Source organism: Oncorhynchus masou, chromosome 1 (assembly GCF_036934945.1).
Source record: "Oncorhynchus masou masou isolate Uvic2021 chromosome 1, UVic_Omas_1.1, whole genome shotgun sequence".
Lineage (NCBI taxonomy): Eukaryota > Metazoa > Chordata > Actinopteri > Salmoniformes > Salmonidae > Oncorhynchus > Oncorhynchus masou.
In genome coordinates this window covers 18943672-18999630 of record NC_088212.1, presented here as the reverse complement: position 1 = coordinate 18999630, position 55959 = coordinate 18943672, and the positions used below count along the sequence as shown (strand labels likewise).

The 55959-nt window shown below is 43.7% G+C and overlaps 3 protein-coding genes across 4 annotated transcripts; 1 reads left to right on the top strand and 2 right to left on the bottom strand.

The window, feature by feature from the left end:
* Positions 1-2294: 2294 nt before the first annotated feature.
* Positions 2295-15544, bottom strand: LOC135525441 (ubiquitin-protein ligase E3B-like). 2 transcript variants are annotated; one of them, XM_064953109.1, is made up of 28 exons: positions 15204-15544; positions 14613-14769; positions 14211-14380; positions 14007-14118; positions 13718-13777; positions 13522-13626; positions 13268-13364; positions 13067-13152; positions 12706-12788; positions 12310-12415; positions 12005-12125; positions 11420-11597; positions 11076-11239; positions 10687-10854; positions 10436-10607; positions 10060-10178; positions 9790-9904; positions 9350-9449; positions 9103-9222; positions 8744-8920; positions 8510-8620; positions 8160-8297; positions 7755-7820; positions 7614-7672; positions 6420-6602; positions 6043-6154; positions 5813-5905; positions 2295-5342 (listed from the first exon to the last, which is right to left on the bottom strand). In XM_064953109.1, the coding sequence occupies exons 3-28, from the start codon at positions 14369-14371 to the stop codon at positions 5151-5153; spliced, it is 3198 nt and encodes a 1065-aa protein (XP_064809181.1). In that variant the 5' UTR covers positions 14372-14380; positions 14613-14769; positions 15204-15544; the 3' UTR covers positions 2295-5150. The 2 variants fall into 2 exon arrangements, with proteins under 2 accessions (XP_064809181.1, XP_064809258.1); XM_064953186.1 differs by having other exon boundaries at positions 14613-14725.
* A 3379-nt stretch (positions 15545-18923) lies between these two features.
* On the top strand, positions 18924-26445 carry kctd10 (potassium channel tetramerization domain containing 10). Its single transcript, XM_064953050.1, has 7 exons — positions 18924-19006; positions 20759-20972; positions 22794-22963; positions 23348-23434; positions 23550-23602; positions 23917-24112; positions 24410-26445. The coding sequence occupies exons 1-7, from the start codon at positions 19004-19006 to the stop codon at positions 24620-24622; spliced, it is 936 nt and encodes a 311-aa protein (XP_064809122.1). The 5' UTR covers positions 18924-19003; the 3' UTR covers positions 24623-26445.
* Positions 26248-43621, bottom strand: LOC135525219 (unconventional myosin-Ih-like). The gene is made up of 31 exons (XM_064952966.1): positions 43460-43621; positions 43111-43226; positions 42604-42802; positions 41426-41506; positions 41127-41306; positions 40941-41039; positions 40617-40730; positions 40436-40507; positions 40137-40256; positions 39970-40037; positions 37930-38035; positions 37625-37705; positions 37380-37471; positions 34598-34692; positions 34401-34447; positions 34075-34155; positions 33637-33742; positions 33335-33452; positions 32940-33053; positions 32782-32858; positions 32632-32700; positions 29897-29981; positions 29522-29684; positions 29327-29410; positions 28549-28642; positions 28391-28446; positions 28155-28290; positions 27842-27912; positions 27548-27645; positions 27270-27369; positions 26248-26334 (listed from the first exon to the last, which is right to left on the bottom strand). The coding sequence occupies exons 1-31, from the start codon at positions 43583-43585 to the stop codon at positions 26308-26310; spliced, it is 3075 nt and encodes a 1024-aa protein (XP_064809038.1). The 5' UTR covers positions 43586-43621; the 3' UTR covers positions 26248-26307.
* Positions 43622-55959: the final 12338 nt, after the last annotated feature.

Below are 55959 nucleotides of genomic sequence, written 5' to 3'. Positions count from 1 at the left end.
TAATGAAGTTGTTCAAACCTGTCACATGAACTTTCTAAAAGTTAAGTAATATTGATCTCAAAGATGAACAAAGTTTAACAAAATACATTAAGTTTGCGCAACAAACGTAAATCAATAAAACATGAATGCGTGTTACTACCAACGTGATTCAAGTGAATTTAGACTGCGATTTGGAATGGGTCTGATTAGTTTTAATCGGCTCCCGAGTGGCTCAGCTGTACTGCATCTCTGTGCTAGAGGCGTCACTACAGACCATGGTTGGATTCCTGGATGTCTCACAACCGACCGTGATTGCAAGTCCCATAGGGCGGCGTACAATTGGCCCAGCGTCGTCTGGGTTAGGCCCGGGTAGGCCTTCATTGTAAATAAGAATGTGTTCTTAATTGGCTTGCCTAGTCAAATAAAAATACAATAATAAGAAGAACAACAACAATGTAGGCAACTTACCTCCGCAATGCTTTGAACCGGTGTGTTGGAGGAGTACTCATGGTTTTTGAGATGCAATGATCGTTAAACTACTTTTTGAAGTGTATGAAGGGGACGCATTGAAATTCAGGCTCACCTGACTCAAACTTGAGTCTTCTGACATATGTCTTTGGGCGTGCGCAGTAGCCTATAAACCGCTATAGCCTAGGCAGGGAGGGTTAGTGCTATCTGGAATAATTGGGATGTCCCACCACCCCAAACAATAACCATGGTTACAAAATTCCGCTAATTTCAATATATTCCCTGATTTTCCCGAAATCCCGGTTGGAATATTCCCGGAATCAGGAGGAAATAAACACGAAATCTGTAATTCTTCAACCAGGTTAACCATTTTAAAATTTCAACGGGGTAGGGAAGCCCCAAGGACCATTCAGCGAGTTTGGTCCTTTGGGCGGTAGGAATATGAGCAAATAAATCCACAGGAAAGTATAATTACATTTTTTCCCAACGCGCTGATAGAGCGCATAGATTTGTATCACCTGAAGCATGCGATACAAATACATGCTGGAGAGGGTGGGTATAATTTGTGGAACGATCCAACAGGAAACTGTTCCAAAAACTTCGTGAAGTACAAGGGAACATGAGCAATCCACCGAGCTGCCGAATAGGCATCAACTCACCACGTAGTTTATTCTTAATGTTTGTCGATAGGCTACCAGAGTACAGACATTTTTCGGAATAAACATAATTTTTTTTAAAGTTATTAAATAGCCCACTCCCTACCCCGTTATCTTATTCTGCTGCTATACAACTTTGTAAGTGTTTGTTGGCAACCTTGTTATTTACGAAGTTTTTGGAACAGATTCCTGTTGGAATGTTCCACAAATTATACCCACCCTGCAGGAGAGGCATAGAAATCTGAGTGCACTACCAACATGTAATTATACTTCACTGTATATTGTCTCACATACCAACCGGTAAAGTACTTTAATATACTTTTATAACATTCTGGCTTGTAGAGGTGGCGAGATGAACAGTTCCCGATTCAAACACTCATCTCTGCCCACCGAGACGTCGGGTTTCCAGGCAACCAATCAGGAAACGCAAAAGATAAAGATAAGAGCGATGAAGAAATCAAGTTGTTCAAACCTGTCACACGAACTTTCTGAAAGATAAGTTATATTGATCTCAAAGATGAACAAAGTTTAACAATATACATTAAGTTTGAAATCAATAAAACAATGCGTGTTACTACCAAAGTGATTAAAGTAAATTTAGACAGCGATCTGGGATGCGTCTGACTAGTTTTAATGTAGACAATTTACCTCCGCAATGCTTTGACCCAGCGCATTGGAGGAGTCCATGGTTTTAGATATGTAATGATCGTTAAACTACTTTTTTTTTTAAAGTGTATGAAGGGGAAGCATTGAAAATCAGGCTCACCTGACCCAAACTTGAGTCGACTGACATACGTCGCTACAGCCTAGGTAAGGGAGGGTTAGTGCTATCTGGAATCATTGGGCTGTCCTCCACCCTAAACCATAACCAGGGGTACAAAATTCCGCTAATTTCAATATATTCCCTGGAGTATTCCCGGAATCAAGAGGGAATAAGCAGGAAATCTGGAATCCTCCAACCAGGTTAACCATTTTAAATTTCAACGGGGTAGGGACGTCCCAAGGATCCTTGATAGCAAGGAAACGATCTGGACTTTGCAGATAGAAATGTAATAAATACAGAACTGACACGAATCCATGACATAACCTGTTCTACACAGCTGCTATTTCATTATTTAATATAAATACCTCTCTGCTCTATACAACCTCTCCTGAAGAAAAGCATGGCTTGATTCCTGAAGAAAGACACACTTTAGTTAAGTAAAGTTTAGAATAAATATGGTTAACATGACTCAACAATTGTTAATGTTTTACAGCAGAAATATCTTACACAGACATGTTTTACATTGAAATAACCTTTTCAACAACCTGTATTTCACATAGTGCAACCAGTTTCAAAAACACTTAGAGGGAGAGGACAGTACTTTCATAGGAGTATGTTGCACATTTCCTGGATTTCCTTTTCTTCTAATAAAAAGATAGCAAGAGCTCATGACATCATTTAAAAGTGAGGAATGACCTCAAACACAACAGACAGAGTGTGTGGGATATCGTCCATTCTCTCTTGGACACTGAAAATTTGTCTCACTACAGCTCCATTTCCAAACCTCATTTCTAATCCGCATCAGGCTGTTGAAACAATTGATTGAAAGAATTTATGGGTAACATTTAGTCAGACACCACTGAGGACATTGACCACTGACTTGTCAGAGAGGCCACAGTCAGAGGCTCTTGGGAATTAAATATATCGCAGTCACAACAGACAAAATTGAGGTAAGATCTTCCCATACTATAATAGTTATTTCAATTTGTCAATGAAATTGATGGCATTCATAACTGGGGGGAAATGCCTGTACATGTAGGTTGTACCCCTCTAATATTACTATACACAAACAAATAGATCACAGATTTCGGTTCATTGGTCAATATAAGATAGCGAAGCAATATAAAACCATACAGAACCTTGTTTAATGGCCCATATAATCCCCATAACATCATCAGAAAGGTGTTTTCTGTTAGCGAGTTATTAATGCCATGAGGTGTTGGGGTGCATTACGCCTTCAACTAGAAATTATCACAACCAGAGCCGGATCTCTGGCTGACCACAACCAGAGCCGCATCTCTGGCTGACCACAACCAGAGCCGCATCTATGGCTGACCACAACCACGCAGTGCACACGTACACCCCTCAGGAAAAAGTCCTGCATAAAATACAGAATCAACAGACAGGCTATTGCTTTTTATCAGCCTGTTTATCTTTCATTTTTAAGACCCTAAATTGCCTTGTTTCCCACCACCAAGTTACTAACAACTGCCCCACATAGTCTATTTTTATTTGACCCTGTTAATGCAACATTGTGCATGGTATTTTGCAGGGTTTTCTGTGCAAGAGAGGGTCTGAAGGAGGGTAGATGGATAGAAAAGAAATGCTTTCAGATTCAGGTGATCAACCAACCCATGACATCATGTTGTAGTATGGTTTGCTCCCTGTGTAACCCCTTTCCATGTGGATGTAAGGTCTTCAGACAAGGGAGCATCCTTACAGGGTTGGCATGCACAGCCAGTGACAAATGATACCAAACTTTCCTGGTTTGGTTGGTTGGTTGGTTTGTTCAGTGGCGGACACGGTAGAGGGAGCGTTGAATTTGAATTGTCTCTAAGCAGGCTCAAGTCCTTATAAATACCTTGTCCTGTGTGTTTATGGCTTGATTCCATTTCGAAGAGACATGGTCAGTCACAAACGCGATCAAACGCCACACTTAGACATATGAGGTGGGGACATATGAGGCACTCAGCATTTTTCAGAGCTGTAGTGAGAATTATTCAGTGAAATCCTAGTGTATAGAGAAACGTTCTTGATTGACTTCACTGTAACAAATTTGTTTGGGAAGGTCACAATCAGCGACATGCAATGCGTAAAAAACAACAGTTGTCTGCTGTAGTTATAGGACCCAGATATTTCACAGCAAATCATAAAAAACATTCAAGAGCCACTAATTAATTATCAAAAGCAACCCCCAAAAAAACGACTCCTGAACCACGACATAAGATAATGGGACATCATTTGTCTGTATCAAACAACCGCATGATCAGTGAAAGTATTGACATGACCGACAGGCATCACTTTGGGTTACAAATGCATTGCAGTGTAACATGAGTTCTAATTTCAATACATTAGAGAACAGAGATACAAGGTCTAATGCTTTTGTCAGGTGACTGACTGTAGTGTGTGTATATGGGGAGAGAAAGAGACAGATCGTCAGGATTTAATTCCAATTAATCCATGAGAGCCAATATAAATATGACACAGGCGTCAACAGGTGACCACCTCTCCGTGGTTAGAACTTGTTGTTGAACATGAGGCAGTGATTTGTCGTCTCTTTATAAAAAGGTGCTTTCATCATGTTCAACAAGGCTATTAAGACTCATCGAATGACAGCTGAAAGTTGCATGGATAACATTGTATTCCAATAGATAGGAAACTTTGTTCTATGGTTTTGCTCCAGTGAGAAGTCTATCACGTGTCTAATGGCTTGCATTGCATCTATATTGCTTTCCAGTTAATTTGACGTGGGAGTGCTAGATCCAAGTATCGTTCTATTAAGCCTGAGAAGAAATGGTAAGACATGGAGCCATTTTAGTTTGGCAATGTGTTAGGTAACACATTCTTCTCCTTGTTACGATTATTAGCATGGGGTTAAAGTTGAGAGCAGAAAGTAACTGTTCCAAATGTGTTGCTCCCACAGCACTTGTTTCTTTAGCTACTTGTCTATTTGAAGAAAAAAAATCTAACGTAGTCGAAGACTACAACTGGTCAGAAAATAGGTTACCGTGGTTACACAGGCAGCAAATGGGCTTGAGAGCCCTTGGGGTGGGTATCTTCCAGAATCCAGACTGATTGGGATAAGAGAGGGTGGAGCTCTTCTGGTTTCCAAGGCTGCGATAAGGGGGGGGGGGGGGGGGGATCTTATGCATTTTGCCTTCCGCTTTGGTAAAGCTCCACTGACTTAACGGACTCCCGCCTCTAGCCTGGGTAAGGAGGATGCTCTTCAGTCGTTCTCCCATTAGTTTTGCTGTCAGCAGGCCACGAGCAGGGTGGAGTTTATTTTATGAGAGCTCAAAACCTGTGTTCATACTGATGGCGTAGCGGAGCTTGTCACGCAGGATGCTCTTCTTGCTGTAGTTAGGCAGCTTGAGCAGGTTGAAGCAGGTGGACGAGGTGGGGAGGCGACCGCCTGGTTCCTTCTTACGGATGGTGAAGAAACCCCGGAGGACGCTGCCTAGGGTGTCCCCAGTGTCCTAGAGAGAGACAGGCGACAGGAGCACACATAAACACACAGTAGTCCCAAGGGACTGACTTCTCAAAGCTATTTTCTTTTTCAACAAAAAGGTCAAAGTTCAATGGAGAGTAGCAGGGGTGCTGGTGTCTGTGTGCTGTCGTAGAGCTGGGACGATAAACCAAAAATTGATCGACACCGACCATAACGATCACTTATAGCAGGCATTTTGCGGATATCGTTCATCACGATTAGTTACATTACAGAAATGTAAAGTTTGAAATTGAAATAAGTTCGCTAATATGAGTTATTGTTAATGGGACAATTGATGGCTATAACTTTTTAAATGTTAAACTGTGGTGCACATTGCTATAAACTTATAGTTTAATTTATCGTTATCGCGTCAAATCAGGCTATACATTATCATGGTATGGATTTTTTACCATATCACTGAGCTCTATGTATAAACATCTGACATTACAGTGTTCTCACCTGATCGTCAGACACCTCTACACAGCGGATGGAGAAAGGGGGCTTGAGGTAGGCAAAACCTAGGAGGGGGGGTCTTGAACAACTGGTGACAAACTGTAAACCAAGAACAACAATGAAGGATCATATAACAGTTACAAGTCTCAAACTGGCACCCCGCAAGTCGATTTAATGCAGCTAAATGAATGAATGGTAAAATAGCATTTTTTGTAATATTTGCAGCTGGTTATTACCTTGAGGAACATGGCTCTTTCCTCAGAGGAGAAGTCACTGGACAGGATGTCCCACAGCCAGATGATGACCCGATGGCTGCTGTGGAAACCTCCATAGTACACTGTGTGTTTCCTGACAACAGGAGAGAGACAGACAGAGAGACAGGCAGAGAGAGACCATGTCAGCAAGCACCTTAACCTTGGCTTCATTACCTTCTTACAAGGGCAGCTCATTGTCAGCGAAACAATCAAATGGGAGATTCACACCATTTGAACACCGTGGATTTCAGGATTTCCCTAAAATGTTTGACACTTGGCACGTTGAAGAGCTGTCAAGTGACAACAGTAATGACATGTGGAGGGGCTGGTCGGGGTGAAAGGGGTCGAAGGTTACGCACTTGAGGTCGTCCAGGTCAATCTCGGCGTTGTCCCCGGAGACGAGGCGCTGGACCTCGGGGGTGGAGAACATGTGCAGCCACTCGGGGTTGATGATGCTGCGGTATCCTCGGATAAAAGCTGCCGTCTGCTCCTTGATCTGCGTGTGCATGCGGAAGTGCGCCATCAGGTGGATGTAGCTGATCCTGCAGCACAGAGAAGGTCAAAGGTGAAGTTACGTCAGACTCAGAACACCATGGCAGAGTTTCTAAACCCAGAGGAGCAAACATCAGGTGCACAATTAAGAGCATCCTGTCGGGCTTGTATCACCGCCTGGTATGGTAACTACACCGCCCACAACTGCAGGGCTCTCCAGGACACCTACAGCACCCGATGCCAAAAAGATAATCAAGGACAACAACCACCCAAGCCACTGCCTGTTCACCCCGCTAACATCCAGAAGGCGAGGTCAGTACAGGTGCATCAAAGCTGGAACAGAGAGACTGAAAAACAGCTTCTATCTTCCATCAGACTGTTAAACAGCCATCACTAGCACAGAGTGGCTGCTGCCTACATACAGACTTGAAATTGGCCACTTACTTACAAGCCCTTAACCAACAGTGCAGTTCAAGAAGAGTAGAGAAAATATTTACCAAGTAGACTAAAATAAAAAGTAGTAATAAAAAAGAAACAGTGAAGATATGGATTTGACAGGTATAATAAGCAATGCATGTACATCTACTATGCCCTGGCTTGGTAGGACATTCACCTTATCTATCAGATCCTTTTAGATCTCCACAAGTGTCTGGGGACAATAAATACATATTGTATTAGACGAACAATGGTGTGAAAATCAAGTGGAATTAACAACTAACATCTGTAAGTTTGGTTCTACAGTACATTAGTGGTTCTCAAACCTCTCAGACCCCCACCGATTCCATGTATTTGATCTATTCCACAGCTAGCACACCTGATTCAACTTGTCAACTAATCATCAAACTCTTGACTAGGTGAATCAGGTGAGCTGGTTCAGAGCTACAATGAAATTGTGAAACATCTAGGGGTCCCAGAGGAGAGGTTTGAGAACCACTGATCTACTGTAGAACCAAACTTACAGATGTTAGTTGTTAATTCCACTTGATGTTCACACCATTGTTTGTCTAATACAATATGTATTTATTGAGAACCACTAGATAGTGGATCTGCATCTTGCTCACTTGTTTTCGTTGGTGACTTGCATCGTCTTTCCTCCAGGAATCAGCTCGTGACAGACCAGCTGCCAGGAAACATGGAGAGTAATTAAGAGATTAAAAGAGCATTTCTGTTTTCCTGCATTCAGAAAAAAATATAGTTTCTACCTGTCCCATAACGTCCTCGTCATACGATAGTGTCAGTCCCAAATCACTAACATCCCCGTCATAGCGCTGGAAAAGGACAAAACCAAGATCAACCACCTATTTGGAGTCAACTTCCACAACTTGACGTAAAATTGATCACAAAAAGTAGCGACAAAGTAAAACAAACATCTCAAATCAAAAGAGTGCAATTATAACCATAAACCAGGGTCATGTTCAACAGGCAACAAGCAGGAGAAAACAGACTGAAACAGGGAGGGACCACCTGGACTTATTCAATCAGAAACGCAAATTTTCAGTTGCAATTTTTTTTTACAACGTTTTCGTAATAAACACGGTTTATGCTGTAATACACACAATAGCAGGGAATGTAGGACTATGATAGTTGGGGTGGGGGATCTTTCTGACCTTGATGGAGGTGAGGTTCTTGTAGAACTCAGAGTCCAGGGAGGGCAGCTCGTCAATGGAGCTGTAGAAGGTGCTGTGGTGGTGACCCATGACCTGGCTGAGGAAGAAGGAGGCGAAGGGAACGTCCACCACAATGCCCTGAAAAACACACACATACACGTTGATCTCATGGACTATCAGGCATTGCATCCATAGCTCCAGCTATGAACTGTAGTTACATTTCTCCAGACCCATTCCTCAGTTTTATAGGGGGGAAAGTGGTGGGCAGGGCTTGTGGCTTTAAAAGGAGTCATTCTTGTAAATATATGGCAATTTCACATGACTAACATCCTCTGTGAGTGCAGACACACCTCATACATTGCTTTGCCAAGCATCTTCCCCACAAACTCAAAAAGCTGCAGGTGGTTCTCGTGGATGTAGGATGTAGGGGAGGGGTACAACCTCTCGTTGCCACTGGTGGTCTATGGGGGAAAATACATCATCAGCAGCAGCATGGTTGACAGAAAATGGCTAAAAGCACCTTGTGAGAGTGAATCTTTCAAAATTATTCCAAAAGTATTTGAAACGAGGTCTGAAGAGCAAACCTTAAAGAGGTTGAGTGCTGGGTTGAAGACTTTCTTGATGATCTCTTCCAGGAACTCCTTGAAGACGCCGTCCTGGTCGATTCCGGCCTCGTCCACTCCCAGGTCGTTGACAAACTTCACACGGATCACACCTTTGATGGAGTTGACAGGCAACCGGCGGAGTTGGTCATAACCATCCTGAAGAGTGTTCAGGCACAAAGAGTTTGGGTGATCAGTTTGGGCTGAAGTCACAGCCACCATACCGGACTGTATTTGACAACTAGACTGTCTCAATCTGTACACTTGAATACAGAATTCATCCTAAGTGGTATTCCAGTGTGGGGGAAAACATGCAACAGATCGATACATCAAGTCCATACCTCTAACATCCGTGAGCGGCGAATGGTGATATGGGTGACATGCGGAGACGCAGAGCTTGTTTCCACCAATCCCAAGGTTTCCTTCTCCTTGGTAATAATGTTCCGGAACAGCAGGACCCTCTAAAGTGGGTAGGACAGGATTATGAATGGGGGTGAGACACCATGTACATATTGATAAGGACATGGTACAGTGAAACTACAACTACAGATTCCCCAGAGGGACAATATTCTTTCTGTGCAGACTCACGTTTTTGTGGGGAATGACGTGTGGTATGTACTGCAGTAACAGCTGAGCTCTCCTCTTGCCCTTCTCCAGCTCTTGGAACAAAAGGCTCGGCTTCAGATCCCTGGACATAAGGGTTGAAAGAGTGTGTGTGTGTGTGCGCCTTTTTCCAACATCACAATTGTCTCCTACAGATATCACCTAGAACAAATACATAAGTCAAATACTTGAGATGGGCCAAATATTTCCCCGGTGTACAGGGTGGACAAAGTTGGCGCTTTTGGCACTAACATTCCATTGGTTCCATTATGGTGGGCAAGCTTCATCAAGCGCATCTCAAGCTTTGAGAGTATTTGACTGCTACTGATCACAAGGATCACCTTATAAGGATTTGGGAAGTGCAGAATAACAAACATGGGAAGTATTGGGGATTAGGATCAGTATGTTTCCCGAGGGGCACTTACTTGCGCAGCCAGTTATCATCCGGGGAGAACCTCCTCCTGCAGTCCCGCTCATAGAGCACCATCAGCCAGCCGTGAACACTGTGGAACAGGTCCAACTTCTCCCCCTTGGCATTCTCTGTCACAACACACTAAATGAATGCACCCACTCACTAACCCTATCCCCAAACTATTTCTCATGGTGCCGGAACCAGGGATTGGCAATTCTGTCACTGTCAATCAGCTTGACCTTTGAGTTTGACAAGAGTTCAACAGGGGTAAGAGGCGACTCACCTAAAATGCCGTCCCAGACCATCTTGTACACAAATGTGTTGAGAAACGAGGAGATGGTGACAAGCTCTTCTGTCTTAAATGAGATCTGCTCCTCGTAAACCTCGATGTCATCCAGGATCCTGTGGAAAACATACATTATAACGCGTCAGTAACTACAGACATCCAGTATCCTGTGAAAGACATATAGTATAATGTGTCAGTAACTACAGACATCCAGTGGGTCTGGGATACTGCATTTATGGACAGTTTTCCAGACAGATTAGTATTGAAAGTGCTTCTTAGTCCAGGACTAGATGTAATCTATATGTGGGAAACCCTCCCATACTGGATGTGTCTATCACATGTCTGTTATATAGTAGCAATTCATGTAGCTCACGTGATGAGGTGTCTGGAGCAGTCACAGAACAGCATTAGCATGGCCAGCAGCTGCTTAGACTCCTCTGTGTCGTTGTTCAGGCACTCCATAAACAGCTTGAGGCCTCCCTGGGGGCCTAGCTCGCAGATGAAGGCCCACAGCTTAGGCAGAAGGTCATCCAGGTAGGTTAGGCCTGAGGGCGACACCGCCGAAGAAAACATGAGAGAACATATGTTGTGTGTGTGTGTGTGTCTCAAATCGCAGGGACTCACCAGTGAGGATTTGCAGTCGTATCTGAGTGAGCGTGGTGAGGGCTGTCTGGTACAGCACACAGATACTGCACACCTTCTGCACCTCAGCGGAGTCCACTCGTCTCCCGCCGACCGGCTTCAAGATGTTGCGCACCGAGGCAGACTTCTGAAACGCCCGCTTAAAGAGGCCTAAGAGAAACCCACATGTCAATCAGAAACCACTCTGACAAAGTTACTTCATTGATAAGGTTTAGTTCATTGTTTTAAAACACAACCTTTAATACAGTGTTGATCGACAAAAACCCAGGTAAGCGGGGAAAAAACTGACAATAGTTTCTAAATAATTAACCCTTAAATTGATTGATTAAGTGCCTGGGAGGAAAACAACAAAAAAAACAAATTCAACTTACTCTTGACTGGCAGGTTGTTCTGCGACGTGGTAGGCTGTGGTGGAGGCGTGGGCTCTTGGGTCTCAAGCTTTTTGCTGAGCACGTCACTGAAGAGAGTCCGGATCACAGGCATGCCCCACAGGTACTGCAGCTGCTTGGTGACCAGTGGCATAGACTCATTCAGACTGGAGAGAAGGACAGGGTGAGGGAGTTAAGATCCACTTTAAATCCATGACATTTAATGATTGAGATCCCATTTCATAGCCCGGTCCCATATCTTTTTGTGCCATTTTGCTCCTATGGTCATTGTCATGAGTTGACAAGAGAGCAGAAACATATCTGGGTTCTGAGGATGTCCCACTGACCCGTAGTCTACAGTTTGGGAAAACCAGCCTAGGACCGGGTGCCAGTGAGTGAGGTTGGATTTCTTCTGGGACACGTATCTCTGGCAGTAGGACAGCATGTCCGTCAGGTCTTTCACAAAGTGGTTGGCCTCCTCCTCCAGGACTTTCTCGTTGAGGTAGCCCAGGTGAATCAGGTTACCTACAGTACAACAGGATGAAACAGAGGCCCCCACAGAGCTGATTAGGTATGCTTCCCACAGCACGGCACAGAGAAAAACAAGAAAGAGTAATGCAAAAAAACTCAAACTTGTACACTCACACAAACAGTAGCCTATAATAGGTTTCACAAAATCGGCCCTGTCCTATCCCCATCCCCCATCCACTGGGTGCAGGATTTGTTTTTCCCCTTGCACTACACAGCTGATTCAAATAACCAACTCATCATGAAGCTTTGATTATTTGAGTCAGCTGTGTAGTGCTAGGACAAAAACCAAAATGTGCACCAGGGTGGGCCCCAGGACCGAGTTTGGGAAACCCTGCAATTTAGAAGAGAATTAAAAACTATTGCCATAGAATAGCTATGTGAGGCAGTCTAAAGGACCGTACCCAGCAAGCACAGTGTGTGGCTCCCCTCCAGGCAGACACAGATGTCGACACACTGCTCCTCGCGGCTCAGGAACAGGGTGAACTTCCTCAGCAGGTCGTGGGTCTGTATGGTGGCCATGCACTGCACAGACAAGCGCACACTCAGAGGCTCTCTCATTGTACAAGTTATGATGTCCACACAATAAAGGGTGCGTCTGAAATGGCACCCTATACCTTACATAGTGCACTACTTTCGAGCACCGTATTCCCTACATACAGTGCACGTGGTAGAGAATAGGGTGCCATTTCTTCATGTGAGTGTCTACCTCTGGGGTGATGGTGTTGATGTGGGAGACGACAGCTGGGACAGACATGATGTGGATGAGAAGAGACCTCAGCAGGTTGTCAGAGAAGTGAGCAGCAATGACAGGTCTATAAAATAAAGACAAGTTACACTAATGGCTCCCAAAGCTTCTTCGGCTCCGAGCATTCTAAAATGGTAACCAAGCAGATCATACACTATGATAAGATAGGACTTAATTCTCCATGAAGCTAAAACACAGGATTATTTTCTTCCTACAAACCCTGTAACTGAGAGGAAACGTGAGCTAGCTGAACCCTGGGAATCCACTGCAATAGATCTGCTCCAGGCTCTAGTGATGCAGAGACAATTGATCCATTGTGGTTAAATGGGTATTAGAACACTCCCAACAACCGCTCACCTTAATGCCAACGTGAATACTGCTGTGAGTGTGCCCTTGGTAAGAGAGGGTCTGGAGCGCGCCAATCCGTTGGTGAGTAGAATCTACCAGGGAATCCAAAGGTGACAGTTCACACATTTTATTTTTGATTTATATTGCATAAACAACCAATACACATCAACAACCATGGTAAGGGTCAATTCAAAAAGCCAAAATTCTAATTCTTCCTAATTGAAAAGCATTAAAGATAATATGAATTAGAATGTGTACTTCCTGAATTGACTGGAATTTAAATTGAATTGACCCCAACCCTGTTAACATCATAATAATCGTTCTAAAAGGCATGGGGAAAAGATGGAAGATGCCGCATGTGTAACTGTACCTGCAGTATTGAATAAAATCCCTTTTGATTGAGATGCCCCATGATGTTCTCACAGATCCGGGTCAACGCTGGTCTGAGGGCCTCTCCTAGAACAGAGAGGGGGGATGTCAGATTCCACTGTCTTTTTTTTTTCAATATCAAGACACTTGTGATAATAGAGGATGTGTGTGCACTGCAGCAGTGGTTTGACCTGGGACTGACCTTTCCCTCTCACTATCTTCCAGGTTGACGTGTCTGTGAAGGTCACCAGCATGGTAAGGTACAAAGTCACCAGCTTATTGTCCTGCAGGATGTCAGGCTACAGGAGAAGGAAGGGAGGGATAAAGTTACAATTTTGACATTTCAATATTTAAAATTATACACATTTCAATATTTAAAATTATACACATTTCAATATTTAAAATTATACACCTGTTATTTTATAGAAGGTTATTGTCCTAAGTATTAATATTTACCTTTAATTTTTTCAGAAAATTACAGGAGACCCACAGAACATCTTTGATCTGCTTTATCCATGGGATGGTGAGGTCTTTGGAAAGGGCCAGTGACACATACCAAACCTGATAACCAAGAACACAATCACAGAGTCAATCACACTCTGGGTTCATAAATAATCTGTAATCACTGATGATCAATAATAATCATACTCACTTTGGGCTCATTTTCAACCTCCATGCTACCAAGAATGGAGCGACAAAGCTTCTCGAACCTCTGCGTAGAAAAGAACATCATAGTTCATTAGTTAAATGTACACTAAGCAATCTTCAGTAATCTCAAGTACTATATTGATACATAATTATTGAAATGCCTTTCAGCTCGTAAGTAAATAAGAGACTCCAGTAAGAGACAATTAAAACATTCAAATCAGTTATAACAATGTACAAAACATATTTTTATATATTATCAGTGAGGGTAAAGTGTAGGGGTTAAAGAAACTCACCAGCTTATCCTCTTGACAAAAAATGAATAACAACTTCCGAGCAATTTTAAAAATTGATAGTGCATTTCTTTTTGTTGTTCCGACATCTTGAAAGAAGTCATCAACCTCTTTCCTGATCAGAAAAAGAGAGAATTCACACATTGAGTCTCAAGAAAGATATGTCCTCCTAAAGCATAATGGCAAGTATTGTTTGTAAAAGCTAACCTTATTTGCTTCTGGAGTTTGCAGCGACAGAGGAATCTCCTGACCAGCGCTTGAATCAGAGTGGCTGCTCTCTCCCTCTCTTTGTACCCCTTCCTCTCCTCACGTGCCTGCCTGGCTTTGTCCAGGAACTCAGACTTGGAACTCTGAGTTGCACTAAACATTGTGCACCCCTAAGGTCAGGCAAAATTGACAGATTTAGTTTCTGCAGAAACACAATAGTGATAAATATTCAAGGACAAATTCACTTATCGGTATTCTCTGTGGGTAAAGGGGAAGGGGGAAAACAATAACATGACTTTGATCTAGCACTACACTGCAATAGAATAAGAATACATTCAAATGAAGGTAATGACATCCCACACAGAAAACAAAAGCACAAAAACAGGACATGGTGTGTTATACCTGTGTTTTTCTCTGGTGATCTTGGCTTGACCTTTGCAACTATGCGCTATGTTTCTGCAGTCATTTGAACATCCTCGAGATCCAAGTTTCCAGAAACCCTTCGAGAGCTATAGCTGCGCATTGGTTAGACCAGCAAAAGCGGATCAATTTGTCATCTCTATGAAAATAACACATAAATACATATGTAACGAGTTAACCCATCATTATAACTTTGAGACCATTTAAGGTAGCTAGCCAACGTTAGCCAAATTGTGGATGGACTGTCTGGTCTCAAACGATGACACGTTACTAATTTAGTTACAGTAGCTAACAACATAAACAACATTTTAATCCATGACAAACTAACATTGTGGTACAAGTCAAGGGTAACAGTTAGCTATACTAGCTAGATAACTACTAGACCGACAAATAACTCGCTAGCTTGTTGTAGCCAACAATCTACTGTATTATGGTTTACGTTAGCTAGCCGCTGATTAGCATAGCAGGCTAACGTTAGCTAGCTACTTCGTCACTACCAATTGACTTAGTTACTTGTCAACGCATTTTACGAACATGAAAAGCTAGTTAAAACATTACCCAACAAGAACTTACCGTTCACTGTCAATGACACCCCCATAAAGTAGAGGCCTTCGGCTGTTTCAAAATGTAAACAATAACAAGAGATCCGTGATTGCAGCCATTAATCCTTGCACTTTCGCACTGAAAACATTCCAAGTAGGATGTATTTTTCTGAGTAAAGAATTGACATGATCTTTTCCATATTGATACACTGAAATTATGTTTGTTAGAATTATTATTTTGTCTAAACTGGATCTATTCAATTGAAGCTTTGATACAATTCATAGAACTATGGATATTAATTTAAATCTAAAGAAAATTGGGGAGCTATTATTGGTTACCCATTTCCGGGGTGGAAGCTAATTAATGACGTATGGCCACAGAGAGTTAGAAGTGGGCTTGTTCGCTGTTACAGCCGACTGCCGACTGGCTGATCTACAAATCACCTTGCATCTACAAATAATACTAACTCGTTATTTAAGATCAGTCAGTCTGTCGCAGATTACTCCTGATAAATCACGGTTTGACGCTCTTGAACACGGCCAATCACATTGGTATGGCCCAATTCCAAATGGATCCCTACACCCACTTGTGGCGATCTGAGATTTGACAGGTGCACCCAATATGGTAATACCTCAACCTTGCCCTCTGATAGACTATGCTGCCTTGCTATCTTAGGTCTCGCTTTATGTAGTGTTCTCTCCCATGCCATGATGTGTGTTTTGTCCTATATTTATATATTATTTATTTTTTAATCCCAGCCCCCGTCCCAGCAGGAGACCTTTTGGTAGGCCATCAATGTAAATAAGAATGTGTTCTTAACTGACTTGCCTAGTTAAATAAAGGTTAAATACAACTAAATAAAATACCTCAAAAAATATTTCAGCTCTCCACAATTGCATAGGGTCCAGGGGTTCATTTGGGATTGGGCCGTTGACTGTCCAACATGCTCTTTTCTTGATTAACGCCCTATAAAGAATTCACTTGTTCAACATTGCAGTGTGGGATTCTGTATTTTACATTATAGCCATTACCATATATATGATTAAATATCTGATGTTGGTTGTGTGAGGTATCTGCATTTGTGCACTGGAGCATCATTATGAGATTAAACAACTGCTTGCTACTTGCCTGTTTGTGTGTGACAAGAACTGAGTAACATGGTGTGATGTTGCAAAACTGTAGATAACAGCCCAGCAGATGCTTTGTCCTTGTGTTTGTATGTAACAATATTGTGCACATGGTGTGACTTGCTGTATCTTACAAAGTTGTGACAGGGAGGGGAGGTCATCACAAGGTTTAACTGAGATGGAAAAATACTGAACAGCACAATAGCAGGAACTGAGCAACTGTTATAACTAGGGGGTGATACCAGAACAGTAGGAATCTATACATCGACGGAGGGAGGACTCCAAGAAGCGCCAAGAGGCGGGGACCCGCCTGAGTGCCTGCGATAGGCTGAGCAAGTTTAAACCACGCCCAGCCTCTACTGTGATAGACATTGTTCCATTCCGTCTGTTGGCCTATCACAGTATAAGAACACAGTTAACATACATCTAGTCAGTTCTCTGTTCTGCCCTGCGTGGTATTACAGTGAGCCCGTATATACGAAAGATGCATTTGCCATTTATTACTTAGCTAATAAAAAATACATAGTATACAATCGGTGACTCATTGTTATATTTATCCTGATACCAGATTCGAATTTACGCAATTCTAACAATTAAAATACCTCAAAAAATCTTTCAGCTCTCCACAAGTGCATAGGGTCCAGAGGTTCATTTGGGATTGGGCCGTTGACTGTCCAACATGCTCTCTTCTTGATTAACGCCCTGTAAAGAATTAACTTGTTCGACATTGCAGTCAACTGACTGATCTACAAAGATCAAAAATAACTACTCATAACTAGTCAGTCGGTCACAATTTACATACTCCAACCAGAAGCCATGGATTACTTGCAACATCCGCACTGAGCTAAAGGGTAGAGCTGCCGCTTTCAAGGAGCGGGACTCTAACCTGGAAGCTTATAAGAAATCCTGCTATGCCCTCCAACAAACCATCAAACAGGCAAAGCGTCAATACAGGACTAAGATAAAATATTACTACAACGGCTCCGACACTCGTCGGATGTGGCAGGGCTTGCAAACTATTACAGACTACAAAGGGAAGCACAGCCGCAAGCTGCCCAGTGACACAAGCCTACCAGACGAGCTGAATTACTTCTATGCTCGCTTCAACGCAAGTAACACTGAAATATGCATGAGAGAATCAGCTGTTCCGGACGACTGTGTGATCACGCTCTCCCTAGCCGATGTGAGTAAGACCTTTAAACAGGTCTGCACTCACAAGGCCACAGTGCCAGACGGATTACCAGGACGTGTACTCCGAGAATGCTCTGACCAACTGGAAAGTGTCTTCACTGACGTTGTAACACCAACATGTTTCAAGCAGACCACCATATTCCCTGTGCCCAAGAACACTAAGGTAACCTGCCTAAATGATTACCGACAAGTAGCACTCACGTCTGTAGCCATGAAGTGCTTTAAAAGGCTGGTCATGGCTATTAAACACCATTATCCCAGAAACCTAAGACCCACTCCAATTTGCATACCACCCCAACAGATCCACAGATGATGCAATCTATATTGCACTCCACACTGCCTGTTCCCACCTGGACAAAAGGAACACCTATGTGAGAATGCTATTCATTGACTACAGCTCAGCATTCAACACCATAGTTCCCTCAAAGCTCATCACTAAGCTAAGAACCCTGGGACTAAACACCTCCCTCTGCAACTGGATCCTGGACTTCCTGATGGGCCGCCCCCAGGTGGTAAGGGTAGGTAACAACACATCCTCCACGCTGATCCTCAACACGGGGGACCCTCAGGGGTGCGTGCTCAGCTGACCTCCTGTACTCTCATGACCGCATGGCCAGGCACGACTTCAACACCATCATTAAGTTTGCCGATGACACAATAGTGGTAAGCCTGATCACCCAAGTCATAGACCGATTTCTCTGCTACCGCACGGCAAGTGGTACCAGAGCACCAAGTTTAGGTCCAAAAGGCTTCTACCCTTAACAGCTTCTACCCCCAAACCATAAGACTCCTGAACAGCTAATCAATAATCAAATGACTACCCAGACTATCTGCAAATCCCCCCCCCCCCCCTATTTTACCCAGCTGCTACTCTCTGTTTATTATCTATGCTTAGTCACTTTAACTCTGCCTACACGTACAGTACATATTACCTCAATTACCTTGACTAACCAGAGCCCCCGCACATTGATTGACTCTGTACCGGTACCCCCTGTATATAGCCTCACTACTGTTATTTGTTACTTTTATTTCTTATTTTTAGTTATCTATTTTTTACTTAACATTTATTTTTCTTACAACTGCATTGTTGGTTAAGGGTTTGTAAGTAAAGCATTTCACCCTAAGGTTGTTGTATTCGGCGCATGTGACAAAAACAATTTGATTTGAATTTACCATGATAGATTACGGTTTTGATCCTCTCGAACATGGCAAATCCTGGTAAATATTCTACTTTGGTTTGAAGAAGTGTTTCAGTGTATTAAGAATAATACATTTTATAAACTTTAGAGAAAATAAGCAAAATGGGCCATTGCACCATTTTAACCAATTCTGTCAACTAATTTAGTAATGAATGATGAGACAAAATGCAGGGTAAACTAAAAGGGAAAATTATTAAATTGTTGGTGCGCACAGTCCCTACCTGTATTGACGTCATCAATTGTTTGCTGGTCCGGAAGCAGGTGATTCTTGGGGCTGGTGCTCGTCGAATTCCGAAGTCTGTTGGGGGGTTCTATGGTAAATATGACTGAACAATGTTGTTTTAAAATACATTTTCGGAATAGAAAACAATTGAATCAATGATCACTAATTGGTGAAATGTCGACGTACGTTTCGGTTTGGCCTAAGTTAGCTAGCTAACGTTTAGCCGTCTTGGTTCATGTCTCCTAGCTAGCTAACGTTAGCTAGCTAACCGGAACTCTTAGCAAACGTTACGTCTGCTTTAGCGCAATAATGTAGGCGAGCATACCGTTACTCCAAATACCTTATTGTTTATTTTGGACTGTACCACTAGTATGCACTCTTATGTAATACTAGGGATATTGTGTTTACATAACTCGGGCTGACAGGAGGATTTTTGAACAGGGCCTGCATTAACTTATCATAAACCCCGGGGCTTTGTTTTTTTTTATGCCGACGACAACGACTCAGTCAGGGTTTCAACTTAATCTTGAGAGTTAGAATAGTAGGGTACACAAGGTGCAATTACGATTTTTTTTGTGTGCATCAGCCGTTTATCTTATGTCAGTCACTTAATTAGCCATGTCAACTAACAATTTTTAGATTGGTAAATTAGTCTAGCCGGCTATCCAAACTTGTAGTAATGGCAGAATACTGACTGTTCTCAGGGGCCCTGACCTCCATTGATTTTGTTAGTCACTCTCACTCAGATCATTAACATGGCATAAGCAATGGCAAAATGTGAATAATAGCAGGTAATTAGCTTCAAAACGGCAAAAATTATTCTGCCCTATAGCAACATTTTTATAATTGCAGGACATTAACTTTCTCTGCTGTCAAGAGGGGGGTGAAAAGTGTTTTGCTCACGCGGTGGGGTGCCCAACCAAATCTTGCATATGGCCCCCAAGAGGCTAGGGCTGGCCCAGAATCAGTTACCCAACCAAGACAGGGACCCCTAGTTACCCACATGAGCCCCCTACCTCCTCTCCTCCTCCCATCTGATGATTACCAGAACGGGCTCATGAGGCCACCTGTGGTTGGTGGTGAGAAGGAGTTACAGTTCACAGTAATCTATTGTTATGTAAATTCCAACTGAAAAGTACCAGTGGCCTGGCTTTGGCCGCAAGTGAGAGCGGGTCTGCCGAAGCCATGGCGCCCGGCCCGCATAGATGAAAACAGACAAGTCTTACATTGAGCTAAGCAGAAAATCGACACCTTTGCAGCCTGAAGGGAGAATGTTTTATGTCTGAACCGGTCCACCGGGGTACAATAGATTCCCTTTGGACGGTAAGATTAAACGACTCAATATCGCCTTCAGCCGGCCTTTGGGCTAGTTCAGACCAAGCATTTGGGCACTTAACAGTCCCCTGTGAAGAAAATACCTTAATCAATAAACGCTAACGGTAGTTAGCGTATATGAATGGGTTACGTCTAGTTATGCTTTAGTTAGAGCACTGTAAAGGATATCATGGGCGTTTTGAAGAATATAAAGTGCTGGTTTTGTCAATCTTTGTCTGTGTGAACTCACCAGAACAAAAGTTAACTGTCATTCGGGGTGTGTAAGTGGCAGGGCAACTAACTGGGCAAGACAAGTCATAGTTGTAAGAATTGATAATCATATTGGCCCTACCGATCTAGCTAGCTAATCCTTTCCAATCCCAAATACTTAAGGGCAATTTAGAGTTAAAAGCTTGGTGTCAATGTGGGATTGAATGGACTAGTTTTCCAAAGCTGACCTGTCCATGTGGCTCATTGTCCTGTTTGCCATCTTGACACCTGACTTGGGGTTGTTTTGTGCCCCCGTCACAGGAAGAGATGTCAGGAGAGAGCGTGGTGAGCTCGGCAGTGCCGGCGGCTACAACCCGGACCACCTCCTTCAAGGGCTCCAGTCCCAGCTCCAAGTATGTGAAGCTAAACGTGGGCGGGGCGCTTTACTACACCACCATGCAGACCCTCACCAAGCAGGACACCATGCTCAAGGCCATGTTCAGCGGCAGGATGGAAGTCCTCACAGACAGTGAAGGTACTGTATCTGTCAGACCTCCATGGCACCACTCATTTTAGATACGTTTGGCGGGAGTGTCTGAGTGAGGAGTCTTTAACACCTCTATTATTACACCTGTATTTTTCTATCCTGGTCCGAGGTCTATTTGTACTGTCTTGCCAACTCCTAAATGGTCATTGTCAAGAGTCATAAGTAGAGCTGTTGCTGTGACCACACCAGCGGTCACGAGTCATGAAGGCAGTCAAATTCCACTTGATCGGTTAGTCACGGTAATTAGGCTTCTCCAAGCTCTGATGCCGCTGGTGATCCTTAGTAGCATACCAAACTTGCTAACTGCCTGGTACTCAGCACTCTATTGTCCCTCTAATCACTTTGACATCAATGCAAATGTATTCGAAAATCAAATTAAACACTTAATGAGAACCCATGAGCTCATATTGCGCAACATTTCTATAGGCTATGCAATTGTACAACAAAACACAGTGATAGCCTCTAATCAAAGAGGGAGGATCCGATCAGCTTTCTATAGGCTAGGCCTACTATATTTATTTCTCAACTTTTATTTCTCAACCTAATATTAAGCACATTGTTTATCTTTACAACAGGAGTATAGCCTACCTGGTTGGCATGAAAATGAACCACTGGAAAAGCTTCCTCAATTTGTTATTTAAGTGCATAGATGACATCTATTTTTTCCTGCTGCCCCTGTTTTGAGACAGGTGCATGATAATGGTCCATTCTAAATCCAAACACATTTCTTACATATTATTTAGTATATGTAAATCAAGAATAGTCTGATGGGTGACAATATTAGCCTATCACTTGAGTTATATATCATCACAGAATAAGGAACGGCCTTTTTTTGCGACTTTCTAATCATAGTCACACACCTCATGTAGTCTAGCCCATAGGCCTATATGTTTTGATAAGGTTTGTATCACATCTAAAGTGGCCAAATAACTTCTTAAAATTAAGCACATTAATCCGCTTTACAAGGAGTGTAGAGGCTAGCTGGCATACATAAGCAGCGCATGAGTTTTAAGTTTGGGGGAAGATCATTTTCACCATAAAAATGCATCTTTATAATAAAAGCATTACATGCATAATTGCAGGGTGCATTACAGCCACCAAAGGGATGCCACCGTGAAATTCGAGGCATTATCAAGTGCTTGTCAAATTGTGAATGAGAGACTAATGAAGTGTGTACAGCTTGCACAAAAAGGTGAGCTCATGCTTTAAGTATTAAAAATCAAAACATATTGCCCAACATTTGTATCATAACTAAAGTTACATAAATAACTCTAAATTAAGCACATAGGACTACCTGTTTCTTTGTTAACCGCTCAACACAGAATAGCCGCATGTGCACACTCCCTCAAATCTTTTGGAGAAACATTTTATTTTCTGAAATTTTATTCAGCTTTATTGAATTGTATTTTTCAATCTATAAAATAAATGCCATGGAATTCTAGGCAAATCTTCTGTTCTTCTGAAATAGACTACATTTTCTTCATATCATGCTTCTTTAGACCTGTCTAAAATAAGCAATGGATTCATTGTGAAGGTGTAGTCTATATTACATGGATTTATTAGAGTGGAAGCCAGGAGATGCTAAATGTGTTTGTTAATTAACAGTGAATTACCGTGAGACCGACAGTTATTTGCTTGACAATCACCGGCTGACAAAATTCTGTCACGGCCACAGCCCTAGTCACGAGCATGACAACGAGCTTAGGAGTTACACACAGTATAAACAGAACTGGGATCAGCCTAGTATTTTGTTAGCGGTCTAAAAATGAAAATGGCCATTAAGTTGATCTGGTGGTTGTCTCTGTCCAGGCTGGATCCTGATTGACCGGTGTGGGAAACACTTTGGGACGATTCTGAACTACCTTAGAGACGGGGCCGTGCCACTCCCAGAGAGTCGTCGGGAGACTGAGGAGCTGATGGCTGAGGCCAAATACTATCTGGTCCAGGGCCTGGCTGATGAGTGTCAGGCTGCCCTGCAGGTACCGTCACCCTCGGGACTGCTTGTTTCTCCTCTCACTCTTTAGCCCTTTTCACACTACTGAGCTGAGCCAAACTGCAGTGCACAGGCTTGATTATGCATCGACCATAGTTGCTTGAACCGTGCTGGAAAGGACATGTCTAAAGGAAAATATCAGAGCCAATACTGTTTGGGTTGGCACAATGGTGTGAAATGATCAATCTCATCCCCCACCCCCCGCTCTACCTCTCACTGCCTCTACATTCTACACATACACCGTTACGGGCCCAGCCAACTCACTCAATCTGCATCTATTTGTTAGAGGGCTTATGTTAAAAATCATCCATTCTAGCTAAAATCTGTCTTTACCATTCAAGTATTTTTTAAATCTTTATTGGTGTTCTAGAACAAAGAGTCATACGAGCCGTTCTGTAAAGTTCCTCTGGTGACATCTTTGAAGGAAGAACAGAGACTCATCGCCACCTCTAATAAGGTATTGTTGACCGAGTCACGCATCAGGGTGAAGGACACACCCAGTATTTACTTTAGCTCTAGTCTCACGTATTCAATTCTGACTGACGTTTTCTTGTTGTTTTGGGTCTACATAGCCCACTGTCAAACTCTTATACAACAGAAGCAACAACAAATACTCCTACACCAGGTGAGAGATTCTTCCATCTATTAAAGACGTGTAAATGATGAATGTAAAGTGAAAAATGTATGGTTTAAGTGCAGCCCACATCCCAGGCTAACTACATTGTAGCCAGTTTCCAGATCTCACAACGCCTGGATAAGTGTTTAACATCACCTAACCACATCATATGATATAGCAATCTGATGTCCGACTGCATAGTCAATGACGTGGCACACAATAGGTGGTTACTGTGCGACAGCAATTACGTGGCTGCAGTCTAGTTGGCGTGGAACGCAACCTCTTATCACTAACCAGGCTTCCTCATCCTTCCCTCCATGCAGTAACTCTGACGACAACATGCTGAAGAACATTGAGCTGTTTGACAAGCTGTCGCTGCGCTTCAACAACCGTGTGCTCTTCATCAAGGATGTGATCGGCGACGAGATCTGCTGCTGGTCCTTCTACGGCCAGGGACGCAAGATCGCTGAGGTGTGCTGCACCTCAATCGTCTATGCCACAGAGAAGAAGCAGACCAAGGTAATGCAAAATAAAATAAAAGTCTCACTGCGATGGCATATAGTATGATGTCACCTTAAAATATTTTATTGAACACAGACTCAGCAACTACATGTCTCTGGCTTTGAAGGTAGAACACCTCTAGTAAACTACCCCCATTTGGGAGTTTGTTGTTGCTAGCCTGCTGTTAGATTACTGTAGAAAAGTATACTTTAATTTACCATTGGGACATTTTCTTTGCTACAAAGTAGAGGCATTCTTGGCATTCAGATAACAATGACCAGGCAGACCTAAATACATAAACCCCTTCCCCTCCAGGTGGAATTCCCTGAGGCACGAATCTACGAGGAGACCCTCAACATCTTGCTGTATGAGTCCCAGGATGGGAGGGGTCCTGACAACGCTCTGCTGGAGGCTACAGGGGGTGCCGCTGGCCGCTCGCACCACCTGGACGAGGACGAGGAGCGCATTGACAGGGTCCGTAGGATCCACGTCAAGCGGCCCGATGATCGCACACACCACCACCAGTAACCCCTGACTGACCCCCCCCCCTCCTTGACCATCCAAAGCCCAGCCCATCCCTGGATGTCTGATCCTGGACTCTCAGTGGACCATGTGTGTGCCTTACTTCCAACACCCAGCGCCTCGCTCTCTCTTCTTCCCCCACTTTTACTCTCACCAGTCCCCCACAGCGGGAGCCCACCGCTGAGGAGAGACGAGTGGAGACTGTGTGTAGTGGTGAAGTTGTTTCATGTAGACCATCTTGTTTTGTGTAGTACTCTGAGGAAGAATGCCTGAGTCATCCAACATTTTGGGGTGTTTAGTGTCTGAGGTAGGTGGATGCCGAGTTAGGTGATTGGATTTTCTACTATGTGAATTGGATTATGAATGGGACGTCAATGGAATGGAATTGTGCCAGTGGTTATACTGGAGACAATTAAAATGTCAGCATCATGCATTTTTCTTTGGTGCAGCAAGAAGAACAAGAATCATTACGCCTGTCTGAAGTGTATGGAGACACTATAATGGCAGTCAATCAGGTGTTCTACAAAAACAGTCCACCAGGGGGCATTATTGAATCAAACAGAGACAGGCAGCGATGCTATCAATATTCAATTAAATCGTTGCATCTTCCTTTTGCCCCATTCTGTGAATATCGGTTGAATCAAAATATCATACAATCAGGTACTTCCACAGTCCCACAGCCTCTTTTTTTTTAGGAATAGGTTTTCCCATTTAACGCAATGTCCCTTCATGCCCTGTAAGTGATTGCTTAAAAGGAGACAACTTGAGCTGTGGGGTGAAGTGTTATCTGGGCTGAAAGAGCTCCAAGGCTGAAATTAATGTCTGAAACCAGAGCTCAACTCAAGGAGGGCTTTTAACAGGCAGAGAAATTAGACCTGTTAACCGTACATCTACACACTGTGTCCCCTTTTAACAAACAGTGCTTGTAGATTCATCTGTACAATTGTACAACAAAATGTTTTACATATATTTATAGATACCTTATCACAAATAAAAACATTCTACAAGAATGTTTGAGTTTACTCTTGTATTTGAAGTGTAAAATGATGGTACATATTTTACAAAATGATGGTACATTCTTGCAAAATCAATCAGTGATTCCTATACAAGATGGTTTGATATAGTGCAAATAAATGTAACTGACTATTTTAGAGAGCAATGCATCCTGCTCTCAGTCAACAGTGCAGTAATGTTTGTTTACAACTGGAAAAACTAAACCAGCATACACATGCCTCCCTTAGCTTTGAATTCACAAAAGATCCTTATAGGTTTGTGCTGTTTTGGTCCCTTAAATGAACACTTGTCTCCAGTCAATTCTCTTAGACAGGATGGGTGCATAAGGGGGATTTATTTTCTTATGAGCTCTGCCTAGAGAATGTCATTAAATACATTGAGCCACTGGTTCAATGGTTTGTAGCTTTCATGGTTTCCTGAAAACAACTGCTGTAGTTCTGTTTTAGGGTAAATCTCTATAAAACTCAGTCTGATTCCATATCTGTTTGTGGTGTCTTGCCAACTGGCTATTGAGTTAAATATATGCACAACACAAACATATCTGGAATCAGGCTATACAGAAGCAGAATTCTAGGTCTAATCCAGATGTTGTCCACAGGTTCTAATGTGCCTGGTCAGTCTCCTGAGACCTTATTCGTTCTCTCCTTAGTGTGTCTATCTGCTGGGCACTGAGCAGTTCACCGAGCCTTGGTCCGAGTGGATACCTAGAGTGACAAATATGTTATTTGTTCAGATTGCACATATTGATCACCTGCGTCAAGTTCATTAGGGAACATAACAGAAACCATTTGCAAATAAATGGGATTTGTATTGGACACCCATGTAATCCCTCTCTTTCAGACTCCACATTTTTTTTTTAAATGGTTGATTATGTCCATAACAAGGTAGTGCATGCCTGTCAGACCACCACACAATCACTGTATCTTACTCCAAACATTTGTTAAAGGCCCAGTGCAGTCAAACATGTTGTGTTTTATATGTACTTCCACACTATGAGATTGGAATAGTACTGTGGAAAGGTTGATAATGCCCTTTTAGTGTAAAAGTTGTTTGAAAATTTCAGCCTGTTTGGGTGGGATGGAGTTTTGGCCTACCTGGTGTAATCACCAGGCAGTAAATTAGTTAGACCAATAAGAGTTCCAAAGCTCTCTGCCTATAACATCTAGTTTTCCCCTCCCCACTCAGACCACTCGCAGACAGTCCAAGCGAAATTCTTGCTTGAGAAATTGCTTGTTGCTTTTTTTTTTCTTTTTTTCTTTGAAAACAATCACAGTAAGGTACTTAATTGTTTCCCAGAAATTATTTGAAATTGAGATAAAAAAAACAGCTCCATTGGACCTTTAACATTTCAGACAGTATGAATGATGTGATCACAGTGGTTTCAATATTTGTTTGTCTGTTCTGTGTATAATGCCACGAGGAAGCCAAAGGAAGCATTCCACTTTGTGTGGACAATACAGGACTTGTTATTCTTCTAGCAGCTAAAGTCAGCAGAAAGCATGTGATACTAGCCAACTGTGCACAGGATCGATCCCAGATTTGAGGCAAAGGAAGTGGGCAATGGCCATAGGAGTTGGCAAGACAGCACAAGCAGGTCTGGGACCAGGCTCCTCTCAGCAGCAGCAATAGCATTACTCACCACCATGAGGTGTCCATTCTTGTCCTTGTACACCATGGACTCCTGGCCACTGCTGAAGTCCACAATACACTCTTTCCCTGCCTGTATCTGAAACGAGATGCTGAAAAACAACAGCATATTCATATTCATCCAGGACTCCATGGAAAACAGTGTTACGGAGAGGACTATCCTAGCTAAATAAATAAAGATGTGAAATAAACATAAGCCAGCTCATCTGGCTACTTGATCCATCGGACTAGAACTCCCAGAATCCATCCTGTTGTCAGCCACAGCCTCACCTGCCCTGGACCACGTTGATAGCGCTCTGCTTGTTGGCAACCACACTGAGTTTGGTCAACACTTCAAACAGGTGGTCACACTGGATGACCAGGTCCCCCTGAACATGAGGACAGGACACATTGGGTAGCATTAGAGGTGTGTCTGAAAGGGCACCATGTTCCAAGGCATGTAGTGCACTGTAGGATGGATTTCCTTCTAAACATATCCTGGTTAGAATCACTTGAAAAACAGAGGCACTACACTCACTTTACCGAGCTATTACACTATGCTGTGTGACGACAGTGTCCTCCTACCTTCTGTTTAACGTCTTCACTTGCAATATGGAAAATGATGATGCTGTCACTCAAGGTACTGACAGACACACCTGCAATGGAGTAAGCAGCACTCACACAGATCAGTCCACTTCGAAACAAACTGTATATTATATATATTACCAGTATTTTCCTAACTTACTCTTCAGTTGAATTTTCAATTAATAATCCATTGTGAAAATTTGATGCAGATGGAAATTAGGATTCGCCCCACTGAAATCAAATCTATTTTGCAAGTGAGACCAGACAAGCTCAAACCCCATGCATCAACATCCATACCATGTTGTAGGCTCACCTTTCAGAGTAGTGTACTGCACTTTCTGTTTGATCTTGGCCTCGTCCACCACATAGGCAGCCGTCTGCGTGAGGATGAGCTGCCGAGGTCGGGGTTTAAACCCATTCCTGTCATACTTCACCACTGGTACGCTATACTGAGGAGAGAGGAGGGAGAGAAAGAGAGAGAGATATAGTGTTAAGGGTTTTAAAATAAGAGAGGTTAAGGACATACTGCAATGCAAATGTCTTGATTACCTTGATGCGTTCATGGCGAATTATCTGCAGGACCTTCATATTGATGTCCTGTTCACCTGAAAATATAACATAGTGCAAAAGATGGCATTTGATCCTTAAACACGAGTGTGAGTAAGATGCCACATGTAATTAGCAGATATCTGCTACTATATACTGACTGATCCTGGTGTCCACAAAGGGTTTGGAGACACTCTGAGGGTAGCTGTCCTTCTTGTCCTTGAAGATACCACTGGTGATCCCCTTGAGTTGAAGCTGGGAGGGTGAGACAAGAAATGAACATCACCAACATAGATCTAGCTAAAGAATTCAGATTTATAGGATCTTTGTGATCACAAATATGTTACACAGCATCGGCTATACAGGGCACTAAAAAGGTAGGTTATACAACACAACTATGTTGTCTACTATGTCCATGATGTAAGTCTGTCACACCCTGATCTGTCTCACCTGTCTTTGTGATTGTCTCCACCCCTCTCCATGTGTCACCCATCTTTTCCATTATCACCTGTGTATTTATACCTGTGTCCTCTGTCTGTTGCCAGTTAATTTTGTTCATCAAACCTACCAGAGGTTTTCCCCTTGCGCCTGTATTGTCTATAGTTCCTGTTTTCTAGTTTTGACCTTTCTGCCTGCCCTGAGCCTGCCTGCCCTGAGCCTGCCAGCCCTGAGCCTGCCTGCCGTCCTGTACCTTTGCCCCACTACTCTGGATGCCTGAGCTGAGCTTGCCTGTCATCCGGTACCTGTGCCCCACTACTCTGGTTTACCGACCTCCGCCTGACCTGACCCTGAGCCTGCCTGCCGTCCTGTACCTTTGCCTGCCCGTGCTCGATTTAATATACTTTTGTTACTACGACAATGTCTGCACCTGGATCTGACCTTCAATTCTGATAAACTCATGATTTAAAAGGGACAATTCTGGAGTAGTTCTGACCTTACCTGTGCTTTCTGTTGTGCAGTGATCCCTCTGACATACCTCGTCACCATGACACGCATGTGGAGCTGACGCAGGATCGCTGAGGCCTGTACAAGAAGAGCAAGCACAGTCCAACAGACGTTTCACTGAGCTTCCCCTTTAACACCAAAATAGCTGTCCTCAATTCAATGTAATTGAATTACAATGTGAATAAATACCTCAGTCAATACAGGTGGAGGGGTTAGCCAGCTGATTTTATCCAGAACTGTTTTTGGGAGATTGTCTTTCAGCCTGTTGAGGTAGTTCTGTCTGACAAAGGCCAGGTATTCAGAGTTATCAGTAGTCTTTGCCTCCCCTCTGGTCATGTATCCTTTAATAAACCTGGAATAAAAAGGTAAATAATTGGTCATTTACAGTATTAAGAATAATACTGCCCTCTGGGAATGTGCTGAACATTATAGGCTTTAATCCACTATGGATCTGTAGTTTGTGGCAAACTTCAGAGTATAAATTTATAATATGTCATTTTGGTTGATGGATCAACATTGCAGTGCAAGAGCCTGAAGATGTGATCTTGTTCTCCCTCCTCTTACTTCTTGATGACCTTGACAGCCCATTGTCTCCTCTCTTTCTCTTTCCTGGCTTGAACTCCTCTCCAGCAAGTCTCAATCTTGGTGGCTAAAGAACACATTACACAACAGGTATCAAATCAAGATGGAGAAAAATGTGAATTTATTGAATATCTGTAGAGGTTTGCATGGCCAGTGACATAAATATATACTGTATCTTGCCTACAATGTTTCTGCTCTCCAAAAAGACACACTGTTTATCCTGTCATGTTACACACATTATGATATATAATATATCTATGCCATTCAGCAGATGATTTTATCCAAAGCGACTTAGACATGCATCCAAACATTTGTCTACATACAGTGCCTATGGAAAGTATTCAGACCCCTTGACCTTTTCCACATTTTCTTACATTACAGCTTTATTCTACTAAATAGTTGTTTTCCTCAATCTACACACAATAACCCATAATGACAAAGCAAAAACAGGTTAAGACATGTTATGTAATTTCTAAGAAATAAACCAACTGAAATATGATTTTCATATAAGTATTTAGACCCTTTACTCAGTACTTTGTTGAAGCACCTTTGGCAGCGATTACAGCATTGAGTCTTCCTGGGTATGACGCTACAAACTTGGCACACCTATATTTGAGGAGTTTCTCCAATTCTTCATTGTCATTGTCTTGTTGGAAGGGGAACCTTCACCCCAGTCTGAGGTCCCGAGTGCTCTGGAGCAGGTTTTCATCAAATATCTTTCTAGTGGAGTGAAGAAGGTGGAAAGTTAAGTTCCTTGGCATACACCACTGACAAACTGAAATGGTCCACCCACACAGACAGAGTGGTGAAGAAGGCGCGACAGCTCCTCGAACTTCAGGATGCTTAAGAAATTTGGCTTGTCACCTAAAACACTCACAAACTTTTACAGATGCACAATCGAGAGCATCCTGTCGGGCTGTATCACCGCCTGGTACGACAACTGTTCTGCCCACAACCGCAATACTCTCCAGAGGGTAGTGCGTTCTGCACAACGCATCACCGGGGGCAAACTACCTGCCCTCCAGGACACCTACAGCACCTGATGTCACAGGAAGGATGAAAAGATCATCAAGGACAACAACCACCCGAGCCACTGCCTGTTCACCCCGCTACGATCCAGAAGGCGAGGTCAGTACAGGTGCATCAAAGCTGGGACCGAGAGACTGAAAAACAGCTTCTATCTCAAGGCCATCAGACTGTTCAACAGCCATCACTAACATAGAGTGGATGCTGCCAACATACAGGCTCAAATCTCTGGCCACTTTAATACATTTAATAAATGGATTTAATAAAGGTATCACTGGTCACTTTAAATAACGGCACTTTAATAATGTCGAAATATCCTACATTTCTCATCTCATATGCATATACTATATTCTATACCATCTACTGCATCTTGCCTATGCCGCACGGCCATTGCTCATCCATAACTTTATATGTATATATTCTTATTCATCCCTTCACAATTGTGTGTATAAGGTAGTTGTTGTGAATTTGATAGATTTCTTGCTAGATATTACTGCACTGTCAGAACTAGAAGCACAAGCATTCCGCTACACTGATAACCATGTGTATGTGACCAATGAAATGTGATTTGATTTGACTTGATTATACTTTGCTCCGTTAATCTTTCCTTAGATCTTGACTAGTCTCCCAGTCCCTGTCACTGAAAAACATCCCTACAGCAAGATGCTGCCACCACCATGCTTCACCGTAGGGATGGTGCCAGATGTGACGCTTGGCATTCAGGCCAAAAACTTCAATCTTGGTTTCATCAGACCAGATAATCTTGCTTCTCATGGTCGGAGAGTCTTTTGGTGCCTTTTGGCAAACTCCAAGCGGGCTGTCGTGCCTTTTACTGAGGAGTGGCTTCCATCTGGCCACTCTACCTTAAAAGGCCTGATTGGTGGAGTGCTGCAGAGATGGTTGCCCTTCTGGAAGGTTCTCCCAACTCCACAGAGGAAATCTAGAGCTCTATCAGTGTGACCATCGGTTTCTTGGTCACTCCCCTGACCAAGGCCCTTCTCCCCCGATTGTTCAGTTTGGCTGGGAAGCCAGCTCTAGGAAGAGTCTTGGTGGTTCCAAACTTCTTCCATTTAAGAATGATGGAGGCCACTGTGTTCTTGGGGACCTTCAATGCTGTAGACATTTTTTGGTACTCTTCTCCAGATCTGTGCCTCGACACAGTCCTGTCTCGGAGCTCGACGGACAATTTACAATTCCTTCGACCTCATGGCTTGGTTTTTGCTCTGACATGCACTGTCACATGTGGGATCTTATATAGACAGGTGTGTGCCTTTCCAAATCATGTCCAATCAATTGAATTTACCACAGGTGGACTCCAAGTTGTAGAAACATCTCAAGGATGATCAATGGAAACAGGATGCACCGGAGTTCAATTTCAAGTCTCAAAGCAAAGGGTAACTATTATTATTTTTTAGTTTTATACATTTACAGAAAATTCTAAAAACTTGTTTTCGCTTTGTCATTATGGGGTATTGTGTGTAGATTGCTTAGGATTTTTATGTATTTAATACGTTTTAGAATAAGGCTGTAACGTAAAAAAATGTGTGAAAAAGTCAAGGGGTCTGAACACTTTCTGAAGGCACTGTATCAGTGGTCCTGGAAATCGAACCCACTATCCTGGTGTTGCAAGTGCCATGCTCTTCCAACTGAGCTACAGAGGACCACATCCATGTAGCTTTGCTGTCACTTACCAGCTTCTTTCTGTCTTCTGAATTCTCCTTTTTGCCGGTATCCCTTGTACTGGGCCTGAATCCTTGATGCTGTAATATCCATTAATAATATTGAAATCTCTATGCAAATAAATAAAATCTCTTGATTTCTCTTAGCTTTCATGCCCTTACCAAGTTTATGTTTGCAGACCTCGAAGGCATCTTCTGTGGCAAAAAGTGTCCTGGGGTGGCGGATAAATATCTTGGTTCTAGAGGGAAATTGAAAAGTAACAGAGATTTGTAAGAACCAATCAAGTGGAGGAGAAATTAGTTGCCCAAACTGCTCTCACCTGCCCATTTTGTACTCATCTGGCAGGTATCCCAGGTGCTTCACCAGCACTTCCACTCCTTCTGCAGCCACTCCTCTCCAATGGGGCCAGGTGGCTGGGCATAGGGGCTTGTATCTGGAGGTGGATCACACATCACCTCATTGTCCTAGATGTACAGTATTTGGAATGCCTGTAATGCCTGTGCTTGTTTGTGTTAAAATGCAACACAACGATCCCCAAGGGGACAGAATAAAGAAATGAATTAATTATTTGATATCAACAGCTCAAGTAAAGGCAAAATCTCTCAAAGATTCTAGTCGAATCATTTGCCGATGAAGCCTAATGTTATAAGGAAAATATTGTTTCTACAAAGTAATCAATGTGGTCTACTAAAGCAACAAGTTCTGTTGGCCTACCTCTGCAGAAACAACTCGTAGCGGCGTCGGTATGCAAAACCTGCCCGTCTGACCCTAAGGTGTTCCATCAGCCCCAGGTACTTCACTTGGTGCCGAACCAGCACGTCGTCAAAACGACCTGTAGCATGTGTTTGTGTACGTGCCAAAAAAAAGAGGGGGAGAAAAAGACACAAAGGGGAAAAAGAGAGAGAGAGAATGAAGGAGAAATTGCTTCATAAAACACAGTTGACAGATTGAAGTTTGGAAGTACCACCAGCTGGTGATGATATTATGCACGTGGTGGAGGTCAGAGGGTCTCTCACCTGGCTGTTTGGACTCGTTGGATTTGAGGCAGCGCACATACCAGGGCTCCTTAGACATGAGGATGTCTGTCAGTCCCAGCAGACTGCTCTTAAACTGGCTAGCAACCTACAGAGAAACAGGCCTGGGATCAGTTGTAGAGTCCCCCAACAGTTTATCTGTCAAATACACATGGATAATGGACCACAACAGGCTGCCAGTGACAGAGGTAAATGACGATCAAATGCTGCATAAGGGGACAATAAATAATCCAATATAAACACAGAGACATCTATTACTTTTCTCAGTTGTCCGTCATTCTGAAAACGGTGTGTTCCTATCCAGCTATACTGTACAATATGTTATACTGTTGAGGCAGTGTACAAGTAAAAACAAAACTGTCATTGTGACTTCAGGGGGACAGAGGGAAAAGTGGTGGGGAAAACTTGGTGAGCTCTCACCGTCTCTGGTCGCCGCCTGCTATCTGACTCTGTGGAAGCAAAGCACTCTCTGACTATGGCATTTTTTGACTGCCGCATCACCTGTGTACAGACATACACACACATACACACACACACACACACAGTGGATACTCAAAACCAATTGGGCAAATTCACTGCATTCCCCTCCTCTTGTATTATTTACAGAACTTCAACAGGAGTAAATAATTAAGGAACCAATTGAAAAGAGTCCCATTCTCTACCCCCCCCCCCCCTTCCTTCCTTCCTCCCCTCCTTCCTTCCTCCCCTGTCTCACATAATCCATCAGTAGAAACCTGCAGACTTACATCTTTGATGTTTCTGTATAACATGTCATTGTTTTTGTCGATGAACCCTGGGATGACACAAAAAACAACATGCGAGAAAGAGTGGTGAGTGAGAAGGGACATGTGAGAGTGGCAGTGAAATCTACTAGTAGGACATGTAGGGACATTGAGGAGCAGGGTAATGCCACCATTGGGCCTGAGACCATGGGATACCTTACCCACAACGCCATAGGTGACCTCCCCAGCATAATGCAGAAGGCGAAAGTCGCCCCGATCCAGCGTCTTACGTATCTTCTTATCAGACAACTTGTGCCTGCAGTCAATGGGACAGAGAGAGAGAGAGAGAGAGAAGATATATGAAGAGTGAGAGGCAAATAAAGATAGAGCCTTTTTACTGTGTCGACTCACAGGTTGGAAATAGGACAAGAGGTCCATCCAGGGCCGGCTTCAGGCATAAGTGACAAACGGTTGCTTAGGGCCCTAGGATGCTAGAGGGCCCCAGACCCACAGAAATAATATACTGCATATACAGTTGAAGTCGGAAGCTTACATACACCTTAGCCAAATACAGTGGGGCAAAACAAGTATTTAGTCAGCGACCAATTGTGCAAGTTCTCCCACTTAAAAAGATGTGAGAGGCCTGTAATTTTCATCATAGGTACACTTCAACTATGACAGACAAAATGAGAAAAAAAATCCAGAAAATCACATTTTTTATGAATTTATTTAAACATTTAAACTCAGTTTTTCTGACATTCAATCCTAGTAAAAATGCCCTATTTTAGGCCAGTTAGATCACCACTTTATTTTAAGAATGTGCAATGTCAGAATAATAGTAGAGGGAATGATTTATTGCAGCTTTTATTTCTTTCATCACATTCCCAGTGGGTCAGAGTTTACATACACTCAATTAGTATTTCCTTTAAATTGTTTAACTTGGGTCAAATGTTTCGGGCAGCCTTCCACAAGCTTCCAACAATAAGTTGGGTGAATTTTGGCCCATTCTTCCTGACAGAGCTGGTGTAACTGAGTCAGGTTTGTAGGCCTCCTTGCTCGCACACGCTTTATCAGATCTGCCCACAAATGTTCTGTGGGATTGAGGTCAGGGCTTTGTGATTGCCACTCCAATACCTTGACTTTGTTGTCCTTAAGCCATTTTGCCACAACTTTGGAAGTATCCTTTGGGTCATTTGCAATCAAGCTTTAACATCCTGACTGATGTCTTGAGATGTTGCTTCAATATATCCACATAATTTTCCTACTCATGATGCCATCTATTTTGTGAAGTGCACCAGTCCCTCCTGCAGCAAAGCACCCCCACAACATGATGCTGCCACCCCCGTGCTTCACGGTTGGGATAGTGTTCTTCGGCCTGCAAGCCTCCCCATTTTTCCTCCAAACATAACGATGGTCATTATGGCCAAACAGTTCTATTTTTGTTTCATCAGACCAGAGGACATTTCTCCAAAAAGTACGATCTTTGTCCCCATGTGCAGTTGCAAATCGTAGTCTGGCTTTTTTCATGGCGGTTTGGAGCAGTGGCTTCTTCCTTGCTGAGCAGCCTTTCAGGTTTCATCAATATAGGACTCATTTTACTTTGGATATAGATACTTTTGTACCTGTTTCCTCCAGCATCTTCACAAATCTTCCTTTGCTGTTGTTCTGGGATTGATTTGCACTTTTCGCACCAAAGTACGTTCATCTCTAGGAGACAGAATGTGTCTCCTTCCTGAGCAGTATGATGGCTGCGTGGTTCCATGGTGTTTATAATTGCGTACTATTGTTCGTACAAATGAACGTGGTACCTTCAGGCGTTTGGAAATTGCTTCCAAGGATGAACCCATTTTTTTCTGAGGTCTTGGCTGATTTTTTAAATTTTTTACATGATGTCAAGCAAAGAGGCACTGAGTTTGAAGGTAGGCCTTGAAATACATCCACAGGTACACCTCCAATTGACTCAAATTATGTCAATTAGTCTATCAGAAGCTTCTAAAGCCATAACAGAATTTTCTGGAATTTTCCAAGCTGTTTAAATGCACAGTCAACTTAGTGTATGTAAACTTCTGACTCACTGGAATTGTGAATTATATGTGAAATAATCTGTCTGTAAACAATTGTTGTAAAAATTACTTGTGTCATGCACAAAGTAGATGTCCTAACCGACTTGCCAAAACTATAGTTAGTTAACAAGACATTTGTGGAGTGGTTGAAAAATGAGTTTTAATGACTCCAACCTAAGTGTATGTAACCTTCCGACTTCAACTGTATATTTTGGTCTCAAGGTGCAACTTCGAAATTTGTTTGAAATTGGTTTTGTGCATCAGTCATTTTTATTTTGTTATGTCAGTCACTCAATTAGCCATGTCAGCTATGTCTTTAGATCGGTAAGTTAGTCTTGCTAGTTATCTTGGCCGAATAGTGACCGGGCACACAGGGCACGTGCCCAGGGCCCCGGACCTCTAGGGGGCCCCCAATGATTTTGTTAGTCACTCTCACTCAGATATCATTAACATGGCATACTGTAAGTCATGGCAAAATGTGAAGAATTGCAGGAAATTTGCTGTAAAACTAAAAACATTCTCTCCACCTCATGGCAAAATGGTTAGAATTTCTGGAAATAAGCTGTGAAACAGATGTATTTTTTGCACCATGGCAAAATGAGTAGAATTATATGAAATTTGTTGTGAAAATTAAAAATGTTTTCTACCCCATGGCAAAGTGTACAACTGCAGAAAACTTTAAAAGAGCAACATTTTCTATCCACCCCATGGCGAAGTGTGTGGAATTTCAGGAAATTAACTTTAAAATGAAATGTTCTCTCTCTGCCATCAAGAAGGGAGACGCCAAAATGTTTTGCCCGTGAGGTGGGGATGGTTAGGGATTTGAAGTGATAAGGGAGGTTGAAGTAACGCTGTTGTATATCCATGAGACAGGTTGCGTGGTCAACATGTACATATGCAGGACTATGGTTCGGGGAGCGAGGGAGATTGCTGAACTCACGTGATGAAATGAGGGTGACTGCCCATTTTCTCCTCAAGCTTCTCCAGAAATGTGAAGTCAGTGGCCTCTCCAGGCCTCAGGCATTCTTCATCCTGAGAAAGCAACAAGATCATCCCTTTCATTTCAGCCTATGTCCTTCCCAAGAGCAATAGGATGCATCATGTTACTAATTTACTCTATGGGTTGAGTCCTGATCAAAAGTAGTGCACTAGATAGGGAATAGGGTGCCATTTGTGTGTCCTCACCAGTACTGAAATGATGCCCCGGTGTTTCTCCTCCACTAAGTCACAGATAATCTTATTGTTGAAGAACTGGACAGGCTCCCACTGAAGACGAAAGGAAATAGGTGATGGGAAGATGTGTGAGTAACGGGAATACTACCTAAGCTAAACTCAGCATAAACACACAAGGAATTGCAGGATGCAACAGTAACTATAACACCAAAGTAATTCTATGACAAGGTACAAATGCCAATATTACACATGTTGACTAAATAGAACCGGATAGAATAGGATAGATAAATATCCGTGTGTGGAAAAATTATGTGTACCCCAATGCCCTCTGCCTCGTATTCCTCCTGCTCCGACTTCAAGGTCAGCTGGATAAAAAGCTGCTGCAGTTTCTCGTTGCAGTAGTTTATACAAAACTGCTCAAAACTGGAATGGACATACAACAGATAACAATTGATGTGCACCTTAAAATATAGCCCACCAGTTTTCTACAATTTACTGCACAACCTCGTTCCACCCAGAGCTATACAGTGCATTCGGGAAGTATTCAGACCCATTCCCCTTTTCCACATTTTGCTATGTAACAGACTTATTCTAAAATGGATTAAAGAAAAAAATGTTCTCCTCAATCTACACAAAATATCCTGTAATGACAAAGCAAAACCAGGTTTTTAGAAATTTTTGAAAATGTATAAAAAAAAAAACAGAAATACCTTAACTTAATTATTCAGACTCTTTGATAAGAGACTCGAAATTGAGCTCAGATGCATCCTGTTTCCATTGATCATCCTTGAGCTGTTTCTACAAGTTGATTGGAGTCCACCTGTGGTAAATTCAATTGATTGGACATGATTTGGAAAGACACACACCTGTCTATATAAGGTCCCACAGTTGATAGTGCATGTCAGAGCCAAAAACAAGCAATGAGGTTGAAGGAATTGTCCGTAGAGCTCCGAGACAGGATAGTGTCGAGGCACAGAACTGGAGAAGGGTACCAGAACATATCTGCAGCATTGAAGATCCCCAAGAACACAGTGGCCTCCATCATTCTTAAATGGAAGAAGTTTGGAACCACCAAGACTATTCCTAGAGCTGGCCGCCCGCCTAAACTGAGCAATCGGGGGAGAAGGGCCTTGGTCAGGGAGGTGACCAAGAACCCAATAGTCACTCTGACAGAGTTCCTTTGTGGAGATGGGGAGAACCTTCCAGAAGGACAACCATCTCTGCAGGACTCTACCAATCAAGCCTTTATGGTAGAGTGGCCAGACGGAAGCCACTTCTCAGTGAAATGGCACATGACAGACTGCTTGGAGTTTACCAAAAGGCACCTAAAGACTCTCAACAAGATTGTCTGGTCTGATGAAACCAAAATAGGCCTGAATGCCAAGCGTCACGTCCGGAGGAAACCTGGCACCATTCCTACGGTGGTGGCAGAATCATGCTGTGGGGATGTTTTTCAGCAGCAGGGACTGGGAGACTAGTCAGGATCTAGGGAAAGATGAAAGGAGCAAAGTACAGAGAGATCATTGATAAAAACCTGCTCCAGAGGGCTCAGGACCTCCGACTGGGGCGAAGGTTCAACGACCCTAAGCATACAGCCAAGACAACGCAGGAGTGGCTTTGGGACAAGTTTCGGAAGGTCCTTGAGTGGCCCAGCCAGAGCTGGGACTTGAACCCAATCTAACATCTCTGGAGAGACCTGAAAATAGCTGTGCAGTGACACTCCCCATCCAACCTGACAGAGCTTGAGAGTATCTGCAGAGAAGAGTGGGAGAAACTCCCCCAAATACAGGTGTGCCAACCTTGTAGTGTCATACCCAAGAAGACTCAAGGCTGTAATCACTGCCAAAGGTTCTTCAACAAAGTACAGAGTAGGGTCTGAATACTTATGTAAATGTCATATTTCAGTTTTTAATTTTTAATTCAATTGCAAAAATGTCTAAAACCCTGTTTTTGCTTTGTCATTACGGGGCATTGTGTGTAGATTGAAGAGGGGAAAAAATATTTAATCAATTTTAGAAAAAGGCTGTAAAGTAACAAAATGTGGAAAAAGTCAAGCGGTCTGAATACTTACCAAATGCACTGTATATATAGAGTTCGGACAACTTTTAAAACAGACGCAATGTTGATGCCATTGAGCTTTCAATTGATCCATTCATGACAAGTATTTGGATTCTACTTTTAATTCTAGAGGTTCAGTTACATAGCTTTGTTCAAAATTAAGAAATTCCATAAACTGCTATTGGTCATATTGCCCATGGGGAGCTAACATGGCTGCCATATGGAATTCTTTGATTATAATGTGTAATGTGGAAACCACAATGTATTAACTCTAAATATATGGCTCTAGTTCCACCTACCTGTTGACATAGAAAACCTCAAAGCCATATATGTCAAGGAGACCAATAACCGTCTTCCTTGACGTTTCCTGTCAAAGAAGGTTTCAGGAAACAGTGGTCAGTCACACATATCATCAGGGCTCCTGTTTCATCTTGACATGAGCTTGTCACTTACAGTATCTGCTAACCTTATTCTCCATGGAATCATTGATCTTATTGACAAGCCAGGTAAAGGTGCGTCCATAGATGGCTTTGGCCAGGGCATCTCTGGCATAGATGGCATGGTCCACTGTGAACGGGCTGAGCACCTGGATGGTGATTAAAAAAGGAAAACATTACATAATACCAAACCTGACAAGAGTATGCAAATTCACATCTGATTGAAACAGCTGAAATCATGAATGAGAAAGAGTACTGGGTTTACCACGAGTAAGTGCAGTTAATTCATAATTAATTAATTCAGTCAGTCCCCTCCTCCCTCTCTCACCTCATCTGTTTTGGCCTCAATCTTCCTGTATGTCAGCCCCTCCTGCAGTACTTGAACGTTAATTCCCAGCAACTACAGATGATCACACGCAACACAAAGTCAGCAAAGTGTAGGCAGACTGTGGTCTCCAGGGCTTTGGCATGGTGTCGTAGCAGAGTGTCCAAGGAATAACAAGGCTTACTGTTGACACCCAGCGGAGTTCTGTGTTCTTGTTCAACGTGGCGTAGCCTTTGCTGTCAGCTTCAAACTGCACATTCCCTAAGTGGAGGACGCTTGCTATGATCCCAAATAGGTGCTGAAGAGAATGCAGACATGTGAGGGTTAGGGTTAGGAATAGGGTTAGAATGGTGGCTGGCTGTGTGTAAGCAGCTCCCCTCACACACACATATACACAAAGCAAAAGTATGTGCAGCCTAGTACTGCACAGTATATTTCAGTAAGATATACAGCTCATTTGAATGTCATCACAAAAGCTGTTTCCACAAACAGTGTGACAGCAACTCACTTGTATATCTCTCTCGTCAAAGTCGATGACAGACAGGGCGTTTCTCACCGTCTTCCAGTCGTTCTTGTCATTGATCGAAGTCACATTGGCACACTCGTCCTGTTTGAGAGAGGGAGTTGCCGTTATAGAGTGGCAGTTAGCCTAGCCCTAGATAGCCAATCAATCAACCACAGTGGTTGCCCATACTTGCACCAAGTAACTGTAGTGCTGGCAGTTGCTCTCGAGGCCTAGCTGATGCAGCAGGTCTTCCTCCCCTCCCTCCACCAGCTGGTAGAAGATGTGGAAGTTCCTCTCTCCGTGGTTCTGGTGGACCACTCGGGACTTCTCCAGCAGGTAGCTCAGGATATGGCCCCCCACGGCATCCCCCTGGAGGGTAAACGTGATCAATTATCAATTAGCCTCAATTAACTGCTTACCAGACCTGGACCTGAATTCACAAATCGTCTCAGAGTAGGAGTGGTGACCTGGGAAATATAATTTCTTACCTGGATGTCAAACTGGATATCCATGTACTTTCCAAAGCGACTAGAGTTGTCATTCTTCAGTGTTTTGGCGTTGCCGAAAGCCTGTTGGGGAACACTGAGGCATTAATCAATGAGAGATTTACTACTGGGTCTTTCCACGAAATGAGTCCCTTTTGGGTAGTGTAACTTGGTGAAAAAACACTTTTCATTTCATCTAACATTGATGTTCAACTAAATTAAAAATAAATAATCTGATCTCAAGAGGTTATAAAAAAAGACTATAGTAAGTACCTATTAAGTGCCAAATAAAGTAACAGGGTTGATGATTTAATCTTAGATCAGTCATAAATCCCCTCGTGACAGGGAGAATGGAAGCTTGTTGTTTGCAACAGGGAGGGGCTATTGAATGCAAGCTTCTAAAAATTGTAATTTTAAAAATAACATTCTAGCCTGTCTATGTATAGGTAACATGGTTAATGTGTTATGCTAGAACCACACCCCAAAATGTCCATAAAGAGTAGAACCAGTTCATTCACCTGCTTTTACATAAAGAGTAGAGCCAGCTCACCTGCTTTTACACTATGGTTTGACTATTACGTGTTCAATGTTTCTTTTGGAAAAAAGTTTTTAAAAAGGAACAGTTTCACCATATTAAAACAAGAGTTCAGTTAACATAACTGGGTTGACCTTAAAATGAGGGACAGGTTTTGTTTTACCTTAAAATGAATCAATAATCACATTAAATAAATAATTATCCTCAGAAATTACTTTGTAAAAGCAACAAAATAACTACGGCTTTACAGTGATGGTGAAATCTTGGAGAAATGTTGGTTGAACTTCAGAGAAGTCACAGAGTCCTGAATTTGGGTACTTTAGCAAGTCTTTATTCATATATAGGATATTTTTTATAATTCATTTTCCATGTGGTCTATTTAAAGTGCACTTCATTTAATTTAACAGGATTTTAAAACCCAATATTCACAGTTCTTACTTAAAATATCAAAATGACTCATTTTGTGGAACGACCCTACTATGTGATCCAGGATGTGTGATAGCCTGGTCCCAGATCTATTTGTACTAAACAGCTATGATGACAATAAACATAGCACAACAAAAATAGTGAGAGAGCAGAAACAGATCTGGGCCAGATCTGACCAGATGTGTGATAATAGTGAGTGCTAAGAACAGTCCAATCAGACCTCTAGCACAGGGTTGGACACCAGCATCCGGTCCCTGACACTGTCCAGTAGGGTGGTACTGGGGCAGCTCACAGCATAGTACTGTAGGATCTTCTTGGAAGCCTCGGTCTTGCCGGCACCACTCTCCCCAGAGATGAGGATGAAGTGGTTGTTGCCCTCAGCCATCATGGTGTGGTAGGCGTTGTCCGCCAGGGCATAACTTCAGAAAAATGGATTGTGTCAAGTGATATGTACATTTTGCATTCCACAATGAATCATTTGTACACGGATGCTGGGCCAATAAGGAATGAGAATAATGAAAGAAAATCCTATATATTGTATATGCTGGTCCTGTGCTTTATTCCTGCACCCAGACAGACGTCAGACAGCGATGTTGTATAAACATTGTATAAACGTTGTACCATGTATGAGCTTATACCGTGGATTGACATCTGACCTCATGAGTGACAAACAATAGGATTTCAACATGCAGATAGACATGCACAAAAAATGATGTAACACACTCACATATGTGGTGGAAGCTCAAAAAAGTTGACGCCCATGTATATATCCATCTGTTTTTTACTGTAGATATCCAACTCCTTGTAGGGGTTCACAGACACTAGCAGAGTGCCTATATAGGTCTGCACAGGAAGAAACAACAGGTTTACAGTATATCCGTAAGTTGATAGTTCTTCAACATTCGCTAAAAATCCCAGAAAGTTGCTCATAATATATTTTTCCTTCAACTATTGCACCAAAATAGGATCTGCTCTTGGGTCTAAAATGATGGTGTCATTATATGTGATACTACATACTGTATATGTAGTATATGTAGTCATAATGTTGGTACTAAGTTAGCCACTTCCGAACTCACATAAATGAGGTCCTCACTGAAGCGTTTTTTCAGGTTGCCTAGGAAAGCAGTCTCGCTGGTATGGGTGTCCAACAGGACAAAGTCCTGGATCCCCACGCGGTCTCGGGCGGTCAGAGCCCCCTCCATGTCCAGCTGACCCTGGGCACCCTGTGCCTTATGCCCCTACAGCCAATCACACAGCAGCAATGCTTGATATGAAGGATACCTACTGTACATAAGGGCTTGAAGAAGAAAATTTGCATTTCATGAAGGTATTATGAGCTGTTTATGGTTCTTATATAGTTCCACATTTACAGACATGCATCCAAACAAAAGTGTATGGATAAATAAGAGGACTTATAGAGGCACAGAACGTTTGGCTTTGGGGGTCCGCTAATTAGACATTCATTGGAACTGAGCACACCGCTCCACCTCATGAGAATTTTGTTTTGGTTGTTTGCCTAAAACTAAGGATTTGAGTCGTTTCATGAGATAAGAAATTGATTAATATTATATCATATGTATGCCATTTGTATATGAACCATACAGCCAACATTTGACGTAAACAACTAGCAACTCCTCCATCGTGTATAAGTCAAGTTACAAAAGGCTCTTTGGTTGAACAGAAAAAAAGCACAAGTGGAGTCCCTGTTGGTTCTACTGAAACAAGGACTCTGTGGCTCTCATGGGGCTTTGGAGCAGAGCCCTCTGATTGTGTCGAGGTAGTCTACAGACAGAAGCTAATGTTGGCTACAGAGCACATAGTACGGCGGTGTTGGCCAGCAGCCCATAGGCCACCACAGCTCACACCAACCAAACACACCAACCTCACCCTGTGCAAATGGAACAGGGGAATACGAAAACAACGGCACATTTGAGAAAAGCAGAGTGGGAAAATGTTCAGTAATCTGTTTTGCATTCTCAACACCAACACTTGGACCAAAGGTTTCTTCACAGCTTTTGTAGGTTTTCTTTTTTTCTCCTTCTTTAGAAGGCAGAACTCCTTTGATTCTCAACTCTGTCTGTAAAAAAAACATTTCAAAAAGATAATCCATTGGATCTAATTGACACAAAGCCCTTAGTACCCAACCCCACCTCCCCACACACTCCCCTCCCATTCCATAGCCCTTGTTACTTCTGAGAAAGGCCAAGTGTTTTTGTCCTGTAAATACCACGGAGCAGAGACAAAAAGGAGGTTTTTAAAATGCAGTCTACAATCCATTACATATATTCCCCCAGCATATCCATTCAGTAATTATTCATTAGAAAACATTTAACGTCACAGTCAATTTCACACTGGCCAGTTGAAACACAATAGAGGAGATTTGCCCTATTTTGGGGTGAGAAGGGGAGGGGGGGCGGGGGCGGTTGGACAGAGGAAGGGTGAGGGCAAAGGAGGGAGGGAATGAGGGAGGGGGCAGTATTTGTCTGATCTGAGAACCCTCTGAAACGGGGCCGTCTTGAGACAACGGGGCAGACTAAATAGTGCAGTAACGGTCTGTGTCCCGCTGTTTGCTATGACACTCATTTAGTGTGCCCTGGGAGTGAACAATAGGGGCTTGTTCCAAGCAATCCTGTGCTGTAATTTGGACTTCATTACTCTTCTCACACCGGGCACCATGGATGGAAAGAGGGGGGGGGGGTTGGTCAGATGAGAGGTTTTTTCCACCTGTCAGCCAACCTCCCATCTACCCCCACCCCCCAAATCTCACCCCCTCTCCCTAACAATACCCCTCACTCCGTGTCCCCACCAATAACCCTCACCGACCACCTCCCTGCAGTCTTCCCCCACTTTAAGCCATTGAGACAGGTGAACAATATCATTGAAGGCACACCATTTGAGATGTCAAAATCAATCTGGCAACTTGATGGTAGTGGTGTATTTTTTTTACACTGCCCTACTTCATGGGAACAAACAGTTCTCAAAGCAGTGCAAGCAGACGATGTGCAAAGACCAGGGACGGATGGGACGGGGTACTGTACAGCTCCAAAACAGATCATATGTATTAAGTCATTCATAGAACTGTTAATACAGCTACTGTACCTGATGAGGCAGAATTTCTGCACTCGAAGAATGGCCAAAGTAAAGCAATAACTGTGTACAAGACACTGACTCTGTGAGGTTACTGTACTACAGCTGTGTGGACTGGTGACATGCTCATATTACTGAACACGGCAGAATTCCATGGACAAATGCCTTTTATCCATCTAGGCTATATTGAATAACAGATAAAAGTGACTGAAATATTGTGTACCTAAAACACTTGGAGATACAAAGCCCATGAAGAACAGTGGAAACAATGGTTACGTAGGGAACCCAATCAGCCATTCATTGTCAGATCAAATGACCAATTGTCTTAAGAGATGCCCCTTCATCTTGGTCTAGAGTGTCAACCAACATCGCCTGAAACAGTGGTGACCTCATCTCATCCTTGTGGGAGATGGATGTGGAAGGGGAAAACTAACTAGGAAGAACCAGTGAAACATGGGTCATATTCATTAGGTACCAAAAGGAAGAAAATGGACTAAAACAGGGATGGACTACCTGAACATGTCCAATAAGAAACTTGCATGTTTTTTTCTGTTGCAAAACATTGTTTGGTTTTTATTCCATTATCTGCCCTAATAAACAGGACCATCATGAGACACTCAACTCCATGGCAGTCCGTTCCTCAGCCAGGAAACAAGAAAACCTGTCTCCAAAGGATGGAATGAGCCTGCCTCCATCCATTCTTCTATTCTGCCCCGCAGCATGGCGGCCAATCTCTTCACTTGATCAGCAAGATCTTGTTACACCCCACTAACAGAGTGGGCCTCCATCCCTTTCTTAAGCACTCTATCTACACTACACTGACTGGGCCTCTATGCCCCCTTCTGAAAAACACAGTCAGACAGTGAGCCCCCAATGGGATGATATTGGTTATTTTATATTTTTTACTTGTAAAGATTTTTAACTAGTTAACTAACATCCTAGCTTTAAAAATACAAAATGGAACACAAACAGTACATTGGAACATTCAATCATACCTGCATTCTCCAAATCTGTATTGGTCAGTTCTCAGTCAAACTCAGGAATGGGATGGGGACATTCAGGTTGGCTCCAAATTCTTCATTCACCCTCGCTGGACTGGAGCTATATCACACGTGTGCTGCTTCTCCATGTCCTCCCATGGTCTATTCAGTCACTGTAGATGAATCACTGACCATTAGTTGGCAAAAATCTAATTCTGATGAAATCCTGTATTTACATTACAGTCCTTTCTCCTCTGCAGCCACTACAGACCCATCACTGAGGATCTACCACTGGGGTTGGTGGTCCTGTCTACCTGTGTGCTCTGCTCCTCCACACCTTAGTCATACCGACCCAGGCTCACGGCACTGCGGCCCGGCTGCTTAATCTATCATTCATGCCATGGGGGATAGAGGTGGAGGGACAGGGAGATCTTATTCAGTGCTTACTTGAGTGTCTACTAGCTCGACGGGGTGTAACACAAAGATGCAGAAACACAATCCAATCCAACCCTCCTCCGAGTCTCTCTCTGTGTGTGTGTGTGTGTGTGTGTGTGTGTGTGTGTGTGTGTGTGTGTGTGTGTGTGTGTGTGTGTGTGTGTGTGTGGAACCAGCAGCACAGCAACCCCCGCTGGCATAGCATAGGACTGGTTACTGATCTTTGATTACGTTGCAGGCTAATTACAAACTACTCAGAGTATAGTTCCACTGGGCCACCGCTATTTCAGAAGGGTCTCTGACTGCTGCAACAAGTGCCCTGCTCGACATAATGCTTTTCTCATAATGCCAAGCTGGGTCATATTCATTCTTGCACACCATAGAAAGATTTAGCAATATGTTTTGCAACAGAATACAATAACAAGTGTTTCTTATTGGACAAGTTTAGGTAATCACTCTGTTTCAGTCCGTTTAGTGACTAATGAATACGACCCTGATTTTAAATCTTAGAGCTCTCTGATCAGATGTCAATGATCGTGGATTCAAGAAACGTTGCTTAGCACGTGCACCATAGAAAACTACACATGCTTGACAAGAAATGTCCCAAGGTTTACGAGATAACCTCCAAAAGGCCTGGGAATACAAACAAAATGACCCTTTATACTCTCCCATCATATATTTAAGCAATAAGGCACAAGGGGGTGTGGTATATGGCCAATATACCTCGGCTAAGGGCTGTTCTTACGCACAACGCATGCCTGGATACAGCCCTCGGCCATATACCACAAAACCCTGAGATGCCTTATTGCCATTATAAACGGGTTACATACGCAGTAAATAAATATAAATGTTTTGTCATGCCCGTGGTATATGGTCTGATACCACGGCTGTCAGCCAATCAGCATTCAGTGCTCGAACCACCCAGTTTATAATTTTTTTTAACCTTTATTTAACCAGGCAAGACAGTTAAGAACACATTCTTATTTTCAATGACGGCCTGGGAACAGTGGGTTAACTGCCTGTTCAGGGGCAGAACGACAGATTTGTACCTTGTCAGCTCGGGGGTTTGAACTCACAACCTTGCGGTTGCTAGTCCAACGCTCTAACCACTAGGCTACCCTGCCGCCCCGATCAGTAATCAGTATATTTACATCTTTACACTATAAACACACAGTTGTACGAAAAAAGAAGAGACAAAAAAAATAAAAACTTCAGCAGGAGACTGTTGGGTCGTATCAGGTTTGTGGTGTTCCCTTGCATTGGGTATTCACAGGGAAAGACCACAAGGGAGCATTAACCTGGTAACCTCAGTAACATGGTAACCTGTAGCAGCAAACACGCATGCATGAATGCAACGCAAGTACGCATGCACACACACACAGACAGGGGGAAGGAGAAGCACAGGTGTCCATTTCCACTGGCCCGATGACTTAAACGAGACAAAATATCAAATTTCCCTCTATTTGTGGCAGTTCAAGCTGCTTCCCACCATTGGAGTAAAGTTAGACATAATGGATGTTCAGATGTTGCCCATTTAAATTATCCACCCTCCACTCCGAAAAGTTGTCAGGGGGCTACTTCTGCCCGAGCACCCCGCCTCTCTCTCCCCAATCCGGCAGCCCAGCAATGCTTGTCCAATCTTAACAAGCTTTGCGCTACCCACTGGGCTCTGATTCAGCACGAGACCCGGTTAAATCCAATTACACAGGAGTCAGAGAGGTTGATTTTCCCATTAGAGAGTCCATGCTGAGAATGAAGGCTGGATGATAACACTCACATCATCAGAACATTACAGCCAAGTCCCTCCCTCTCTCGCGCCCCCCCCCCCCTCCCCACTTTCTATCTCTCTCCCGCTCTCTCTCTCTTCCATTCCCCCTTTTCCTCTATCCCTCTCTCGCTCCCTTTTTCTCTCTTTTTCTTTCTTTCATAGTCCATCAAAGTAATTTTTCAGAGCAGCGGAACGAGGGCCGAGCTCCCGTCTTCAGTTCATGTTCCAGCCGTGGAGTACACGGTCAGCAAGGTTAATTACTCCCTGTATACATTGAAGGCAGTTCTTTACTTTCACAACATTTCGTGTCTTTGTCTGAAGCTACAGTATATGACATAAGAACCACCTGTATGTATTTCTTTCAATTTACAGTATGATTTCATATGTATGTGAACAGCATTTTTCCCTATTCTGTATGAATAACAACAGGTCATTAAAATAGTTAAACGGTTTTAAAAACAATTCTAATAAATGCAACAGTTGGACAATGGATTTTTTAAATCCATCAGATATTGGCTGAATTATAGCACATTAAACATTTCATTGGCACTGACAAATCATTAGTTCAGGTATTCCATTTATTGTGAAATGTTACTTTTTTTTCATAGAATGCACTCATATGTAGTGTCTTCAGAAAGTATTCATAACCCACATTTTATGTGGCAGCGATTACAGCTGTGAGTCTTTCTGGGTAAGTCACTATGAGCTTTCCACACCTGGATTGTGCAACATTTGCCCATTATTATTTAAAAAAATTCTTCAAGCTCTGTCAAATTTGTTGTTAATCAATGTAAGACAACCCTTTCAGGTCTTGCCATAGATTTTCAAGCAGATTTAAGTCAAAATTGAAACTCAGCCACTGTTCTTGGTAAGCAACTGCAGTGCAGATTTGGCCTTGTGTTTTAGGTTATTGTCCTGCTGAAAGGTGACTTCATCTCCCAGTGTATGGTGGAATGCAAGCTGAACCAGGTTTTCTGCTTGGGTTTTGCCTGTGCTTAACTCTATTCCATTTATTTTTTATCCTGAAAAATTCCCCAGTCCTTAATGATTACAATCATACCCATAACATGTTGCAGCCACCGCTATGCTTGAAAATATGGCGAGTGGTACTGTATTGGATTGGCCCCACACTACACTTCAGGACAAAAAGTTAATTGCTTTGCCACATTTTTTTGCATTATTACTTTAGTGCCTTTTTGTCCTGTATCTTGTATCTTTGCAGTGACTGGTACACCATCCAAAGTGTAATTAATAACTTCACCATGCTCAAAGGGATATTCAGTGTCTGCTATATTTGTTCTCTCCCATCTACCAATAGGTGCCCTTCTTTGTGATTGAATCTGTGTTTGAAATGACCTGCTCGACTGAGGGACCTTAATTGTAGCTGTGGGGTACAGAGATGAGGTAGTCATGTTAAACACTATTATTAACACTATTATTACACACAGAGTGAGTCCATACAATTTATTATGTGACTTGTTAAGCATATTTTTACTCCTGAACTTATTTAGGCTTGCTATAACAAAGGGTTGAATACTTATTGACTCAATACATTTCAATTTTTCTTTTTTTAATTAATTAGTAAACACTTTGAAAAACATAATTCCACTTTGACAATATGGGTTATTGTGCGTAGGCCAGTGGGGAAAAAAACTCAATTTGATCCATTTTAAATTCAGGCTGTAACACAACAAAATGTTGAAAAGTAAAGGAGGTGTGAATACTTTCTGAAAGCACTGTATACATTTTCTAATGGTATCAGGTATTTAAAATATATTTTGTGTTAAATTTAAGAAAATTGTATGTGCCTCATTTGCATAAATGCACTGGGTGTATTTTCATATTGTCACACCCTGATCTGTTTCACTTGTCTTTGTGATTGCCCACACCCCCCTCCAGGTGACACCCACCTTCCCCATTATCCCCTGTGTATTTATACCTGTGTTCTCTGTCAGTTGCCAGTTCATTTTGTTTCGTCAAGCCTACAAGCAGTTATCCCTCTGTTCCTGTTTCTTGATTGTTCCTGTTTTCCCGGGTTTTTACCTTTTCTGCCTGCTGTCTTGTACCTTTGCCCCACCTATCTGGATGACTGATCCCTGCCTGCCCTTGACCTGTCTTTTGCCTGTCCCTGTTGGATTAATAAACTGTTGTTAATTCGACGTTGTCTGCATCTGGGTCTTACCTGAAATGTGATAGTACGAACTGGCCATGACTGACCCAGCAGACCCGGGCCAGCTGCGCAACGCCATCTCCTCCCAAGGAGCCTCCATTGGTAGGCACGAGGAATTGCTTCTTGGCCTTATGGAGGGGGTTCAAATGTTGGCTGAGCACCATGACCGGGTGTTGGACATTTTGTTGGAGCAATTCCGCGGGTTGCCTGGGAGGCAGCCTACCATGTAACCCCACAGCCACTCCACCTTCTCGGAAGCCCCGCTTACCTCCCCCGGAATGCTTCAATGGAGAGCCGAGCAACTGCAGGGCGTTTCTAGCTCAGTGTGCCCTCGTCTTCTAGCTTCATCCCGCTTCCTTCCTCTCAGATTGCTCCAAGATAGCATCACGCTGATGTCCAGGATGGCTCTCTCCTGGACTACTGCTGTATGGGAACAACAGCCATATGCGTTAGTCTGGAGGGGTTCGTGGGAGAGGTGAAGAAGGTTTTTGTTGCCGCGTTCTCCGGGAGAGAAGCTGCCCGGATGCTAATCCAGCTTCGGCAGGACTCCTGCAGTGTAGCAGACGGTGTGATGGATAACCGCACGTTGGCAGCGGCAAGTGCTTGGAACCAGGAAGCACTGTTTGATATGTTACTGCACAGCGTCTCGGGAGTTACCTACGAATCTCGATTCCCTCATCGCGTTCACTATCCTATCGATGGGCGATTACCTGAACGACGGAGGGAGAGGGAATTTGATTTCTATGCCTATGCAAATAGGCAGCTAGGCAGAGCTGGGCTGTCGCCAGCGGAACGACAATACAGGATCAACGCGAAGAGTTGTCTGTATTGCGGGACCCTTGGTCATTTTGTGTCCTCTTGTCCTAAAAGACCAGGCTCACCTGTAGGAGCGAGTACTCTGGTGGGCCAGTCTAAATCTCTCCGGGTTCTCATTGACTCTGGGGCAGATGAGAGCCCTTTGGACGCTACAATGGTTTCCGAGCTGAACATCCCCACTCAGCCCTTTTCCATTCCATGGATGTCAGAGCACTGGACGGGTGCTCTATAGGCCGGGTCACTCATAATACCACTCCCATCAACCTACGGGTGTCAGGGAATCACAGCGAGACTATTCAATTTCTGCTCATCCAGTCTTCTCAGATTCCCGTGGTTTTGGGATTCTCCTGGCACCAGTGACACAATCCCCTCATCAACTGGTCTACGGGTGCCATCATGGGCTGGAGTATGTTCTCCCACGCCCATTGTCTGAAGTCAGCGCAACCTGCCCCGAGACATCTTCCTGGGGGCTTGGAAGGTACCCCGGACCTCTCCGCCAACCCAAGGAATACCAGGACCTCCGGGAGGTGTTCAGCAAGGCCTGGGCACTTTGCTTTCGCATCACCGACCCTATGACTGCAGTGTTGACCTTCTCCCTAGCATCATGCCGCCCGGAGGACGTCTATACTCTCTGTCGGGACCGGAGGCCAAGGCTATGGAGACCTAGATTGGGGACTCCCTAGCTGCAGGATTTATCCGTCCCTCTTCCTCTCCTGCCGGCGCAGGGTTCTTCTTTGTGGAGAAAAGGACAAGACCATGCACCCGTGCATTGACTACCGGGACTCAAGTACATTACAGTTAAGAACCGTTACCCGTTACCACTCATGTCCTTGGCCTTCGAGCTGCTCCAGGGGGTCACTGTGTTTTCCAAGCTGGATCTACAGAATGCCTATTATCTGGTGCGGATAAGAGAGGGGGATGAGTGGAAGACCGCCTTCAACATGGCCAGCGGCCACTACGAGTATCTGGTCATGCCTTTTGGTCTCACCAATGCCCCTGCTGTGTACTGGGCTTTGGTAAATTATGTTCTCCCTGACATGTTGAACAGGTTTGTCTTTCTCTACATTAATGACGTCCTCGCCTTCTCCCGCTCCCCCCAAGAACACGTGCTCCACGTCTGGCAGGTTCTTCAACGCCTTCTGGAGAATCAGCTGTTTGTAAAGGTGCAGAAGTGTGAGTTCCATCGTTCCACCATCCCCTTTCTGGGTTACATCATCTCTGCTAGGAGTGTCCAGATGGAAGGTGAGGGCGGTGGTGGTGGATTGGCCTCAGCCTACATCCAGGGTGCAGCTGCAGCGTTTCTGGGGGTTTGCCAACTTTTATTGCTGCTTTATCCGGGGTTACAGCACCCTGGCCTCCTCCCTGTTTGCACTCACCTCCACCAAGGTTCCGTTCACGTGGTCTTCTGCTGCTGACCGGGCGTTCCGGGACCTCAAACACAGCTTCACCACGGCTCCTTTCTTGGTTCATCCTGATCCTTCCCGTCAGTTCGTGGTGGAGGCCGATGCTTGGATGTTGGAGTGGGGGCTGTCCTGTCCCAACGTTCTGCCCTGGACCTTAAACTACATCCCTGCGCATTCTTCTCCCACCGCCTCAATGCCACGGACAGGAACTACGATCTGGTGAATCGAGAGCTTCTCGCTGTGAAGATGGCATTAGATGAATGGAGGCACTGGCTGGAAGGGGTGGAACATCTATTCATTGTGTGGACCGACCCCAAAAAAACTGGAGTATCTCCACACCACCAAGCACCTCAACTCCAGGCACCTCAACTCTATGCTGTTAACCTGGTTCAACTTTTCCCTCTCTTACTGGCCGGGGTCCAAGAACGTTGGATGCCGGATGCCCTGTCATCGCTACTATGACCATCTTTCCCGCTTCGTTCCCTGGTGACGGCACTCACTTGGGGTGTAGGGAAACATGTCCGGGAGGCGCAGCGGTCTGGATGTTTATGCAGTCTGGAACCTGGATGTTTATGCCTGACGCTGTCCGCTCCGAGGTCCTGGAGTGGGCCCATTCTTTCAGGCTTGCCTGCCACCCGGGCTCCCGTCGGACCCTGGCCTTCGTGCGACAGTGCTTTTGGTGGCCTATTATGGCTCCGTATGTTGCTGCCTGCACGGTCTGTGCTCAGAACAAGACTCCTCGGCAAGCTCCGGCTGGCCTTCTTCAACCGCTGCCTGTCCCCCACTGTCCCTGGTCCCACATATCCTTGGACTTCGTCTCAAGTCTCCCCCAGTCTGAGGGCAACACTGCCATCCTGACTGTGGTCGACCGGTTTTCCAAAGCCGCCCACTTCATTCCGCTCCCCAAACTAGCCTCGGCCAAGGAGACGGCCCAACTCATGGTGCAGCACGTCTTCCGGATTCATGGACTGCCTGTGGACATGGTCTCCAACCGGGGTCCTCAGTTCTTGTCCCCTCCTGGAAGGCACTCTGCACACTCTTGGTTCGTCGGCCAGCCTCTCCTCTGGGTTCCACCCTCGGTCCAATTGCCAGTCGATGCGAGCCAAACAGGACCACGAGACGCTGCTTGGTCTCCGCCAACCCCACCACCTGGAGCCAGCAGCTTGTGTGGGTGGAATACGCCCGCAACACCATTCCCTGGTCTGCCATGGGCCTATTGCCATTTGAGTATTCCCTCGGGTATCAGCCCCTGCTTTTGCCCGAACAGGAAGAAGAGGTTGGCATACCTTCTGCCCAAATGTTTGTCCTCCGCTGTCGTCATACCCGGTCGGCCCTCCTCAAGACCACATCCAGGTATTGACGACAAGCGGATTGTAATCGGACCCCAGCATCGTCTCGGGCAGAAGGTATGGCTATCCACCTGGGATCTGCCCCTATGGGTGGAATCCCACAAACTCTCCAACTGGTTTATCGAACCTTTCCCCATCTCCAAGATCATCAGCCCCTCTGCTGTTCGTCTTCTTTGCCCCGTACCTTCATATATATCGCACCTTTAATTGGTCCCGAGTTAAAGGGCTGTGAGACATGGGTTTGTCTCCCATTTCCAGGCCCACCCCTCTCCCCCGTCTCATCGATTGCCAACCGGCATACACAGTGAGGCATCTCCTGAAGGTTCGACCTCAGGGCAGGGGGTTCCAGTACCTGGTTGACTGGGAGGGTTATGGCCCAGGGGAGAGGTGCTGGGTCCCCGCTGGGGACAACCGGCATACACAGTGAGGCATCTCCTGAAGGTTCGACCTCAGGGCAGGGGGTTCCAGTACCTGGTTGACTGGGAGGGTTATGGCCCAGGGGAGAGGTGCTGGGTCCCCGCTGGGGACATCCAGGCCTCATCACGGACTTCCAACACCGACACCCTGGTCAACAAGGTATGCGCCCAGGTAGGACACCAGGTGGGGGGAGGGGGGGCGGGGGTACTGTCACATCCTGATCTGTTTCACCTGTCTTTGTGAGCCACTTTGTGAGCCACTTTGTTTTGTTTGGTCAAGCTTACCGGCAGTTTTCCAACTGTTCCTGCCTCTTGAATGTTCTTGTTTTCTAGTTATCCCGGTTTTGATGTTTTCTGCCTGCTCTGACCCTGAGCCTGCCTGCTTGCCACCCTGTACCTTTGCCCCACCTATCTGGATTACTGATTACTGCTCTGCCCCTGTTGGATTAATAAACTGTTGTTAATTCGACGCTGTCTGCATCTGGGTCTTACCTGAAACGTGATACATATATGAATAGATTAAAATAAAGGGGTGGAACATGGCTGCAATCACCAAAAACTTGTTCTGTCTTGGCTGGGACTACTTGCACTCACCTGCGCTATCTAGAGACTGAATTACTGTTGTTGTCCTGTTCTGGTGTATAATTCAACAAGTGTGCCAAAAGCAGGACACCCTCGGATAAAACATCAACATGCATGGCTGTAGATTACATCTACCTACAGTTGAAATCGGAAGTTTGCTGGAGTCATTAAAACTCGTTTTTCAACCACTCCACAAATTTCTTGTTAACAACCTATTGTTTTGGCAAGTCGGTTAGGACATCTACTTTTTGCCTGCCACAAGTAATTGTTCCAACAATTGTTTACAGACAGATTATTTCACTGTATCACAATTCCAGTGGGTCAGAAGTTTACATGCACTAAGTTGACTGTGCATTTCAACAGCTTGGAAAATTCCAGAAATTTATGTCATGGCTTTAGAAGCTTCTGATAGGCTAATTGACATAATTTGAGTCAATTGGAGGTGTACCTGTGGTTGGATTTCAAGGCCTACCTTCAGACTCAGTGCCTCTTTACTTGACATCATGGGAAAAACAAACGAAATCAGCCAAGACCTCAGAAAAAAATTGTAGACCTCCACAAGTCTGGTTC

What these genes read in the sequence shown, in the direction of transcription:
- LOC135525441 (XM_064953109.1), bottom strand. Translation starts at nt 14,371, where the DNA reads ATGTTTAGTGCAACTCAGAGTTCCAAGTCTGAGTTCCTGGACAAAGCC. An exon ending in CCACACACTGTGCTTGCTGG is followed by an intron (nt 11,598 to 12,004) that starts GTACGGTCCTTT and finishes GTTGTACTGTAG; the next exon opens with GTAACCTGATTCACCTGGGC. An exon ending in CAAGTCACCAACGAAAACAA is followed by an intron (nt 6,603 to 7,613) that starts GTGAGCAAGATG and finishes TCTGTGCTGCAG; the next exon opens with GATCAGCTACATCCACCTGA.
- LOC135525219 (XM_064952966.1), bottom strand. Translation starts at nt 43,585, where the DNA reads ATGGAGGGGGCTCTGACCGCCCGAGACCGCGTGGGGATCCAGGACTTT. An exon ending in GGTCTGCAAACATAAACTTG is followed by an intron (nt 32,701 to 32,781) that starts GTAAGGGCATGA and finishes TGGATATTACAG; the next exon opens with CATCAAGGATTCAGGCCCAG. An exon ending in TTCGCCATGAACGCATCAAG is followed by an intron (nt 28,291 to 28,390) that starts GTAATCAAGACA and finishes CTCTCTCCTCAG; the next exon opens with TATAGCGTACCAGTGGTGAA.
- kctd10 (XM_064953050.1), top strand. An exon ending in AGTCCTCACAGACAGTGAAG is followed by an intron (nt 20,973 to 22,793) that starts GTACTGTATCTG and finishes GTCTCTGTCCAG; the next exon opens with GCTGGATCCTGATTGACCGG. An exon ending in CAGAGAAGAAGCAGACCAAG is followed by an intron (nt 24,113 to 24,409) that starts GTAATGCAAAAT and finishes CTTCCCCTCCAG; the next exon opens with GTGGAATTCCCTGAGGCACG.